General features: G+C 35.6%; 2 protein-coding genes across 2 annotated transcripts in view; both read left to right on the forward strand.

The window, feature by feature from the left end:
• Positions 1–7,083: 7,083 nt before the first annotated feature.
• On the forward strand, positions 7,084–27,487 carry LOC115442912 (putative inorganic phosphate cotransporter). The gene is made up of 10 exons (XM_037438571.1): positions 7,084–7,234; positions 12,084–12,263; positions 15,925–16,063; positions 18,570–18,793; positions 19,873–20,022; positions 21,942–22,074; positions 23,223–23,347; positions 24,275–24,394; positions 25,162–25,291; positions 26,030–27,487. Exons 1-10 carry the CDS (start codon positions 7,091–7,093, stop codon positions 26,110–26,112), a joined length of 1,428 nt encoding a protein of 475 aa, XP_037294468.1. The 5' UTR covers positions 7,084–7,090; the 3' UTR covers positions 26,113–27,487.
• Positions 27,488–69,534: 42,047 nt separating this feature from the next.
• LOC115442940 overlaps positions 69,535–72,089 on the forward strand; it is a 111,050-nt gene continuing 108,495 nt past the window's right edge. Inside the window, exons 1-3 of the mRNA XM_037438465.1 lie at positions 69,535–69,686; positions 70,935–71,076; positions 71,601–71,811. Coding sequence (XP_037294362.1) covers positions 69,652–69,686; positions 70,935–71,076; positions 71,601–71,811 — 388 coding nt within the window. The 5' untranslated portion in view covers positions 69,535–69,651. The remainder of the gene's footprint in view (positions 69,687–70,934; positions 71,077–71,600; positions 71,812–72,089) is intronic.

Genomic DNA, 72,089 nt, shown 5'->3' on the forward strand with positions numbered 1-72,089 from the left:
ATTAACACATTCGAAGAAAAGCTTTAGCTCTAGATTAATGATATAGATAAAGAAAATATAACTTAGTCTCAAATAATGACTATGTTTTATAGAACAGATTCTCTAATGAGGAGAGAATAAATATATTATAAGTATATAGATAGATACTGCATTCGCGTCCTATTTTATTAAAGTTTCAATTCTACTGTTAAAGCAAACGTAGACTACCGAATACAGTCCAACAAGAATTTATTAAATATATATGACATTTTGTACTCGATTGTACCTGAAAAAATATAGATTAAATTATGTTGATAAAACAACTTAATAAATAAAATTTTTGATAAAAGAAATATTGTATCTGCAAGATATAGTGTTGAACAAGAATGGCGTAAAGCACATAACACTAGAATAATATTTCTTACAATATTCATCTGACACTCGACACCTGGACGTACTACATACTACTACGTATAAATCTGACGTCTATTTTCTATGCTATTTCAACTCACAGCTGTACTGCGGAAAACCACATAGCCGCTTCATCAATTTTTAGCGCTGACTAAAAAGGAACAATTATGTCCCATTGTGTGTTGTTATTGCTGGTTGATTGTGCGTCAAAATGAAATTTAGCCGCTGTAGCGAGGCGGGTCACGTACTAGACGCAGTCATTAGCTGTTCAATTAAACGCAGTGACTTGAAATTTACGTTTTCAATACGTCGCAGGAAATGTTTATTTGTCGAAAATTAATGTATAAAATGTAGTTAGTTTTGTTTTTAAATAAATCTACAATCAAGTTTAAGGAAGTAGCTGGTTAAAAAAAAACAAATACTTAAAATAAATTTGTGTTACCGTTAATTAACGAGAATGCTAATATTTGTAGGCATTTTGTTGAATAAATGGTACATGAAAATAATTCGTTGGATATTTCATTCGTCAACGTTAAAAGAACAAAGTGCAACAAGAAACCCTTCCTTAAAATGAAGTTCTATTTAGGAGTAGACGTGTAATACTGTATATTACTTTAAAAACGCTATGTTGTATTTTGAACCAAACCTTTAGGTTTGAGGTTATAAAACAACCCTTTCAATTTCGGCTACTAAAGCGAGCATACATAGTTCCATTTGGTGGCAGACATTAAATCAAATTCTGCAGCAGCTGCTTTCGATTAGATCTAATAATAAATGTTGGTACTGTTGTAATAATGTTTTGTATTAGCTTCGGATCTCGGCTCCGTTCGCTTAAAATCTTTTTCCGGTATAAAATAGAAACTATAGCACTTAATAATAATAATAATAATCCTAGTACTAAAAAAACTTCCGAAATAGACGTGGGTTTAAAAGTTAAGGATCGGTTGAACAGCGATTGGAGACATATTTTCTGCCCAAAACAACATTTAATCTCTATTGCAAGTCTTCAATGATCCCTTTCATATTTTTTCTAAATCTGCGAATGTTTATGAGTTGTGTACAATCATTTAATGTGATGTGACCTCTTTATCGTTTTGTCGGCCTATGAAAAGATTATGGTAGGCAACGGCTTGGTTGTGTCTCTGGCATTGCAAGCTCCATAGGTGGTGAATACTGTCTACCATCAGGCGGAACGCTTACTCGTTTGCTTACTAAGGCAATATTTTTTTTAATCGTTCTATGACCTATATTAGGAACCTCGTCATTCGGTCCTGATTCACTCCTAAATATCGATATTGCATAATAATGCTAATTTGCCACTTCGTTGGTCAGCGGATAGGTCACGTGTCGCATTTTATAGACACCATCTATTTTTTGGCGTGTGTTAATGTCTACGGGTAAAAATAAATTGAAGACGACGTATAAGGTACGAGAGAATAAATAAAATAGGTTGTAAGGTCTAGGACATTGTTTGTTCGTTTCTTAGTGTAGCTTCTATGAAAATCTTACTTCTCACTTATATTATAAATGCGAAAGTTCGTAAATGTTTGGATACTTGTAAGAAGTAAACACAGAAACAGCTGGACGGACTTGGATGAAAGGAAGACGGATAGACCATGTCTTGAATTAAAATATAGGCTACTTTTTATTCTGATAATTTGCTTCTACGGCATAAAGGAAACAATAGATTTTTAAACAGATGCATGACGTCTTTTAAGTGGTACTATTATTGAGAATTTGTACCGGGAAAGGCTATTCACGCGGGCGAATCTGCGATCTAGTGATATAGTAAGAGTTCATGCATAAGGTCACGCCAATATTAAAAACAGCGTGCAGACATTGTGCTAAATAATTAATTAAACGAAATTTTTTATTGGTAAATCCAGTTTCGAACTGAGCCTTAATTGATAGATTGTTGGCACAAGTTATGTGTTTGATAGGTATTAAAGACTTAAGTGCTGAGCCGAGATTATAATCAAAGTTTATCTTGATCAGGTAAGAAATCCTTTAACACCTGAACTTGCTAACAACTACGCGTGAACTGATAATGCTATATTATAATCATATTAAGCTCTCGATTATACCCGAGGGTATCAAGTATGGATTATTCTAAAGAAAAGTTACGCTTTGCGAAATCCAAGTAGGGATTTATTTTAATCAATTAGTAAGACTATTTATCAAGTTATTAATACGTGGAACCACAACGTAATATAAAATTCAATTTGCCTATTTAGTATTTTATCCGTTAAAAGCACTCTTATATGTTATTTATACAAAGAAATTCACTAATTGAAAATGTCCACTTTAATGAGAACCAAGAAATTCAGCCTTTAGTCTTTCTCATCTATAGGCCGTCATTTCTTTTTTTTTATTAGCTCGGTAGCTTAGTTGTATTGCGTCCGAGGTACAACACGGCTCAGAGGTCACGATTTTGAATCCCAGGTTGGACAAAGTCATATTGGATTTTTGCTCAGTATCAGGAATCAGGAATTTGTGACCGATGTCGCAATAGTGTTAATCTCTCACATCAAAGGACGAAACACACAGGCAAAAAGAACGTGTCTTGGTTGCATCCTTACCTATCCCTTCGGGGGTAAAGGCGTGTGTTTACTTTTAACTCCTTCTGGCTGATTTTACTTAACATCAAAGGAACTTCGTCGCCTCATTTAGTATATAAGAGAATATCCTTAAGCAGCAATTTGGGAGACAGTCTTCCGTCAGTTGGATTGTATTATGGAATTAATTTTACTTCCAGACATTATATTTATGCAGGGCGTTACTGGCGACAATTTGATAAGGCTGCCAGTGTTTAAACAGATTCGTGGCTCGTTTTAACATCTAACGTTAAAACGAGTCAGGAATCCGTTTAAATCGTCTGAATATAAACGTGGAACCCACGGCAGGTATTTGTCTGAATGGTTAGTTTTACACCATGTGGACTATGGTTTCTATCCAGTGAGGTCTTTTTCGTCGTACTCATTAATATAAGTACCTCCATTTAAGACTAGTATAACTTATTATACTTCGTGCAACCGCTCAACGCTCTATGAGCTGTAAAATGTCCTCAAGTGCATTAGAAAACAACAGCATTTGTACACTGTCTGAATCAAAGATGGACATATTATTTAACATCTGTTTGGTAATAAATGAATACCAAATGCTTTTATATTATTGTAACTAAAATTCATGCATATTACGTTATACCGCGACGTTCGTTACAAAGAGGTTATAGTACAGATTTACTCTCGCATTGTAGGGGATATAAACGAGAGTGTCTGCGTTGAAGGCGACAGTTATAAAATGAGTTTCTAGATATATTTTATAACCCATTCGCCTCTCGCTAACTTGTAAATTATAACGTGATGAAAATGTCTCTGCGTATACAGTGCGGGTCGGTTTATTACTCATATCCTTGGCGTCGGAATTAGGAATTAGGGATATAGACCAAAACCTGTGTCTAGATTATTATAAAAATATGTATAGACTAGTACTTAAGTTGTGTTTATGTTTAAAGCGCTTCGCAGACGTTATTTATATACATTATAGAATGGCGGCAGCAAAGTCCCAATATTATGCTTTCATATAATTACTGTAAAAGTGATTGTAACTTTAAATAAATTACTTAGTTTAATTCAAGGTGTTGGATGGTGATTCTACTGTTTATGGGTGGTCGTATCGCTTACCATCAGACGACCGGCAAGCTCGTCTCGTCATTTAAAGCAATAAAAAAAAAACTTAGTTAAGCAGTTTAGGATTACAGTTTCGGGGTACATACGTGGCAATCATCTGACATTAATAGCATACCAGACCATTTTTACGTTTTCTTAATAAAAACTCGACAAGACAAGCCAAGACTTACTTCAAGTTGTTTTAATATTTCAACATATTCCGTGCAGTGCAGGAGACAATTTATTGCATGTAGCATTCTATACAATGAAACTTTGCGTACCGAACTAGGTAAACTCGTAAAGGCGAGCTCACATTATGTTCTTTATTTTCCCCTTGCCTTGTCTCGCCCTTCTCGCATGAGTCTTTGTAAAGATAGGAGCATGTTTGTGAATATGTTTCAATTGGAAACGTTTAGATGTTTGAACTTTGACGCAGAAACCGCTAAATAGGTTGAATGAAATTTGGAAGAAGCAGACCATGTCCTGGATTAACATATAGGCTACATTTTATCTCGGTAATTTGCTCCAGTGAAAAATATTTAGTGCTGCCGAAAAACAGATAGTGCTGACGTTGGACGAATGGTGATATGAAGCGCTACATTGATTCAGAGGGTTGTAGCAGAAAAGATATTTACGTAGGCGTACCCGCGGGCAACACCTAATATAATACAAGTGCTAAAAGCCACTCAAAGACGGAGAAGCTTCCAATAAAAGAAAAAAAATTGGTTCTAATTCTGGAATCTCTTTACAATATTGTTGGAATATAAATTCCATTAACTTATCTAAATTCTAGTATTATGTAAGCACTGTTTCAGTTGGAAGAACTAACTGATTATAAGTTCTAGCTTCTGATGTGTACCTTATTTATTGTAGAATCAGCAATTGTTTTAGCATTTCATTCTTCACAATTTCATTGTAAAAGTAATTACATTAATGTGTTGGTAACAATGTGAATTTAATAAGTGTAATGGAGTTTCGCTTGCTTTGAAATCAAGTGCAACTTTAACAATGTTACATTTTGTTTGTGAAATTGTATGGAAGTGCATTTAAGTCATAATGGAAAATTAAATAAACCGTTTTAAATACGGATTGTTTTATAACATTTGTAAACTTAAATCTTTAAAAGCAGCATAGGACTCTTATTTAAGTACTTTTTTGAATAGATCCTTTTAAATATAATATACTAGTTTTTGGTCGGGGTTTCGCCTACGTGAATTAGTTTTTTCCTGGATAACAGCCTATGTGGTATTCCAGAATATAATGTATATCTGTGCCAAGATTCATTCAACCTTCCTGGGATGATTAAGAAACTATCATTCATCTAAACTTTGGTATTTATAATAATTGTATCTAATTTAATATGTCATGTTACAAAAGTTGCGCAATAGGATTTCATTCAGTACAAAACTATGTATGCATATTTTTAAAAAACATGAAATTTGAAAAGACTTGCAGAAAATTGCGTTTAGGATATTTTATTAAATATTCTAATGTAATGTCGATTCTATTACAATGGACAATGACGATTGCAAAGTTAGATAGGGAAGGGTAATATTGCTTCAAAGTTTTCTCTGAGCTATCAAAATAGGTAAGCAAATCCAGTCGTGTCCATTCATAACGTAAAATTTTGCTACAACGCCGCTCGACACCTTCTATTTGAGTTATTCATAGAATTTTCATTGTACGTTTCTGAGGGAACAAAACAAAACTTTTGGATACCGACCATGAATACAGATCTAGTAATAAGTGCGTGATATCTGCTAGTGGCACTACTGCTGAATAAAATATCAACATTCGCGTACAATTTCGAACTTGACGCTGACATCCGAAATGCCCTCGGGATTGCTGATTTGCCTACAAATGCATACCCTTTCTGTTATTATAGTTTTTATTTTTATGATGAATGACGTGTGATAGCGATAAATGCAATTACCACGTGACAAGAGTCATGACAAATCATATATAACACATTAGTACGACTTTGAATAATACTCGAAATTTTGTCTAAAATTTATTAGTCTCACAATCACAAGATAGGATGAAAGCCATCTGATATCCGTAGACGGACTTGCTGTGTTTTATTACATATCTATTAAGTAAGCTAGCTGGCAGTGGCGAAAAATTAAGTTATCCGCAAGGGAATCCGACGCGACATAATATGTACCAATATGCATGAATAATAATAATATCAGTCCTGTATTATATACTTAATAATAATTAGATTTTACATAAATTCTACACAAAGGCAAGCCGGCAGGTATCGGATGCTAATGACCCTTCGTCACTGCTGGCTGATAGCTTGACACAGCAAAATACAAAAATTCATATATATTATTGTTATCAACTCAGCCGAGTCTAATAAGCCTTGGATTAGTTCTCGGTCAAGGTCGCTCAACACCTGCGTCGCGCGGAACTAAGCAATTTCTACCTTTAATCAACCGTACACCATAAGAGCCGAAACATGCGTAACATATGCAGATAGAATTATATATTATTGTTTCAATTGTTATTTTAACGTGTGTCGCTTGTCTGATAGGAACCGCCACTAAAACGCCACTAACACCGTAACATTCTGATACAAAATAAATCTTACGATGTCTGATACATGTATACACCCCCCACCTCCAACCCTTTCCACCTCCGCAGGCAATTCTTGTGCGTTCGGTCTTCACACGAATGCACGCCCATGCATTGGGACATTTGCCGTGGCGCTAGTTACACAGTCCAGTGTGTATACATCGTGGTTGTTACTATAGAGGCCTATTTAGATAGGCTGTTATATTCACATTTTATATTGACGGTTGAAGGCTAATTGACTTAAGCCACATTCAGTTTCATACATATTAAAATTAGCTCTTTTTTCAATCTTATTTTAAGATAGTAAAAATTTTTCGAAAGAAAATGTCGTTTAATTCAATTAGCCTTTTAGTTTGGATATACATAATTCAAAACACAGCCCACCACTTGCACTTGTGCCAGCATACGCTAGAAAAAGATGTTATTCGGTATGAATATCGAATATTGAATACTGTATGTTTGTTACAGAGAGCTCTATCAGCATGCGACACCTCATGGTGTGCCTCATGTTCCTGGGCACCACGGTCTCGTACGCGACGCGCGTCAGCATGAGCGTCGGCATCGTCGCCATGACCTCCAACAATTCACACGGATATACGGTATGTATAAAAAAAAAACACGCTTACTATTTTTTCCTTACACTTCCGGGGATCTCCTGAAGAAATCTGCTTGGCACAGACAGCATACCTTAGCTGTGGAGTATGACCTGGGTTTCAGCCCTAGGTCGAGTAAAACTTTGTGTGGATTTTAGTGATACTTTTAACTCTATTCATATTAAACCGTTTGTTTGTTTTCTACTTAAAAAAGAACATTGATCAATTTGACTCGTTTTTAGGCTTGTCATTATTTTTGGCATAGCATCAAGTTCTACATTGGTCAATTTCATTAATTTAAGCTTCCGCATGACTCATCAAGTTAATTCAATTAATTCCTTAAACAACTCGTTAACTCAACAGTAATGTAATTGAGTCTCACTACGGATTAAATTTCATACTTTACGGGACTGAGGAGTTTTAATGTCATGACTTCGCATACAGTGTGCGAGCGCTCCGTGCTCTCATGTTTTTACATTACCTAGTTACTGCAGCTTTCTGCTTTAATATAACTACTGCTCGTAAGTGCATTGAAATGAAATATATTGCATTTTGTTCTAAAGTTGTGGCTTTTTAGTTAATGGTATTTTTTATATTGTTAAACTAAGCAATGTGTATGAAACAAAGTTCAGTTTCAGTAAACTTATAATTACTATTTTTTATAGTTAGTGACCGCTACTTTGTGTCGTGTTTATCGTCAGAAACAAATTCCATAGTCTCAAGTCTCAAGACTCAAATTATTTTTAACCATATTATTTTGACTCTGGAAGTTTCGCTAAAGACGTAATTCTAGTCGATTCATAAAAAGATCAAATCAAATATATCCTAAAAGAACATTAACCGTTATCTCATAAACTGGCAAATAACACCGTTTTATGAATGCTCGTGAAATCGAACCAATCCGATATTAAAAGATATAAAAGTTCTCACAATTCAAATATTTGACAGTTACTTTACATTTACTTTCCTAAAAATTGATTAGTAAGGGGAAAATTTGAATTTCAGTATTTTTGTATTAGCTGTCAGTTTATTGAAATATTTCCTTTTTGTTCCGAAAATTCCCAATAAGATTTTCCGTGTTGACATTTGACGTAATAAATTAATACTTCTTGGTCGTGAATTAGCTGTGGAAGCTAATCATCGAAATAAGCGGTAAAGCCTGGTTGGGAATGGTACGGATTACTGAGGCGGAGGTCAGCAAGTTCAAAACCCAACGCACACACTTTGCTTTGAATGACACATAGTAGTTAGAACTACTGTACATACATACATAATATAACGTCTCTATCCCATAGGAAAAGGCTATGGACTACAACTTTGCACGATTCTGGCATACTTCTCTCGCTTCCTCCACCTTCATCAATATTTTCATGCATTCGCGCCGGTTCAGGGTACTTTTACCCTTTACTAAGAATGTCAGATCTGACATTCGAAGTTTCGCATTATACATCCTCTTTGTCAGTCTTCTATTATCCATCATCTCCAAATTCCCAAACCACCTTACTTAGATCTATGGTCAATTCGTTATTTTTTTTATCCCTAATTAATTTAACCCCATTTCTTAGAAACATAAAAACGATGCAAAGTATAGGGTCGTTAAGTAAAAGCTTATTAATAAGCCCAAGGGTTAGAAGCAAGAGGGAGGTAATAAATTAGGAGGATAAAGTTGGCGTGGAGCGAGGATTCATCCTCACAACCCTCCATTAATCAAAGATAGCCGATGCCGGAGATGAATCTGCCTTTTGTTGTAAAAACTACACAACAAATAGGGGCAATCTGTCTTATACATTTCAATACTAGTTGTGGCTGGGACTCTGTCCGCATAGATTTTTATTAGCATTGTATATTTCTTCGTCATATTTCTTAAATTCCTTAATGAACATTTTTATGGTTTTTTCCTGGAATTTATTTGCGTTTTTCGGGATATAGGTACCCAAAGGGGCCACATGATATATCCGTGTACCGAATTTTATCTAAATTGGATTAGCGATGACTGCTTCTAACAAACGTCCAATATCTACATACTTTATCGCATTTATAATGTTAGTGAGATATGAATAAATAAAACTTCGCGCTAAGTTAACGTTATTCCTTTCTCTGTACATTGACCTTTAAGTTTTTACCCATCGAAATTAACTCGATTCCTTATACAAAGAGCGACGTTTGGAAGGAGCTCTTAAAACCATTTTGTTCAACTGTACCTTCGCCATTTTCCTAAATGACTCGCATTTTGTTGGTTTTGCAAGAAAGTCTTTAGTTTCTTTGCTATTATAGCTTTTATGCTGCATCTGAATTTTGAACGCCGACTTTAAAGCGATAGTTAATGGATTCTATACCCAGAGCGAAAAGAATAAGAGTAAAATGAAAAAAAAATATCTAATAAAATCAATTGTACAGGGTCCTTTATTTAAAGACTCCACATACTGTAAATACAGTAATCATAAAATTAAATTCAGATTATCATATTTTAAAGTCTATAAGTAAGTTCACTAACTTATGTGTTGCTTTTATCAATACTAATTAACAGTAATGTTTATTTCCACATTGACACAGTTTAATTTGATTCGATACAACACCAACATAATAGATATTGACTGCTAGAAATAAACAACTGTGTATCCCGCTTTCGAAAAATATACGTATTTAAATATTTTTTCTTTAACATTCTAAGGGCATGTTTCACAACTTCTGAGTAATTGCTAGTCGCCACATAAATTTATAACGCGACCAAATACAAACGTCGCACTATAATTTATGCTCAAATAAATGGTAATAGAATGAGTACTATTTACATTGGCTGTTTAATACAACAGTAGTCGAATAAAATACGTGAAACACGTCCTAAATATTTGAATTTAAAAGCTATACTGTATCTTCCAAAAAACCTATATTTTTTCTTATCTCTCTCAAATAGGCTAAGCCATACCTATTCAACCAGTGCTTTCAATACAACATTATACAAACGACAGCTCATCTATTTCAATATCGTCATTCCGGTAACGAGCACAACAGCCCCCGGTTTTTTGCCATTTCGATGTCTGAATTATTACCTTCGGAAGCTCTTTTGTAGGATAATGTTTTTGTATGTGTGAGGTCTTAGTGGAACTGTTATCAATTGCTAGACTCAAGCGAGATATATTACGTGAACAATGTGAGCCAAAATGGTTCGACTTGATCAGAATAACTCAAGAGAGCCATAAAGTAAGATAAAATATTTTTGAGGTGTTAAGAGATTACAGATACAAAATAACCTAATATTACTAATTGTCAAGGACATACAGGCTGTTCGCTTGTTAACTCTTTTATAATACGTCATTGAAGAGTAATCGTAAGCCTTTTTTTTAATTAGTAACATGACCAATGTTTGTTAGCTTGACAAGGGTCGGCTTGTATAAACACAGCAAACTTTTGGGTGAGCGCTTTAGGCGCTCGCAACCCTTAAAGCCTAGATGGTGTACCTCCTATTTATAGGCAGTCGTTACCCCACCATCAAGCCTGAAGTTTGTCCCTCTCATCATTCACTACTACAAAAGTCTTTCACAAAAAATACCCTCGAAAAGACATTTGTAGAGATACTCGTTTTATATCCCATTAAATGGCACCGTTAAGGTCTGGAAAACCTAATAAACTATCAAAGAATCGTCCAGATTTCGGTTGCGCAACAAAACTGTTCGAAAAACGATCATTTAGCCCAAATGAAGTCGTTTTTGGTACGCGGGACGCATTCAGAAATAACGACCGATTTGCTTCGAAATGGAAATTTGAAGCTAAACGACAGAATGTTCTAGATGAGATGATGAGTGTTGAGTGTGAACGTACACTGAGCGATGTCTGGACTTTAAATGGGTTTTCAAACTAAACTAACCATGTCTAATGGGTATAGTCTGGGCAGGTACCGCCTTATTAACTTTTTCTATCGCCAAACAATATTCAAGCACTGTTGGGTATCAGTTCGAAGGATATAAAAGTTCCCATATTATATTCTATCCCCCCATTTCCCCAATTCATTTCATTACAAACTAGTTGACCCGACAGACGTTGTCCCGTCTTAACTATGAATTTGCAGCTCGTATTCTGTCAATCGCTGAAATTAACTTTTCTTAAATTTTCTAACGTTCCGCTCAACTTCCTTAATTTTTTCTTTCATAAGATCCTTCTCCCGACAATAACAAAAACAACAAAAAAAATAGTAAAATCAGTCTAGCCGTTCACGCGTGATGGAGTGACCAAGGGAATTAGGGATTCATTTCTATATATATATAGATAACATTGTTTGTGGCAAGCTGTGCACTAAAACCGCACTTCGCTAGAATTATAGCTTAATCCGAACTAGCCTTCACTATCCAGCGATCGACTTATTGCTGCCAGTATTCCCACGTGCTACATAAGCTTTTAATTCAAGAAGATTAGTCTCTTTAAACACCTGACGTAATAGGTCCCGAGCGTGTAATCTAGTATTTATCAGATCTAAATCGAACATGCAATTACAGTTCTCGCAAGCGTTCGCTTTTATATCTTTCTTTTAGATGTAATTTGGACTTTTCTCGTTACGATTATCACCAGCTCCGTGGCGATTACCGTCTGGTTTTTTAACTATTTTATTTAAACAAGGCCGTCTACTGAAAAAAAGACTAGCAAACGTATTTTGAATTTTTATTCGTAATATTTTTTGGGCTTAAATGTACGTATTTATAAAGTCATTTTATGTTACATTATAATCAATTATTTTAAACGATTATTCGTAAAAAAACATGGGGGAAAAGGAAGATGTAAGAATTAAACCTACAGCCTATAGCTTTAAGTACATTTATATACTGTCCTTGATTTACAATCATAAACTGTACATTTCTTACAGGTATTCGACTGGGAACGCGGCACCCAGGACACGATCCTCTCATCGTTCTTCTGGGGCTATGTGATACTGCAAGTGCCAGCGGGCATGCTGGCGGGTCGGTTTGGTGGCAAGTTCCTCATATTCGCCTCCATGGTGTCTACTGGCATCGTCAATCTGTTGGTTCCTCTTGCTGCTGTTCATGTGAGTATTTTTTAAACAATAACATAGTAGAACGTTCTAGGTGTCATCTGCAGCCTCAGAGCAGCAAGTATAATGCTGATTTTAAAGTCTGCTACTACTTTTTTTATTGCATTTAATGACAAGACATGCTTGCGGTTCGCCTTTTTTCTATATAATATGTAAATCGTTCAACCCTACTACCTGTAGGGTTGAACAATAAAGAGGTGTTATTAGCTTCATCCTTAAGTTGCATAAAAAATATCAGCATGAAAACTTTGCGAGTCCATCACCTTCCATCCCTTCCTTTTTACTAAATCCTAACAGTTAGACAAAGTTACGAAATTTCCACCGAGTGATTTATTTCGTCCGAGCGAGTTCATTTCTAATAACATTACGATATGAGGGTAACTTGGGCCACTATATTACTGCCATGTGACGTCACAACTTTACAAATTAAACCGTTTTCCTGCTGGCGTTTAATTTATTGTCTTTTTTGTATGTTACTTTTTATGGACGTAAATTGTAATAGAAATGTTATAATACGTGGCGTTCGAATTATAGTTTTAAACTGCAGTTTGTTATGATATAATTGCAATCAAAGAAAGATGTAAATAATTAGATTATCGTTCACGATCAAAAAAATGTATTCGTGGAATTTAAGTCCCTATAATAAGTTTTCCTCGATAAAACTGTTATTATTTTAAAATGTTATCTATTTATACGCAAAACTTCATATAAATTTATTTAATAGTCTGTGTGTAATTGGCTATGAAATATTATATACAACACATTAAAGCATATTTATAATATTAAAAGGACCTATTCAGTTGCAAAAAAGTGAGAAACAGTACCTATTTAGAACTGATGCCAATTATATGTATAACATATTACGTAATGTCCGATCGCGGGTATTTATTTATCGTATTAAAATAACTGGGACACTCAAATCCGAAACCAATATATGCGAATTACAAACATTTGTATTAGATCGCATATTTCATCCTTTTGACTTTCATTTTTAAATCATACCGGTTTAAAATTCTATAGAGTTTTCCATTCTGAATGGATAAACTCAATTCTATCCCTCGCAATCATCGATGGTCGATTGTTAGTAATCAGACTGAATGCTGTTAAACTACTTCTCTTCCTCATTTTTCTCTAACAATTATTATTGAAGGCACGCTCAGTTTACTTAATACAATAACTTCTAGTTCGTTTGTAGAATAATAGAAAGATAAAATTAGAACATGAGAAAATTGGAATGAAATATTTATTACAAAATTCAATTTGCGAATTTGTTACAAATAATTTTGCTGTGGTTTATTTAGAATATCGACAACAGTAAATAATAAAAATGAGTCTTGGTATTCAAAACTCCTCAAAATATTAATCCATCAATCAAATAAATAGTAAATAGATCACCTCGAAAAATTAAAAAGAAATTACACACAAGTACTTTCTCACATAAAAACATATTTAATACAATCAATACGAAAAAACGTTTCATCGCTAAAATGTTTCAAGAATCTAAATGAAAGATTGAATACGATTGAAATGCTAATTCCCAGATAGTCCTATTTCCACCGACAATAAATCTCGTAACATTCGACGCGGTATCGACATACGAATTTTCGTCTCCGCACTGCGCAGTGCGGGCGATGAAAATAAAATGGCATCATTTGTTGGCATTAAGACGACGCGTTAGGATTATTCTATGTCTAATTGCGAAGCTTTGTGTTGGAATATAGGCTAATGGGTCGTTAGAGGGGCACGATGTTCTTTGTTATTGTAAATGAATTGGTAACTTAGAGCAAGGTTTAATTCTTTTATTCAATTTCTTTTTTACAACTGAATAGCGTTGATATATCGCTCACACGTGGTCAGCACTTTTCATGCCTTTTAACCTAATGGCATTACCAACTTCGAATCATGTTCATACTTTTTTACAGTTTTTATCCGCTGTAGTTCTAACAGCGAAAATAGCTTCCCTTAACATTCGCTTATTTAGATTATCTTGCTATACTATTATGTAAAAACACCAACAAGATGTAGACAGTAATTTTATAAAGATGTGTAGACTACTTAACCAGCACAAAAATTTAGCTGCTGCTCCCTTATAAGATAAAAAGAAGCGGTATTTAGTAGAACAAATGAGACTGGTATAATTTACGTCGGTTGCCGTAGCAGCGCTAGTTTGTAGGCCATCAGGGTTCTTTATTGCCGAGGCGTTTGTCTCCCGCGGGCACAATCACGCGTACTAATTTATGAAAGTGAACTAACATGTTTCTGCTATGGTAATATTTGAGAGATAAAATTCATAACTCCGAATCGCATATTTATGTTATGTTTAATTTAAAAAAACTTTATGTGATGTATATTAAAATACTTTTATTTTTATGAAGACATTTTTTACTGAGGATACAAATGTGTATAGAGGTTTGAAGTTTTGAATTTGTTCAGCTACTTATGTGGGTGACAGTGAGTGTTTAGATACCGTGTTTTGTAACGGAGAAGACCGCATATGTATTTTGGATATACATTGTTAGTGTAAGTAATTCTATAGGTATTTATATCGCCAAATAGTGACTACTCAGTGTCGCAGTATATAGGATACAGAAACTAGTGTAATTTACTGAGCATTTTCTATAATATTCATCTAATCATGCAGTACTTAGTCAATAGACAATAAAATTATGTTAGTAATTTGAAAAAACACCGTGGAATATTAAAAGTGGTACGTACACTTTACATGGCAGCCGATGAAAATAATTAGATAATAATAATAATACCAGCCCTGTATTATATACTTGCCCACTGCTGAGCACGGGCCTCCTCTACTACTAAGAGGGATAATAATTAGATACATTACTTTTAAATTCATACATAAGATGAGTAAAAGAATCACCATTTTATATCGCTACATTTCATTAGACATAAATGTCTACTAGACTAGAATTACCCCTTTATCATTTGCGTTATTTGTTCAAGACTAAAACGGCTTCTGGAGGTCACACTAGCGTTTATTGGTACAGACGTACGACAAATCGAGATTTGTTTTAGTAATGGGTTTGTGAGAATTGCGGGTAATAATGTTCCTGTATCGTTATTACGTTATTAAATATTCTAAAATAATAATACTTTTTGTCAAATAAAAACATACGTAAATTTTGTGTTGCTAAGGTAGTTTGAAGATAGTTTGGTCTACACAATGGGGTTATTTGACCCGGTTGGACTACAGCACTGTCTTTAAAACCGTTTTGTTATGTTGTGGCGTTAAGGATACTGAGATTATCGGAAAATCAGCATTTGCTCTACCTCCATTAGCAATGCCCATTCCACTTCTAATGTGGTAACAGACTTAAATTTATTTTAACTGCAATACTTTAAGTAAATTAACTACGAACTCAAATATCAATTTCCCAAAAATGAACTTAAACATTCATGCATGTTGACAAATTGCAGTCAAATTTTCAAAATAACATACTTACTTACATCATTTTCTGAATGTGAATTCTCAATAAATGCCAACCTTCCGATGTCCTATCCTCCTGTCTTAAGTCTCATGTATTTTTTATTGTGGCTCGACAAAGTGGCTTCACTGCATCTAATGTTATGCGAAGTGTAGCCCATAGAAAGTACCCACCGGCCAAAGAAAGTGTTTAATAATGTTGTATTTTTTCAGGGTGACTGGATCGCGGTATGCGCGTGTCGTATTGTTATGGGGTTGACGCAAGGCATGTTGTACCCCAGCTTGCACGGACTTCTGGGGCACTGGGCGCCAGTGGCGGAGAGGAGTCGGCTCGGCACTTTCGTTTATGCCGGTAAGTTATGTCTTATTTCACTTATACAAATTAATCTTACTGTAACGTGAGATCACAAATCGCAACAAAATTTACGTATTATCGACCAGTTTTAGTCCAAAGAAACAAGTTTTGAAACTACATACACACTCGCTCCTTTTACCTTCGAAAGGGTAGGCAGGGGTGAAACTAAAGCACCCAAGAGAAGTTTTAATAACGATTCGAATTTACGATCTAATATTATATAAGTAGTCTAACTACGGCAACATTGTGACTATAAACCATTTTAGAAATTGTTTAGGCCTATTTTCACTTCCCTTTTAAACTTTTCGCACCCCAAATTCTGTACCCTGCGCACACAAACTGAGAATAACTCAATCGGAAACATAATCATGTTGCGGTGGCCGTACAAACGAGCGCTCGCCCGCAATCCCCTTAGAACGAGTCCAATTGTTTTGGCGAAGTGTCGGCCTCCCAACTTGTTAATAGAGGTTAATTACATGTACCAGAACTTTGAATTTGGCTATAAGAGTCAGAAGTTGTTTGTACTATCGTTGGTTTCGCGGCAGCGTCGTGTAGACTGAGGATGTAGGCTCGATTCCTAGTTCGGGAAATTCGTGTTAAACGTGATTGCAGTTTGTTCATAGTGGCAGTAGGCCCACCTCCTAATGTATAATATACTCCGTGAAATGTGGCACCAGTTGCTTCTCTACCTAACTTTTTAGCGATAAAGGCTTGACCTACAAAATTCTATTCATCTAAATTTTCGTTTCACTGTTCAAGAACTACACCATTAATGTCGTCTTAGCAAACACTCAAAGCACAGGATACTATGTCTTCTAGTAATAAATTCCTTTAATAGACTTCAGAGCTTCCTGGAGATCAAACTGCCATCAAATTACCGTGCAAATAAATTGGATGTTTAATACAAGATGAGCTCAGAGTGTAGTTTCACCTTGCTAAGCGTCGCATAAAGATGTCTTTGGGAGTGCATCCTATTTCCTGCAGCATTACTGACGCATGTCGCTCAAAGGTTTGTCGAGAGAAGTCTGATAGGTTTTAGCAATATTTACGTTTATTGGAATGGATTTTATGTCATGATTAAATAAATTATTTAAAGCAATACCTCGGTGGCGTAGCTGTATTGTGTGCGCAGTACAAAACCGCTATGAATTCCCGGGTTGGAATGCCGAGTCGGGCACAGAGATTTTAATTTTTCTACTCAGTTTTACCCTCGCCCTTTATCACGTAATGGAACGGTGCACATATGGCGAAAAATGCGTGCCTTGATTGAACGTATGGCTTATCCCTTCGGGAATTGAGGCGTAAAGTGCATTTGTTTTGTGATTATTCAACGTATAAAAGACTGTCTATATCTTGCTATCATGGTAATAATATATTATAGGTGCCAAAGAATGTGACTACTCTTTATATAAGGTAAGTATACAGTAGAACTTTGATTCTTGGATAAATCTTTGACGCGAACGTAGACACGAACAACATATGTTTTAAAAAAAATATAGCACGTCATTAACTTTATTATATTATGTGCAAATGTAAATATAAAGTAAAAGGAACCAAAATATCACAATTCACTAAGGAATCTACGTGAACATGTAAAAACTAACCCCCTTATTCATAAACGTTTTTTATCTAAGGACGAAGTAAAGCTGTGATAACAAGCCTGTTTCTCAGTGCCCAACGGCACTGTGAAATAGGCATAGGGCCGTTGTGATTGGTTATTATTGTTGTATTTCAATATTAGCCAATCACAACGGCCCTACGTCTACGCACTGCGAAGACTGCCATGCCGTCAGCACTGAGAAACAGACTTGTTATCACAGCCTTACTCGGTCGTTAGATAAAAAACGTCTATGAATAAGGGGGTAAGTCTATGAATCTAATCCTTAAGGACTTGTGACGTACTAGGCGCATGGCAAATAAGATTTAATCACCTTAGGGTTTGAATAAAAAAAAAACCTTTTTGAATCTCCTCTGCAACTTCAGTCTAGCTAAATATAATAGTAATGCAAACCGCTTGAGAATCGGTTTGTATTTACAATGAATGCAAATGACTTGTGACTTTATATCCCACTAGATTTTGTGAAGAAAATATTCCACTAAAAATATCTGTGCGGCGGTTCTGAAATTTTTCATGTCGCCTTAGGGAAATTTATTTATTTTCTTTAAGTTATAATAATTTTTTTTTATTTTAAGTCTGCGTCTTTTAAACCCTGATGTTTTACATTACTTTCTTTTACCTCATCCATCTAGTTGTAGAGCATTTGAACTGACTAGATTCTAGATACGATTAGGCGAGCACACAATTTATTTTTTAATACTAAATAACGCACTGATATTAACCAGTGTTGGTATTTATGCTCGAAATTGTAATAGGCTACATTCACTTGCCCTCATTAATAATCAAACACATAAAGGCCTACCAAAATGCATGCACTGATATCTCGCTCTTCAGAGATGTAAGCGGGAACATACATCACATTTATTATTACATCTATTTCATCAGGCGCTCAACTAGGCACGATAATCGAGCTGATGACCTCTGGAATGCTCTCCGCGAGCTCCTGGGGCTGGCCTTCTGTGTTCTACGTGGCTGGTATCACATGCCTGGTGTGGTCAGCGTTGTGGCTCGTGCTCGGAGCCTCTACTCCTGGCACTAGCAGATGGATCTCTAAAGAGGAACGAAAGTACATCGAGACGAATGCCGGCTCTGATGATATTGGACATACTGTGAGTATTTTTTGAAACTGGTTATACTTTTTTTCTTTATGCGATTTAATCAGGAGATAACTCGATGAGAATCTCTCCAATTGCAAAGCGAGGGATAAAATTATTAACTAAAGTGGTAATTAGTATGAGTATTAAGGTTTATACTGGAAAAAGTAATTTTAAAGGTGACTATCATACTGTTATTGGTTTCGAGGATGTGATATTACACCAGACTCAGAAAATCATGGAAATACCGCTTATTCTACACAATTATCATAAATGCACTTGTAGTTTGGACTGACTTGGTAATTAAAATCACTGTATGGATTTATTCTATAACTAAGTGTAACCGTTTGTTCTTCGTCTTTTATATTATGGCACCACCATTTATTTATCGGTGATGTTGCCAATGTCGAGTAATAATAGCCCACTATACTATACTAAGTCTAAGATAGAATTCAACTATTTGTTAGTTTTTTAAATAAGTAAACAGATTTAAAACTACTGTTAATACTGTCAACGTAACTTTGTTTCCATAGCGAATAACCTCTTCAAAAGACAATGGCTGTACATCTTATAATGTCCAATATAAATAAAACGATTTCACAATATAACTTCGATTACGATTAAATTATTTGCACTCAACATGTTATTGATAAGGGAGTTGAGTGTTTTCTTTGATTTACAATTATAAATACACGGATCGTTTAAAGATATCAAATAGCGTCAAATTGTTTACAGATAAAATTGTAAACGTTAGTAAACATTTCATAAAATCACGTGTTTAAGTATATGATTATTTGAACAACTGTTTCTCCAGGGCTATGGTAACCTAAACATCTTTTGTATGATAAACTGTTCCGTGAATTCCTCTTTGGTAAATTCTACACCTTTTAACGAAAGTCTGATGAAATCGATTTCGTCTTTTGGAAATTAACCCAATCAAAACAGACCGACTAACGATCAAAACGAATAGATTTTATGTTACGAATTTTCGGTATACAACTTCACTGATTTCTTACTCGAGGTATCGAAGACTGCAGCATGGTCATGGAGTGGATTTCTATCTTGTGTATTCATGTGCTGTTTTTGATTGATAGAAAATGCCGACACCTTGGCGTAGCATCCTGACCTCGCTGCCGTTCTACGCGATCCTGCTCGCGCACTGCGGACAGAACCTCGGCTTCTGGATGCTGCTCACCGAACTCCCGTCTTATATGAAGAACGTACTGCATGTCGACATTAAGGAAGTATGTATTTATTTACTTTTTTATAGGGACGGTAAAGCGACTTCACAGCGCCTGATGGTAAGTGGCGTGGGTCCAAATAGTGACTGACGAGACGAAGTTACTCTTTGCAACCAGACATAATTAATAATAATGCCGGCCAGATTGAAAGTGGATATACAAACACAGATACTGTTTTGACACGTTGTGTACGTTCAACGGTGATAGCTACCCGGACGGATAAATATATCCTACCGATATAGTGGAAATACTTTCTGTATGTAGCAGTTTAGTTTCATCACTGATGTTGCTAAAGTTTTTTGCATGGTCGCTGTCGCTTATCATCAGAGGAGTCAAGCGTGCTCGTCAGCCTACTTAGACAATAAAAAATATATATGGTAAAAAAATTACAAACACATAATTGGCTGGCATAATTGTGTCGACTGCCGAGGGGTAATCGGATATCGTCAGTCGACATTGTATTGGACTCCACTCCACTTACTATTAGGTACTGCTGGGTCACACTGCCATGGCCGCATAAAAAAATACACGAATTGAGAACCTCCTTTTTTTAAAAGGCGATTATAAATTATCAATCAAAAGTAAATCAAATCAAAAGATTTTTATCACAAGTCCACGTTTTATACTCTACTTCAACTACACGGGTAATATTATCTCAATGTCGCGTCTAGCTTAGTAAAAAAGCAAATAAAATTACAGGAATGTTTTCTCAGTAACGAAATGTACTAAATATTTGCTTTGCAAAAGTTTTCACATGTAGCTCTGTTTAAATGTGCCCATGGTATATAATTAATTATACATTTATGGTTCACGTTTGTTTCAAATGTAAATTATTTATAAGATTTCTCTCTCACAATTCGCTATTATGTGTCTGGTGTTACAAATTAGCAGCGACTTCAAGGTGCGTAACTCGTTTCTTCAGTATTTCATTAGCGAAATAGAAATTATAAACGACTTTCATCCATCTGCTTCCCGGATGAAAATTATTTTTATTAAATACTAGCTTTTGCTTGTGGTTCCACCCGTGTGATAAAGTTTGGCCAGGGTAAATCATTTCCTGAGATAAAAATTTGCCTATAGCAGCCAGGAGCAGCAATGTTCCTATTGGTGAAAGAATTTCTAAGATCGATCTATCATCTAGTTCAAGAAATTAGAACCTACAAATTTACAAACAAACAAACTCACAAACTTTCCTTTTTTATAATATTAGTAGTGATAATAACAATGTTAATTTATATATTTGTAATAGATTGCCATATAAAATATCATGCTATATTTTAACATAACTATACCAACTTCAAGATTAACTGATTCACATATTATTATATTTTTAACCCGGCAATATGTAAATTGAGTGTTTTATTCCTCAAAAAGAGTTTAACACGAGTAAGCCACGAGAAAAATCTAATCTTATAAATATGAAAGGTTGATATACTTAGCAAAATATTGTGGTCTAGTTTCATCTCGTGATTAAAACCTTTGATGGAAGCTACAGGAGTAAGTTCTGATGAAATATTTATCAAACTCGATCTTTCACGTCAAAGCATGGATAGCTTCCGAGTAAAACATCTTCTTCGATACACAGTTGATTAATATTTGCATTAGGTTGCGGATTTTGGTTAAATATTATTTTTTCGATTTTCGCACAGAATTTATCTTTGTAGCCTTTCGATTAATATCCCAATTTCCACTACTTTAAAAATTCTTAATTCCCTTTATTGTAACTGTACGATAGTTTCCGTGAAAAATCTTCAAAAATAAAAGAAGATTTATGTAGTCTCTTGGGTTTATTTATTCAGTATTTGGAAAAGCTAATACATACCAGAAGAAAGTTAGTTATAAATTTATTTATTCCTTCTCAATGCTACACATATAAGCCGACCCCATGTCTATTTGAATTAACTTTTGTATATATTCCACAGAACGGTAAGCTATCAGCACTTCCATATGTGGCCATGTACATCCTCAGCTTCGTGTTCAGCTGGACCGCCGACTTTTTAGTGAACAGGAACATCGTGCAGCTAGTCACTTCTAGAAAGATCTTCAATACTATCGGTAAGTACCTCTGTATGTTCATTTATAATAGTCTTCATGTCTAAACAGGCAGATTTTTAGTCGATCAATGATTAAAATCATTTCAAGAAAATTCTATTATTAGGTTTTTCTTTAAACTTTTTTCCAAGACAGATTATATTTTATAATCGTAATCAAGAAGTTATTCTTGGCTCGACATCCAACATCTTTAATAATTTAAATAATGGTGTTTGCTTCTACAATGTACCTATTATAACCTACCTGGATAACTGCTACAACGGGGCAATTCATTTATAAATGAATATTTACTTAATTTAGGCCATTTTTAAACATAAATGCTTCTAATTTAAACATGTGTATAACTAATATCTTCATACTGGTGAAGTCGTCTAACTCCACTCAGTAAGCTGGCGCTAATAAGCACCCGTAGACATTCATTTTAATAAGCCACTTCAGTACTCGCGCAGTTAATGAATTGCTTTTACATTTACAAAGGAATTTATAATTTGTACGCGAATGTCAATTAATTTGGTAGCAGCAGGTTAACTAGGTTTTACTGTTAATTCCCCCAGACTTCGTTAATGTAGTACCTATTTATTTTTCTTAATGAATCTTTTGATGTGACGTTGGTATTTGCTGAAACTGAATCGTATATATATAATAATTGTATATATATTTGCCTTCACTACTAAATAGTCACTTTGTAAGCGCATACACGAATATATATTTGGTCTCAGTAAACATTTACATTAATACATTTAAGCGGCGGTAGCTTAATTGGGTGTGGAACGGACTGCTAAGACGAATGTCCTCAGGTTCAAATCCCAAGGGCACACACCTCTGACTTTTCTAAAAAATCATGTGTGTATTCTTTGTGTATTTATCGTTTGCTTTAACGGTGAAGGAAAACATCGTGAGGAAACCTACACATTTGAGAAGTTCTCTATAGGAATTTCGAAGGTGTGTGAAGTCTACCAATTCGCACTAGGCCAGCGTGGTGGACTAAGGCCTAATCCCTCTCAGTAGTAGAGGAGACCCGTGCTCAGCAGTGGGCAAGTATATAATACAGGGCTGATATTATTATTATAAACATTTACATTATAGTATTGCATCAAAAATAATCTAGACATCTATTATAAACTTAGTAATATACAATCTTGTATTTACAGCGCACTGGGGTCCAGCTGTTGCATTGCTGGGGCTGTCGTACTTGCCGCCTGGTCACCTGACCCTCGCCGTCGTCATCCTCACCCTTACAGTGGGACTCAACGGCGCTCATTACGTGGGCTTTATGGTGAGTACTCATATAACATTCATTTTTAAGTACCATATTCTTTCATATTAAAGTATAGAAAAGCTGCTGTAATATTACAAGAGAAATAACCCTTCGTCTACCATATTTTAGTAATGCGGGTGTTTACTTTATTCTTCTGGTAAAATTTCAGTCATCGTTAAAACTCGCGATAAACAATATCAAATGCAATAAATAACTACGAAAAATCAGCAGATTATCCAAATTTAATTAAAAGATTACAAGCAGAAGTGAGAAAGGTACAAATCCCTAAATAAAAATCTCTATAAATCGCCGAGCCTCGGGGACTTACACGGGATCGTTAAAACGAGCGCTAAACGGTTTAGCCAGCCGAGCAATTAACTATCCTGGTTATATGGATTGCGAAGCTTGCTTTAGTTGAAAAGTTAAAATAATTGAGGCGCCATTTTACAAATTCCGTCTTGTTAGTTACCTTTACTAAGAAATAGTTGAATATTAAACAATTTTACTATTAAGATACGTTAATTACATATACTTTTCATGAAAAGTCGGAATTCTGAAGCTCTTTTTAATTTATATGTTAAGTGACTAACCTGGTGTATAGCTGTTACGCTACCATATTAATAATATAAAGAAGCTTCACATAGCTACGTAGGCTAACCATAATAGTTAGCAGAGGGAACCCTACACAAAATATAACATAAATACGGTCTACAAATGGTTCTAATGGTAATATATTCTACATAAAGGGAAGCCGACAGGAATAAGGTTAAATAGACCCTTAGCCACCGATATTTATAATGTAACCCAACATCTTTTTCTCCCGACGGGTAAGCTGAGATGCTACTGATCCAGCCTTCAATGGCCTTGAATAGAATCTCTTATGGTTACCAGCTTTATGTTTATCTGTCATAGCATAAGACTAATTACTGTTTCTTTCTCTTCCAGCTATCTCATATCGATCTGTCTCCGAACCACGCGAGCACCCTGATGGGCATCACAAACGGAATCAGTGCCATATTCTCTATCATGGCTCCTTTGAGCGTCAGCATTGTTGTTCAAGATCAGGTAATTAAATATTATTGTATTGGAATTCATATTTAAGAGGCAGGATTCGTGGAAAATATGAAATAGACCGAGCAGACGAAAACAGACATCGCGATGCCCAAATTTTGAAATTTGTTTGAGAACAGAAGAATAAGGATCTTTTATGGAACTTTACTTAGTTGTTTATGTACTTATTAATGAATGAAGGAAATAGTAATTGAATATGGTCACATAGCGTTGCTCTGGGTAACTCTGATAAATTGCGACCGACTATGAAAACTCACGATGACATACAACCACCATAGTTTCGACCTCTGAAGCAAGTTATATAGACATTAAATCATATCGGTGATTACACCAAACGACTTCAAAAAGAAATAATAATATCAGCCCTGTATTATATACTTGCCCACTGCTGAGCACGGGCCTCCTCTACTACTGAGAGGGATTAGGCCTTAGTCCACCACGCTGGCCTAGTGCGGATTGGTAGACTTCACACACCTTCGAAATTCCTATAGAGAACTTCTCAGATGTGCAGGTTTCCTCACGATGTTTTCCTTCACCGTTAAAGCGAACGATAAATTCACAAAGAATACACACATGATTTTAGAAAAGTCAGAGGTGTGTGCCCTTGGGATTTGAACCTGCGGACATTCATCTTCGCAGTCCGTTCCACACCCAACTAGGCTATCGCCGCTTTAAAAAAGAAAGAATGGATAGATATCATTAATTGTTCTAATCGTTGTCAAAGATGGAACTAAGCTTATAGTTTTATTCTTCATTTCCAGGGAGAGGCCTCAGAGTGGCGAAAGGTGTTCTTCATTTCAATAGCGTTCTACTTCCTGAGCAATCTCTTCTATTTGCTGTTCATCTCTGGCGACGTGCAGAAATGGAACGAGCCGAGACCTGCTCCTATTGGTTAGTATGAATAACGAAACTATCATAATACATAAGCGAGGATAGCTCATTACTAAACATACCAATATCTTAGAAAAATTTTTAGAAATCCTCACGCAACTATAAATTTCAAGGGACCAATCAGTAGCTTTCCCATATTTTGTCATTTTATTGTCTTTATTTGATATTTTACATACATGCGTGACGTATTAATTCTTCAAGAAAACTTTATGAACGTATTTCTCGGCTGATAAACAAAGCACTATGGTCCATCAGGCCGTATACAAATAATTTGTGTTGTAGGCATTGACATAAACCGTCTCTGTAAACAAATCGTAAAACCAAACGATACAGTTTTTACGTATATTTCTGCTACATTTGCAATTTCTTGCCGTTGTTCGCATGATGAAGTTTATTATATTTTTGGGTATTTTTACGACGATATAAAGTCCCAGTTATTATTGGCCTCTACAATTTTTTATGAGCCAAACGCACATGACTTTTGTCAATCATCACACCTGGCTCCATGATGATGGCTCATCCAGCATCATTTATTGCTGAGAAGAGCACACGTTACTTATTCGTCGAAAATATTTTTGGATATCTGTTACTTAGGGCCTATTAGAACGAATTCATTATTAAGAATTAAGAAATAAACTACAACTACTTGCCTAAAAATATTTTTATTTTTTTTTATTATTCTAGATTCTACAGTATTGTAATTACTTAAATCTAATAATAAATCATATTTTCTTGCAGAAGACGGAGTCAAGACCAAAAAGAAGAAAGTAACGCGACAAGGAAAAAGAGCACAGGAGAACACAAGTTTTGATAACGATTAAGACATTTATGTTGTAAGCTAGTCATAATTGTACATTAATAAGTTATCAGTGATAAAGTAGGGGCTTGTTTCAGAATGTCGCAGTAACCTTCAGCCGACAAGAAGCACACAACTAATGTAGAAAGTACTCATGAGCATTGTTATTCACCAGCATAGTAAATACCTAATTAATAAGATATTTGACTATGTTCGATTTTGAGCATTTTGTAATAATATGTAACAGCAATTAACACAAAAAAGAAATCCTTTGGTGAAAACCGCATTAAAATCTGATAAGAAATAAGGCAATTAATCAAATTTCTAATATTGCTACGTGTAGGAGTGGGCGTGGAGTGAGGATATCGCTCCATCTCTGTCTTTTGCATACATTGTAATGCCCGCTGACGTCACATGCAAATCTTGCGTCCCTTTTCTGTTTTTTGACAATCACCTCTCCTGCCTAATTTCAATGGCTTATAACTTGTAGGCTTTTCACCAGATTTCAATGATTTTTTTCTGTTCTACAATTTATACGACGTACATATTTTATAAATGTTTTAATAAAAATAAGTTAAATACCTTAATGTAGGACTTGATACTTACCTAATTATTTGGTTTTGTTATTTGTTAGACGAGAAGCAGTTACTGAGACGTGGTGAAATAAGCGCTTAGGTCAAGTTTAGTACAAAGGTACCAAAGCGAAATTACGAAATCGATTAATTTGACGATATTAAGAATTCGAAAGTTGAATATACATTTAATTCCCATCAAAAGGTAGGTAAAAGTATAAATACTTATTGGGATTCAAGTACAAAAACTGGATTTGAAACAATAAAGCCAGAACCATATGATCCTACCCTTTAGCTTCAATCAAATCTATTTTTACTGTGAAATGATTCCAAGTGTAACAAGTCCATAGCAGTTGAAAGATCGCTACCTAGAAAATTATTTTATTGTATAGTCCGACCAGGAAAATAGAAAACCTGTTTTGTTCGTGCCACTATTGCTTCTCTATTTTAAAGTTAGCATTGTCAATACTAAAAGTTATTTCCAAATTTTACTATAAAATGGTGGGGTTTTTTATGTTCCTAGTCAGGCTGTAATTAACATAAGATTCGCGTATTGTCAAGTACTTTTGGAGAGACTACAAAGAGCTTAAGCACTTTAACATCCATTGCAAATTGCTGGTCCAATCATTCAGCCATTAAAAACAATCTTGTTACACTATGATATATTAATGTAAAAATCTTTGCCAACATTTCTTTGTTACTAGACTCAACCAAAGACATTATTCGAGCAGATTGTGATCCATTGTGCCTTAAACGTATTTATTTAGTTAATGTAAATAATATTTATTGCGAAAGCGTCGAATGTGTAAATAAATGTGAATAATTGTATGTGTTTATTTACTTCGCAAACATTTTGCTGGGCTGATATTTCAGTTTTATAGGATTAATTACTATGCGAATAAATTAAAATTACAATTGTATTGAGATAATATGTACCTATGTTATGTTTATAATTTAGTTACATAACTTTCATTATGATTGAAATATCAGCCCTCATAACCTTTTAATAAAACAGTAGCCTCTGAATTTGTTAACACAACTCACCTTGTTGAAACTCCCTTCGTTATAAAAGCCTGAACTTATATCTTGAGGCCATATAATCTGGCCTATTATCAACTAGTAACGTTCAAAACACCTCAAAGGAGTTAAGTCAATAACCACAAACCTGAAAGCACATAATGTCGCCGCTGACGTCCTATAATCGACAATTACCCGTAATTCACACCCGGAGACATCTTGTAACGTAATAATCCCCAAGACATTGATTGAATTATTTAACTCAATTTGGTTGCGTTCAGTATCTCATTAATCTGGTTTTGGAACAAAACTTACTACACTATATAGATTACTTGAATGTCTCTGTCTGTATAATTAGTCTATTCAGTGTAAAGCCTATAGCTCAAAGGAATAATGTAGGTTTTATCAGAGAAAGAATTTCCATAACCTGAGGAGTTATCACGATAGGCAAATAGTTTTATCTTTTAAATTTTATACACACACACTCAACCCTTTTATCGACAAAGGGATAGGCAGGCGCACAATTGACGCACCCACTTTCCAATGTGTATTCTGTCATAATGCCACGTCACCGAGTCAATCAGTAAATGTTGTAAATTTTTAAAATGTACATAGTGAAACATTAACATTTCGATCAACCAACACCACAGTGCGCCACGCGACCACGCAACAGTCTGGAATGAAAGGAGCAATTAGTATCAAATTAACGATTTCAAAAACTTCAGCAATAATATTATCAGTTTAGCTCTCAGTTTAAAAATATTGGTATTCAATCGCGCCTCTCTGCGCGTAAGTTATTAAAGATAAAATACGGCTTATTTTACTCAGTAATAGTATAGCTTAAAACCTTTTATAAACGAAAGAGTTTTAGATACCATTCGGTAATACCAAAGATACCTTTTCAAACTCATAAATTTCAATCTTTAAAACTAGAAGTGTAGAATGTAGATAGTTTTAGTACCTACCTATACATACTAAGATAAACAAAATTAAGCGACACAATAAAGTAAGTGTGTATAGATGATGGATGGGACGGAGTGAGATCGATACGATGTTTTAAAACTGGAGAGTTCATTACACGTTGTGTACTTCACACGTCTATCTTTAGAGTAATAAAAGTTTTGAAAATACTTTAAGATATTAAAAATGTCGCCACTTTAGCTTTTATTATGGGCTGTGTACTGGAAGATCCTGGGTATGATCTCAGGCCGAACAACATTTTGCTTCTGCATGTTTTGCTTGGGATTAGATGAAATGATGAAATTTGATGTTAGGTAGAAATGGTTGGTAAAAGTAAAATAAATGCTTTGGTGTTAGATGCTATGTTGCATGGAGTCAGCGTATAAAGAAGAATAATCCGATCCGCCAAAGATAAATAAAATTTTAATCCCGTATTTAAGAAACTATCTCAAAAGGAAAAAAGTATGATATAATATCCTTTGACATCCTTCGCAGCAAATAAATCTGCGCAATTCTCTCAGTATTCAGCAACAGCATTTGTTTAACTTTCAATGAACACGTTACGCATATAAATCAACTTTACAAATCTGACTTTTTCATGACAGATATTAAAGCTTGCGAAGATCGTTGGGGATATTCAGACGTAAGAAGATTTGAATTGTAAGGGCACATATGGACTCAAGTTCTAGATTAATATTAAATACATATTAAGTGACGATTTATTCCGAATAAATATACCTTACGACTCCAGTACAATTTTACATTGACGTAGCCGCGTGCAGAAATTAATTGGTGCATATATTATATAAAACAAGGATGTAAAAGTGGTAGAACTGTGTACTAAAGTAATTTTGCACACCCGTATCTATTCCCGTAGAATATTTTGGAACATTTTTATGTTTGATCCACGTGTATGTTAAGTACTTACGTTATGCAATAAAGGATTTCTATTTCTATTGCATAAGCTATCGCGTCGCCCTCACCGACCCCATTCCCCTTCCATTAATATTTCTCCTTGAACAGGACTCAAGTGTTTTTCATTCCAATTTCTCTGCACGCATTTACGATCGACGACTCTTAGCTAATAATAAGAATTCTGCAACAAAATGTTCAGTGCATTATAAGTGCACTGAAAACGTGTGTACTATAGGTACTACATGTATGGCCTTTCTGTAGATCAGGAAAAGAATTCAAGCGTTTGTGAGTTATGCACTGAATTGGCAGAGCTTTATTGAAAATTATTGGGCTTTAATACACATCGATGTTAGAGTTAGTGTTAATCAACATTAATATAAAACACGTTAGGGTTACCACACTGCTACTTTATGGCGGATGTAATACATGTGTAGAAATGTGAGTATAGATTATTAGACCGTAAAGAGTTTGCCAAGGTAAAATAAAATCAGGCGGTACATGATCGCAAATAGGAGTTTAATTTTCCACAACACAAAAGAAGGAGAAGAGAGCGATAGCACAGAAAGCACAGATAAGAAAAGAAGCGAACACAAAAATCAAGCAACTGCGGAATAGCTTATACCTAGATATAATAAAAGAAACTCCGCTACACATGTTATAAATAAAATATATTTTAGTCAGAACCCTATAATGAAAACAACTCCTTGCTAATATTTTTTTCCAATTACGCTCCAGTTGGTTTCATTACGAGCACAGAATAGTAAAAAACAGGGCGAGGGACAAGGAATAGCAAGGAATATTACTTAAAGCATAGTTAACATATGCATTTTTTTTTAATTAATTTTAATAACTATGAATGAAAGAGAGAATGCTACTGCTGAACATGGGCCTCCCAAAAAGGATTTCCAGATCGACCTAATTTAGAAGTGGCGGATTAAATATTGCACTCAAGAATAGCATAACTTTTTAATAGCAATAGAAAATAATTGGACCAGTGACTCCACAGATTAACGTATCAAAACAAACAAAAAAACAATGTCTTCAGCTTTTATTATAATGAAGAATAAATTTCGAATGTAAATTCACACACTTGAAACAATTTCAACATTACATAAAATCTCTGTAAACATTCAAATTGATAGTTATGGAGTAAAGTTGGAGCTCGAGGTGAAGGTCAAGGTCGAAGGTCGCATCTGCAGCGACCCGTTGAAGTTTTCAAACGACAAACTAATACCACTTAAGTTACAAATTGATGGCTATTGCGTGGGATTTAATGAGGGTTTGAAGAATCGAAAATGTAATTTCAGAGTTGTATTAAATTACTCCACTACTGTCCCAGGCCTGCTCTAATGTAAGAGGCAATACTACTTGCCAATGACGCTGATACAATACGGTTTATTACATTTCACATTTCAAAATTACATACTTTGGGCTGTAAACCGTAAAGTTTTTGGGTCTCAGGATAAGTAACCAGAATCAATTAGTTTTTTAATTCTAAAAATAATATTTGATTTGGGATTGTAATTTATAGCTAAAATGGTGATGGGCTCATAAACTAAAAAATTGTGAGATGGAATAAACAAAGCCAAAAATTTATGTAGTTGCACCTCCCTCTACACTTTTAGGCTGAAATCATGAATACGTATGTAATCAGCGACTGTCAGTTTGATTCTAGTGTAGTGTTTCTTATTAAGTTGGCCGAGTCCGTGGTATGTAGGTATAAAATTCTCGCGGAGAACTCTGAGAGAAGTTTTATCACTCGTTCCTCATCTCGTTGTCACTTTAAATTATTTTGCTATAGGTATAAGACGTGTTTACATGACGAAATTTATATATCAGAGCTCCAATACAAAATACGAAGCCATGATACGAACCACAAATACTTTTTTTTTTAAAAAACTAGTAGTAAACAGTAGTATTTTTCTTGATATTTCTTATTTCGAAGCCTGGTACTTAATTTTGTAAATATATCTCGTGCCTACTTTGCTTTATCGTAAAATTATTAAATTACAACAAAATAGAATAAAATCCATTGAAATTCTGAACTGTCCTCAACAAATGCCACACGACTTTGCATATTAATACCGAACCACATCAGTCAACGAGAACCGCTTAGACGTTTGAAACGCAAAAGGAAAACTTTCTAGAAAATTCCGCGCGGGGTTCTTTACGCTTTTATTAAAACCTTTGTAGAAGCCTCTAGTCATGCTTGGGCTTAACCTGATCTGGGTTTACTTTTCGCGTGGGGAATGTTTTCGGGTGGGTAGGAACGACGTACTTCCTTTGCCGAGTCAAAAATAGCCTTACATATTTTACACCAGGGGTTTTTCATCTATTTGGTAGAAAACAAAATATATATGATACCTTCCCAAAACTATTAAATCTATACATTTAACCTGTATAAAAATGATTTGTGACTTGAGTTTAGTTTGAAGTATGTTAACACCACAAAGTTAAGTTGATCGCTTGTCCAAACGACAAATTGGTAACCAGCTCTCGTCAGTTCTTCAACAATATTGTAATCTATTAGTCTAATGCCGCCTTTGTACTCATTTAAAATACAAAATACATTTTCCATCCCTGAAACAATTTTGAATTAGAAATTGGCCATTGAAAGTTACATTCAATTTATCTCCCTTTTATGTTAATACTCAGAATGTAAGAATAGTTTCTTGTTTGGAAGCTCTATAAATAATTCAACAAATTCCTTAATAACTCAGAGAATTATGGCCATAGAGTATAAAGTTATGAATATTTGAATGACAGCCTTTATTAATTTTGTACAGCTCAAAAATTTAAGGTAAAACCTAAGATTTGTCAAGAGTAAGAATTTTATAAGTTTCGAGTTTTTTGTTCATTTAACATATATATTTCCAAGTATATGTATTAAATGAACAAAAGTATTTAAGTTAGGTGATGTAGTTAGTGTCCACGAAAATAAATACCTCAGACTGTAAATAGCAAAACACTGCTTGGTGTTCAACGAAACTTGTCACGCAGTATTACTTAGAGTTCCACAATGTCTCGAATTTATTTATAAACTACATAGTTAGTACATGTCAAATAATAAATCTTAATTATTAATTTGTGTAAAGTCAGGATCCATCGCAAGTCTAACAACAAAATCCATTAAATCGCAGATCACTAAGTACACACGTAAATCAAACAACTGGTAGACAAATATGAAGCAATAAATGGGGATTACGTTATCATTGAATATTTAATTGTAATCCGTTTTAATTTTCCATTATTTTTTGAGCAGGAATAGCCTAGTGGGAAGGGAAACCAACATCACATGTCAGGGCAATGATTTTTAGAACTATATATTATGCATATATATTGTAGGCTAACGAGCAAGCGGGCCGCTTGATGGTAAGTGACTTGAAGAAGTCTTGGGCACAGTCAAGGCGCTACCTTTCCATCATTTGTGTTTTCATTGCTATCAATCTTGAAGGATGCAGGAAAACTACTAGTTGCTCGTAGGTATTTGAAAGTGCAAAGCCACATGCCAATAAATCAAATGCCAGTATTAAATTGTATGCCAGCGTGGAGATGATTGACGAAGACAATTAGATCTCGTCATAGTTTTGGTAGTTTTTAGGATCTGAAACAGGTGAGGCTCTATTTCGACCTTGATTAATCGAAAATATGTGCAAGTAACTCAGTGTAATCTTGGACTTGCTCTAATTGGAACAAAGCATAAGTGGCAAAATGTGAAAGTGATGTTATACTGCCTTCCCCAGAAAAGGGAAAATTCTGTGATGCTATTCATTCTTTAATTACCCGAGATTAGAAAATATGCCCTAGCAACGGAGTATGCGAAGTGTCGAGAGGTGTTTGTGTAATGTTTACTATTTCATTGTGTAAGTACAGTCCATTACGCGTCCATTACCCGCCTGCCGGTGCCACGCACTTCAACCTGAATTCCTAGATATTTACAAACACGCAATGAGGGTTGGTGTCTTTGTTAAAACATTTTGATACTTCAGATGAAACTTTACAGGCCTTTCATAAAATGTATTGGATTTGTTTATATTGGACGATTGTTGCAATTCTGTTGTCAATATTATTATTTTTTTATTATTCATTGTACGTAAATAATAACAGTCCTGCTTTCAATGATCTTTTCGGACATAGATCTTCTTTACGGTTGCAGTAATTATTAATAGTTGTAATATTACACATTGCGGTTTAGACGTTTTTAACTTGTTGCACAACAGACAACACTAAATGAAAAAAACCAATCAATTAAGTTGCCGACTGTTGATCGAAACAACATCTTATTATTTAAGAATAAAAATAGTGAGTCAGTATTTTTGATATACCTTCTAAAGCGAAGCAAAAAGTCCGTATATAAATCACTGGTCAAAAATCTTTATGAGTAGCCACTAAAATCGTTTTACAAGTATAATAATAATAATAATAAGCCCCCTAAAATCCAACCACACGTCCTGATCGACCACCTGATCACGTGGGGGGCGGACACACGATATCAATTTACTGGCGTGGCTAACGTGGCTATGGTAACCCAATTTATGGAGAATGGAAAATAAGAGATACAATTTACGGTCGCTGCCCGGGGGGTCGCCGGGGCGCATCTGGAGCCGACGCTGGGTGCTACAGTTCGGGTAACGTTGGCGATGCTGGATTGAACAGGCGGGTCCTCATCGATAAATATATTACAGCCGAAGTGCCGCTGCCCGAGGGACGTCGGGGCGCGTCCAGTGCCGGCGCTGGACGTGGCAGCAATGCGAACACCGGCCGTGAGGGTTTACGCCACCGGGCTTTTATTCGTAAACCTAGTACTCTCACAAGTTACACCGGGTCTGACCCATCATTTAGCCCATCATCTACACCATCTTCGGCCAGTTCTCTAATGTCGGGGGGTGTTGCGCAGGAGACATTGACTGTCGATAACCCTATGCCCACCACCATGACCACTATGACACGTAGGAAATGGACCTCTGATATGAACGAATTTATCCTACGAACATATCTTTCTTTAACATCTATGGGAACTGACACCAAAACCTATCTAGAACCGTTACATTCAAAATTTCAAGAAAAATTTCCACATATGACAGTAAGCAGACAAAGATTAGGTGACCAACGAAGAGCAATTGTACGTAACAACCTACTGCCACAACAAACTTTAGATAGTATTTATAGAGAAGTAAAAGAAGATTTAGAAAAGACACACACACAAATACAACAGACACAACAAATTCAATCACAGTTATATATACAGGGAACACAACAACTGGGGCAGCGTATGAGATGGACAACCGAATACAACGAGACTATCATTGCAGCATACTACAAAATAACTAAATTAGAAACAGACAAAACATCCTACAGAACACTATTACACCAACACTTCGTAACCGCCTTCCCACACCTAGCACACGTTAGCGAACAGCGTGTCTCTGATCAGCGGAGAGTTATAATTAACAATCGTTTAATTTCACCCGAAAGAATTGCAGCAATAAAGGAACAAGTAGCTCAAGAACTGCAAATTAACGATTTTGGACTACAAACAAACACTCCGGAACAAAATACGGCACACCAGACCCCACATTCAACTATAGATGATTTGACACTTCCTGAAAGTGACTTCCTTAGTAACATACAACCAAATTGCCTTACACAAACTGAATCACTGGAAGTAACAACACAAGAACAAGATGAACGGAATCAAGAAATAGACGATACCTTTTGCCAAGCTTTCGAATGCTTTATAGATACTGATCCAACTAATAGACCATTTATTCCCAAACAAAAATCATCTAAAAAATTTCTGCAAATTGTGAATTATATTAACAATAAAATAATACCACAAAAGGTAAATAATGATACCGACTACAAATATTTACAGACTGTCTTATACTGTTCGGCATGGACTGCAGCTAAAGTCAACGGTAGCAAACTAAGCCCCGTGAATTGCAATAACCCTGATGGTAACCGAATCCTGATGGTAAGTCGACCTAAACCACATTGGCAAAAACGCCTGGAAAGAAAAAATTGCAGATCTACGAGCTAAAATAAGCAGATTGACACATTACATGAATGGGATTAGAAGCGACTATTTAAATCAACAAGTACAAAACATCTTAACACAGTACAGAATTCACACAATCCACGAAGAACCTAATTCACAATTATCTCATTTCCTTGACACCTTGAAACAGAAACTAACGATAGCCTGTAACCGACTAAATAGATACAAACAATGTACCCTCCGCAAAACTCAAAACAATGACTTCAACAATAATGAAAGAAAGTTTTATCGTACACTAGGTCCCGTAACAAATACTCAAACTACACAAACCACAGCTGCTGCTCGTAATTTATTAACACCTGACCCAATACAATTACAACAATACTGGGCTAACATATGGTCAAATCCTGTCGAACATAATGCTGAGGCTGACTGGATCAAGATAGAACAAGATAAACACAATTGCACCCCACCTATGCTATATGAAAGAATACCCTTACGAACATACCAAAACGTCATTAACAGACTTCATAATTGGAAAACTACTGGTTCAGATCACATCCATAATTTTTGGTATAAAAAATTTACACACATACAACCCTACATCTATAACTATATCAATAGATTTATTGAAAGCCCTGAAGAAATGCCTTCTTACATAACAGCAGGAAATACTTATATGCTACCAAAAGACCAAAATGATACAGCCAATCCAGCAAAATATAGACCTATTACTTGCCTACAGACAATATATAAAATAATTACAGCGTGCCTCTCAGATTTAATTTACACTCACCTCGCTAATCATAACATACTAACTGAACAACAAAAAGGCTGCAGGAAATTTAGTCAGGGGTGTAAGGAACAGGTCACAATTGACTCGGTTATTGTAAATCGCGCACATAAATATAAAGAAGATCTATACACCACTTATATTGACTACAAGAAAGCTTTTGATTCCGTTCCACATTCATGGTTATTCTCAGTACTGCGCATCTATAAAATTCATCCCCAACTTATTACTTTCTTGCGAACCACTGCTGCACATTGGTCAACTCGCCTCCAGTTAAAAATTCCTGATGGTTCTCTAGTGACCGACCCCATCAAAATTAAAAGAGGAATATTCCAGGGCGATGCACTCAGTCCGTTGTGGTTTTGTCTTGCTTTGAACCCCCTTTCCAATATGTTAAACTCCATAGAAACCGGATATACACTAGATTATAAAGAAACCGACGGACAGGCTAACCTAACATTTAAATTAAATCATCTTTTATACATGGATGACATTAAATTGTACGCACAATCCTCTGCTGATATAGACGAACTAATAGAGCAAACCCAAAAATTCTCATCAGATATTCATATGGAATTCGGCATTGATAAATGCAGAAATAACTCAATAAAAGCAGGACACTTTTATGATTACTCTTACCAAATGCAGACAGGCCAGACCATCCTATCACTCACTGAGTATGAAGCATATAAATACTTAGGGTTTCATCAGGCTCGTCAAATACTCCAAAAGGAAACAAAAACAAAACTCTTAGAGGCATTCAGATACAGACTTAACTCAGTTTTAAAAACCCACTTAAACTCTAAACATATCTTTAAAGCAATAAATACTTACGCTATCCCTGTTTTAACGTACTCATTCGGTATTATTAGATGGTCAAAATCCGATCTTAAAAATCTCCAACGTGTCATTAATGTAGCTCTTACTAAGCATAGGAAACACCATCCACGAGCCTGTGTTCAAAGGCAAACTGTGCCACGCAGGGAAGGTGGCAGAGGCCTCATAGACATCAATAATCTTCATAGTAAGCAAATAACAACCCTCAGGTATTACTTCCATAACAAACAAATCGACTCCCAACTACATTCAGCAATAGTGTTTAATGATACCAAATTTACACCCCTTAATTTGCGTAGTAAATGTACCCAGCCCAATGAAACGCAAGTAGATAATCCAACCAAAATCAGGGAGTGGACCCGGAAAGCTCTTCATGGTAGACATCGTCTCGATCTGAACCAGCCTAACGTCGACAAAGATGCGTCGAACGAGTGGCTCGTTCGAGGCGAGCTCTTTCCTGAAACTGAAGGGTTCATGATCGCTATACAGGACCAGGTAATAGAGACGCGGAACTACCAAAAGTATATTATAAAAGCTACAAACCTTCCGACCGATATGTGTAGAAGATGCAATAGTTCGTCGGAAACAATTCAGCACATTACAGGCGCTTGCAAATCCATAGTCCAAACAGACTACAAATACAGACATGATCAGGTTGCACACATAATCCACCAGACTTTAGCCCTTAAGTACAAACTTATAGATTCATCAACACCTTATTACAAGTATTCGCCGGCAATAATATCAGAAAATTCGACACATAAACTTTACTTCGACCGCGCCATACTTACAGACAGAACGATACACTACAATAGACCAGATATTATATTAATTGATAAAATTCAGAAGTCTGCTTACATCATAGATATAGCAATACCGAACACTCACAACATTCAATCTACAATAGCTGAAAAACTTTCTAAATACATTGAACTTAAAGACGAAGTTACTCGAATGTGGCGTCTTCAAAAGGCAGTAATAGTCCCAATAGTTTTGTCAACCACGGGCGTGATTCCTACACAGCTCCACAACTCCCTCCAGACACTTCATCTACCAAAATTCCTATACATCAATCTTCAAAAAGCAGTCATCCTCAACACTTGTCGCATTGTGAGAAAATTTCTGCAGCTAGACCACGATTAAGTTCCTTTTATCTCTCACGTTACAAACAATATTTTATTTTATGTTGCTGCAGACTTGGCTTTGGCCCGTCCGCATCCTGCAACCCGGCCTAAGAGCCGAGATTTAGTAATGGTACAAAAAAATAATAATAATAATAATAATATCAGCCCTGTATTATATACTTGCCTACTGCTGAGCACGGGCCTCCTCTACTACTGAGAGGGATTAAGCCTTAGTCCACCACGCTGGTCTAGTGCGGATTGGTAGACTTCACACACCTTCGAAATTCCTATAGAGAACTTCTCAGACGTGCAGGTTTCCTCACGATGTTTTCCTTCACCGTTAAAGCAAACGATAAATTCACAAAGACTACACACATGATTTTTTTAGAAAAGTCAGAGGTGTGTGCCCTTGGGATTTGAACCTGCGGACATTCGTCCTGGCAGTCCGTTCCACACCCAACTAGGCTATCGCCGCTATTTACAAGTAGAGTGCATAGTTATTTTTTGGCAATCGACCTGTCCCTTCGATATTTATAGAAACAGCTTTTCGAATTGCGGAAAACCTTCAATTTATCACCGAGAGTGCTTGACCGTAAACCTACAAGCATACTAGATGATAGCGAAATCCCCAACCTAGTAAAAAATTCAAGCAATAGTCCGTCGAGACGGATTCGTGTCGCGTACCGGGTAACATTTTTTGGGAACAGCCGGCACATCCATTTTGTATTCAAGGTGACGGAGTATAAAACTCTGAAGTGCTACACAAGTAATAAGTTAGACTTATTGAAGTGTTGGTTGGATACAACTAATGCGAACTAAATTTTGAAGTAGATAAGTTGTTACTTCATAATTACGTGCCGACTGTCTGGCGAGTTTGAAAACAGAATATCTAGTCGATGTAATAATGTCTCCTTAAATAAATAACATAGCGTTAAGTAACAGTTTTATTTAATTGTGTTCTCGGACTTTAAAAATAATCGGTCTGCTTAGATTATCAATTTTATCATCAAAATCAGTTTTCAAACATACCTAATGTCTTTCGAATTAAATACATTTTTAGTCAGTGTTACTATCCGGCGTTGTAGATTTGAAACTGTATAACAATAATGGATGTATGTTTATTGTATAGGCTCAAGTTGTTTTTATTAAGAAGCATGAGTAATGAGGCCTAATCCCTCTCAGTAGCAGAGGAGGCCCGTGCTCAGCAGTGGGCAAGTATATAATACAGGGCTGATATTATTATTATTATTATTATTATGAGTAATGAGAAAGTGCGTACTCTTTCATAGCCTATGTTTTAATCATGAACTCAGTAGTTTAAGCTAGTTTTTCATTAATTACGTAAGGTATCGACCAATCAATTATGATCATAATCATTTCAGCAGGTAACAGTCCACTGCTTCACACGGCCTCCCCTATTGAGCGTCACAGGGACCGGTTCTGGGCCGCCCTCATCCATCAATAAATTATAAATTGACTGAATATTTATGGCAATGTATATTATTAATACGGTTACATTTTTTAATCTAATATTTGAAAATTCTTTTCACCGTCATTACTTTGGGTAATTGGAAAATGGCGGTCGAAACAGCGACTTCTAAATTGTGGATTTAATACACCAGCATTCAAGTTCTTTCCAAAAATATATTTCTTAAACCTCCACAGCCAATTCTGGATGAAGCCATAAAGTTGAGAAATCGTATTGTTTATTTGACGCCATAACTCCTCTGAGCGCTTCCTTACACCAGTGTATTTGGGTTATTTTTCAACTCGATGCTACACAGTCGCCGCTGGCAATGGTTTTATAGCCAGTGGTATTGTTTCGTTGGCGTGTACTAAGAACTTACGGCGATTTTTAGAAAAATGGCTCATACCTTCTACCCTTTTATAATTAACTTAGATAATTTGTTTTTAATGGTTAGGTATTAAGTAACTACTTGAAGTGTAAGAAAGGACAAAATTGTTAGGTTTAATCGCGTTATTTTATGATTCCTATTTTTTTATACCTAGTCTTGCCATAAATATTGTAATAAAGAAAAAAGAAAATTGTTAACTGCAAATAACATTTATTACTTTTACAGTGTGTCAGTTTAATACATAAATATAAAACAATTAAAAATATAAAAAGCTTATTCGAAGTGGTCTCCATTGGCTGCAATACAGTCCTTTTAAACGATGAGGCCAGTTATCAATAGAAGCACGCACTCTTTCCATGGGAAAATTCTTCACTGCCAATCGTATAGATTGTTTTAGGGACTCCAAATTATCATGGCGTTTAGAGCAAGCTGTACTCTCTAAAACTGACCACAAATCATAATCCAGCGGATTAAGATCGGGACTAGACGACGGCCAGTCTTCAGCTCTGATGAAGTCCGAAACGTTCGATTCCAACCAAGACTGCGTGGACCGAGCTTTATGACCCGGCGCCGAGTCTTGCTGGAAGGACCATACTTGGTTATTGAACATGGTGATGTTAAGGGGCTTAACTACCTTCTCAAGAATGGTATCTTGATACACTTGTGCCGATGTTTTGATACCTTTTCACAAAAATATGGCTCAGTCACTCCTTCATAGCTAACACCCCACCAAACCATCACTGAAGTCGGATAATGTCCACGTTGCACTCTGTCGACTAATTGGGAAGCTTCCTTAGAGCTTTGAGCATAAATACGGTCATTTTGTTTGTTAAAATGTTGCTCAATTGTAAAAATTTTCTCATCCGTAAACAAAATTTTTCTGTGACCTCCCTTTGCGTACCGCTTCAGTAGTTGTTTCGATTTTACCACCCTATTCTTCTTTAAATTATCAGTTAAGAAATGGCCAGTGCGTCTCTTATAGGCTGCAAGTCCTAAGTCATCTTTTAAAATACGCGACATGGTTCTAGGTGCTATCTTCATTTCCCGAGATAAAATCTTTTGCTTTCGGACAGGATTTCTTCGAATTCTTTCCCTTACTGCTTTGACCACCTTTTTCGTACGAACACTACGTGGACGGCCAGATCTTTTTCTGTCACAAACAGAGGAGGTCTCATTGTACCTATTAATAGCCCGGTACACAAACATTTTACTAATACCAAGTGTATGGAGAGTTTTAAAAATTGCATTTGGCTCCATACCTACTTTGTGTAATGCTATCACAGCGATTCGGTTCTCTTTATCACCCCACACCATTTTAATATCGCAAAATATTTTACAATGTATTGGCGCCAAAATGAGAAAACACAATGAACAATCGTATAAAAATGACAGATTCGAAATTCAAATGTAATATTTTTTTATAATTAAGTGTAACAGTATTTATGGCCAGACTAAGTATAGTTAGCACGAACTAAATTCCTAACTATTTAGTCAAGACAGTAAGTAAAATTAGGAATTTTATCATCCAATGTACAAGTATTTCATGAGATCCCAAACAAGTGTTTTTAGATTAAACGAAATTCAGAAATTAAAGAGAAAATAAGGTAGATAGGTACTTTGAAATTATTTACACCCACTGAATAACGCCCTGTTTTGAAAATTTCTTAAAAGCGGTCTAGGTATTAATAGTTCTTCTGTCCTAATTTGCCAGATTAAATAAAAACATCTGGGCTGTGGGTATTTATAACTTAAACTAGTCCATACATGAATATAAAATATAAGGAGACTCATCAAATACCAAATAAGGTGATAAAATCTGGAAGAATGTACATGTACAAAAAAGTTTCATCTGATTTAACCAAGCCATGTGGTTTCTGCAACATGTTTGGATAAGTCATTGTGCCAACCTTAGATATTTTAATTTCATTGGTGCCAACCCACATTGTAATGCGATAAAAGGGTGGAAGATATTTTTTCTTTGTATTCTAAATATTACTACGAACTATTTGTATAATTATTTACCTGAATTGTGGCTTTTCTTTGTTTGTTTTGATTTATTATACATGCAAGTATGTTCGCCTGCGTGACCAAGAAATTATTAAGTATTTTATTTTTATTGCTTTCAACTTCTTTTTACCTTGGTCGCGTTACTGGACAGGCGAGCGAAAGTCTTAGATCATTAGAAGTCGGACGGGAATATCATGTCAGTACTTTACAATTAATTTCAAATCAAATCTAATCATTTATTTTTAAGCATAGGTAGTTTACAGGTGTTATCGAAATACATATTATTGTTCACTATGCTTTGCTGTTGTGTCAGCGTACAAATATATTTATTATAAATTTATTAAGGAATCTTGCTAATTACTTTATTGGAAATACTTGTTTCTAGTAGGCTGCCTTAGTGGTTTACTACATACATTTTACGATTACCATATTGAGTTCTAAGGTTTGATATCCGGGTTTGATAATGTAATGTAAGATTTTCTCCCCTTTATCGGCCCGAAGTCTGGAAATGTGATCGGTAATTGGGAATAGGCTCGTCCCAAATTACATAGTTCCCACCACCGAATTTGGATATACATACTACATTTTTGTCTACTTCTGAGGAAAAGATTTGATGTTATGTATATAATAGTTGTTCTATCGTTCTTCAAGACAAAGTTAGATGTGAATTGTACACGTGCCGTGTTCAAGGCGTGACTCCCGCGTGTCGCAATTCGTAATCTCGAAACATGTCGCCAACTTGCACGCGCTGAATAAATCAAAGTTACCCGTAGGTGGATCTACATGAGGGATAATTTGCCACTTAATGAAGATTCGGGGAGACGAGCTACCTTATACATGGGTTTAGTTAAGTAATTTCGTCTGTAGTGAAAATGATCTTGGTCTGTGAGTCTAGTTTTGAATGTTAGGTTGAGCAAATGAAAATGTATATTTTTATACAAAGTGTTTTGCAATTGGTTAGAATTATTGCTCGATAAGGCGATAGGCTCTACGTCATAATATAAGCTCGGTAACATGTGAAGGTACTAATTACGTACATATGTCAAGTTTCGACTATTCCTATGGGGATAAAGGCGTATCATCTGCATGTCGTAAAAAGAATAAATTTAAATTAAAAATGTTCTACTATAATAAAATTAGTTTTTTATAGATTACATCGCGATTTTGTTTAATTGAGAATCCCAAATTTCGACGAGTTTTACTCTTCATGGGGCGAACTGACTAGTTTGTTTTTAATGAATAAACTTGAGAAATCGGGTTCCTTCTCAACAAACGCTGCCTCTTCTAACTCGACCCCATTGATCCATAACCCACGGTCACCTGCGAACAATGCTTTGAATTTTAAACAACTCGCTTGCCGTTTGCTAAATTAAATCTCATTCACTGTGACATCCAAAGCGCGACGCCACGCCATTGTTCTTAATATCGCTGTAGGTATGATGTTCTAAAGCTTTTTGAGACTATTAAAGATAAAAACTATATCACCTGTAGCTATCCTCCATATCTCAAAAACATAGTGTCTCGTCCCGATCCGCATATTTAAGTCTTGAAACGTGGGATGTTAAGTCTTATAATACCTAATTATTATTCTAGATAGAATGTCTAAATCGTAACAACATATTGATGCTTAGTAAAATAGACCTTTTAACATGGATTCGTCTAGTACATTCATAGTATAGGTATAATTTGATCCTGTTAATTATCCTTTTTTTACGAGCATTGCAAAGTGCCCTAACTGCACTGTGGAAGTCCATATAAAGTGTCGAATGACGAGAAAGGATTGCCAGTCGACATTATTATGCCGGCCTGTTTACTTACGGAGCGACACAATATAAAGCAGTGCCAGATAAAACATCTCTTGAAATATAAAAAATCGTTTTGCTTTTAAGAAACTCTTGAATATGTAATGACAATTGTTTTCGATGTATTTTTCTCTTGAAATATTTCAAGTGGTACAATATTATTTATCGTATCTTGGATTTTGATCGTTTCTTATTGTTTAAGCATTAGTGAATGATGAGTGGCACCCGTCTCAAGAATACTAATGTAAGAAAGAAAAATGTAGCAGATATTTTACAAATATTTTTCGATAGCGTATATCGATTTAGTTTACTTACATCTCTTATGTTTACGCGAATTTTAGGCATTAAAATAAAACTATTTTACAGATTTTATCGCGGTTTTTATATTTTAATTTTCTCCAGACGTTTCGAAAACTTTTCAGCCTTCATGGCCACCACTTCAAAAGTCGGCAGCAAATTATATTAAAAAACCGTGATAAAATCCGCAAAATAGTTTTATTTTAATTACTTACATCTTTTATAAGTACCTAATATGTTTATTGTTTATATTTTATTGCATCTAAATACTGAGATGAGTATAAGATAACATTTTGTAGTAAGCTTTTAATTTTATATTAACAAGGTAACTGGTATAATATAGGGTCTTGTTTTTATCTGTATCTCAAAATACAAGTTTTTGCTTAGTCTGAGTGGGAGCTGGTGTTTTATTTATTTTGCCTTATAAATTTGATATAATATTCTTTTTTTTCTCTGTTTTTGCATTAACTACATCTGAAATAAAATTATATTATTATTTTTACTCACAAAGTTCACAACTGATAGTGTGAGTATAAAGTATTCACCATTAGGTCCGTAACTTTTCCCTCGTTCCAAATTAGAATTAAATTATAGAAGATATCTGTTCTTTAAATTCTAATTTAGAATCTCCAAAGCCTAATTCGAGCATCTTCCCAATAATTTATTCTTACACCTAAGCCCCGCAAAGTCTTAACTCCAAGAAATCATATAAAAAAACTTAGTATTAAAACATTTGCTTTAATAATGGAGGGTGTTGTAAAAACTTCTAAACACTGTTAAGTACTAAACCTAAATGTAAAACTCCGAAATCTGCGATCAGCTTTACTAAAAACTTAGACGTGTGAAAGTCTCTGTGGCAAATCTCGTTAATATTCTAGAGTTTTTACTCTTGTTCGAAGACTATCTTTAAGGAGTTTGCATACATTAAAACGTATGTTATTACTAGGCAGACCGCAGACGCCACTTGTTGCGTCAGCCACGCCACAAAATGCGGACACGAGTTCCTTATATTTTGTTTTGCTTTAACATCATTACACAGGGTAACAAAACTTTATATTTTTTATCTTAAATTCCTATAACGCATAAGAACAAAGCTACATTAGTCAAAGCGTATCTCCGTCCTGTATCAAGCCAGGATGATTTGGAACCTTAATAGCTTCGCTATCTGGCTTAATGTCGCACGCGTCTTAATTTATACCGTGTAGAGTACGAATGAGCAAGGATAATGTGTGAATAAATTTACATTTAGAAATCATACGCATATTATATGTATAATATTTATCACATACTAATAATACAATTATAATGAATCTTCGGTCCTGTATTACCTATCGATTCATGAAACACGTACGTGTAACAATGTATGATACCATAAGATACTATAAAGATCTATTACGTACGCAGGAACATGAACTTAACAGATGACAACATAAAAAATAAAGTACAATAGCAGCTTTAATCATACAAAAATTTAAATTTGGGACAATAAGTAAGGAAAATGAATATTTTTAAATTGACATTAACAGCGCAGATTAATGCCTAATATTTCTCAATTGATATTTACGATAAAGAGATTTTTTAATACGTACCCGGAAAAGTCACTCCATTGCACCTGATGGTGCCATGGAGTGAGTGGGGTCCAAGACTGACTGACGAGAGATGATTACCCCTCGGCGGTCAAGACAATTATGCCGGCCTGTTGAAACTGGCTATATACAGACTGATCCCGGAACGCGACACACTTACGTGTACCACTATGGCCGATTTAGCACCTTATGAATGGTTGTCGCTATCCAGGAAGGTACAAAATATATCCTGCCACCAGCGCTCGTTATTCATATCTTCACTTTTCACATTCATTTTCATTCTTCATCTTTAAGAAATGATGTATCACTTAAAGAAGTAAATCTGTGATGCGCGGCGGAGGTAGGAGCATGAACAACGATAACACAAGTTCGGCAGTTCACGACGTGCGAGAGAACTTATGACTTGTGCGTACACGGCGGATGTAGGACGCGCGGAACTGGAAGACACTTTGGGAAATAATACATACATACATAACATCACGCAGAGGCGCAACTAGGGCACCCACTTTTCGCCAAGTATGTTCCGTCCCATAATGTGATAGGGGGCGAGCCTATCGCCATATCGGGCACAAATTCCAGACTCCGGGCTGATACTGAGCAGAAAAACCCAAATATCACTTTGCCCGACCCGGGATTCGAACCCAGGACCTCAGAGCGCTATTGTACCGGACATGCAATACAACTACGCCACCGAGGCAGTCAAATAATAATATAAGTAATGGACAGTAGCATAAACACGTCATCCCTTGTTCCATTTAAATATTGTAAGTTTTCAAATAGGTCTATATGTTTGTACACGTACCACGCAAAAACTACTACATGGAATTGAATGCAGTGTTCACTCATCAGTGAACACAGATATTGCTATAGATCTAAATTTAAATACAAACTCAAATTTATTCTCTCAAACAAATACAATCATACAAACTCATTTATATCCCGAGAAAATATAAAGCGGGACTTATATTCGGAAAAAAAATGATCGGGAAAATATTTCGCACGCGGCCGGAGCCGCTAGCATATGATAGTTATAAAATATAATCAATCTTAGGAAAACACGGACTATTATGTACAGGGACTCAGACAACGGCGATAATATTATGGATAGAGCAAAGAGACACTTCTTTAATCAATACATCTGCGTTTCAACAAATTGAACAGTTAAGTAACGTCATACGTGTCTCGCAATTGTTTAAAACATTATGTTTACGAGAGTTCTTGAGTATTGGGCCCTTATTCTGTATGATAGTGTAAACGCGTAACGCGGCCGTGTCATGTTATCTTCGAGAAATGTGCGTGGAACGGTATTCTGTAAGCCAAATTTCTATACTCCTAAATATGACGAGTTGTGTTACGTGCTTGTTACACACTGTCAAAATAACGTGCGGGATAGAGAATAAGGCCCCTGGCATTTGTGTATAACAATAAAATACTCTAATTAGTCTCCTGCAATCCTGTTGAAAGTTTTAGCCAATATATTTCCAAGTTAATCGATAGTCCATATTAGACTAGGTGCCTTGATATATTATTGGCGAGTCAGAATAAACAAAAAATAAGTACCTATATAGCGAATATAGAAAGGGAGTGGCTGTAACCCAAGACCTTATTGGTCTAATGTGTGGAAGAAAAGTTTGGCTGCACTCAATAGATGTAAAAGAAACATTCAGTTTGTAGAAATGTTTGATAAAAAATTCTAGAATTTTCTTAAAGCTATTTTGTCTGATGGTGCAAATAAAATAGTATGTTACGACATTGAAAATGAAGGGATTTCTTCCTTTTTAGCAATTTACGAACGTGCTTACAATAGAAAATGTTAAAATTCAATAAGAAATTTTTTCCTTTGCTTCTTAATTTTTTTTTTACATTTTAAAACAAGCAACTTTTTATTTATTATAAAATAAAATGTATATTTATAAACAACAAAATCGGGAGAGGAATAGGACGCTTGGTTTTTATGAAACAGATATATAAATCCTACTTTATAAATAATTACTAGTACAGACATCTCCTCTCTTCTCCTCTGCCCTGCTCGGAACCCAATACACTGTTCTGTTCAAAAACATCTAACCGTCAGTGACCAAATGTTAAATTTACAAAAAACATTGCAGTTGTCAGCGCCCCTAGCAGATTAAGGGAAAATACACAAAATGAAACTAGGTACTAAATTTATCTAAACTAACGTCGCGTCATCCAAAACATAGTATCAAATACACTCACTCGAAACGTATTAATTCTCCAAAATGCGCCATTACGTCAGACCAGGGGCACGCGAAGGTTTACACACATCATTCACGGACATTTGCAGTAAATGGTCCGGGTAATATGTCGCACAGCGGCATTAAGCCGAAGGGTCGCCCCTGTAATAGGGGCCTACTTGTAAATCTTTACGGTTCGAATGTCCTCATTGCTTGTAACGGAGGTTTGGTCACTATTTTATTTACTTTTATCTTTTGATTGCTTTCATTTGTTATGGATTAAGAGATTTCACAAGAATCATCAATAGTTTAAACTATGAATTGCATTTTTTTACTGGCCGCTTTCAATTAGAATTTATAATATAGCCAAGTTTAGGATTTAAGATTCTAATGTCAATTTTTTTCTAATATTAGAAATTTTTTTTGTTTAAAATATTTTTTTATGACATTTATTTGTTTTTCTTTCCCGGAAATGTTAGAAGCCAGGTATAAATGAGAGTTCTCTATATAAATAAGGAAGTTATTTCTGAATTAATGTTATGGGGATTCTAACAACAGCGTGGTAAGTGAAAAAACACGCCTTCTCATTAGTGGAGAAAACTCCTGCCTTGTTATTATTATTAACAAGTTTAAGAATATTCTTAATTAAATAACATATTAAACAACCTGCAACGTAATGAGGTGTTCCGCGTACAATTTATTCATAAAAATAATACGATACTGTTATGAAAAAGAAATGAGATTTCGTTAACGAATGGTTATTAAAATAAAATATTTGTTACATACGATATTAAAATAACATTCACATTTGAAGCTCATGATTCGAAGCAATACAGGTTTGTTGCTCACCGTAGTAATGTTGTGACAGAGATTCGTCCCAATATATCCTAATACAGGTGATACCATCTCTGTGTTGGAGATGACTTCTATTCTTGGGAAATTTACGGTTTCTACATCTGAATGACAAGACTAGTATGGCCTAATATAATAGCGCTTTAAGTCCATGACTGTTCACTGCCCATATTTTATTGTATACGCACTCGGCAATGACCCCGCTGTATTCGATGGTAAGCGGCTCGAGGTCCAGATATTGTCGGTTAACTCCTTCGATTCCAAAACCCGACACAAATAAGTGGACTACAGTCTCCAGTACCTGGTGTATAGTGGTAGGTATACTGGTGGATACAAATATCCTACCACGAATAGGACCATATTCGGTGACAATACTCCACCACATGGAAATGAACAACGCTCCTTGAGACATCAGTCTGTAAGCTAATTTTACCCAAATGATACTTTGCGACGAAACTTGCAAAAACATAATAATTATCAAATGAAATTACGATGGATAGATTGAAAATCATTCGCGGTGCCAATTAGGAGAGTTCGGCCGAAGGTACAGCGCTAATTACATTGCCCTACACCAAATCACTTGGGAGAAGTTTGTGAAGATTTCAAATGAGTCAGTTTCAGTCGGGCCCAAGTTTTCGCCTTCTTGGAGATATAAATTAAAGCCAATGTAATCTAATTAACTTTTTTGTGTGATTAGTTATGTTATAAAGTATTTGGACGAGGAATTTTGTTAATCAATTATTTATGAGAGTTTGAGTATTCATTAAGAAAAGTAGAAGCTTTTCATGTAATTATATTTCAACTGGCAGTAATTAAATAAATATTTTTAATCACTGTCAAGATTTAAAAGCGAAAATTAAATTTAGTTACAACTGGTTTTCATTTACGCATGTCCTTTTTCTTACTTACTTAAATTCTTACTTACGTCTCCTCAGTTAGCATAATATAAGAAAATGCATTACAGCTTTAAACTGCAACTAGATAATGTAGGAAAAACAGCTACGTATAAATATAAATAATTATGAGATGAATGGAAGAGCCGGTAGGGGTCGGCCGCACCGAACGTTTGAATATCAGATATCTGACATTCTCAATAAAGGCCAGGGTAAAAGTACCCTGGACCGGCGGGAATGCATGAAAAGACTGATGAAGGTGAAGGAAGCGAGAGAAGTATGCCAGAATCGTGCAAGGTGGCAATCCATAGTCTCTGCCTACCTCTATGGGATAGAGGCGTGATACTGTGTATGTGTGTAATTATGAGATGAATAAATATGATTTTACCTTAAAAATTCATCTTCGGCAGCGCTGTAACTGTGCCTCCGCTTATTCTATCGGTGACAGTATTCTCCTTAAGTGGACCTTCAGCTAGAGTGCTTTATAGAACAACAATACTCCGCGTCTGAACTGAAACTTAACCATTAACCATTCTACACTCTTCCTTATAAATGCGTGTGTAACACCAATAATGGAAGGACCACTGTAAATTCTTGTAACGATATTGCTCATTTTCACCGTGACATGGGTCTCACTGCAGTGGAATTTGATGTTATCTTTAGAACTCAAACGTGAGTATGGGATATTTTGTTTTCGGCAGCATAGAGATTGTACACATAAAGAAAAATAAGTCATGATAAGCATTTTAGGATCAGCCAATGGCTTTATAGGAAGAAAGGTGTATCTAGAATTATACCTGTGGGGTAACTAAATGTCTCTGTGAGATTACAAATATTTTCAATTTATATAAACATAATATTATTGTATTTGTACGTAAGTAAATTTGTAGGGAATGTAATTTGATTCCTTCCTAACCGAATTTCGGCTATGGCGGCCAATCTTAACGGAGATCTGCCAGGTACGCAGGACATATTATAGTGCACAAGTGTGTGCGCAATACACGGGTGCACTCTCTGTTCTTTCACTCTCATATTTAGGTCACAATTATTTTGACCTGACCCGGGATTCGAACTTAGGATCTCAGCGCGGTAGTTGTAATCGTATCATGTACAACTACGCCACCGAGGCAGTCAAGGGAATATAGTTTAATATTACAATAAGTACATATAAATGAATACAGTAGGTACTTACATGCTTTTTGGTTACCAAACTAAACCCGCACGCCGAGGCAATATTTAATATTTTATGAGAAATGTTTGTGAAGGTAAAATTACATTTTTAGTGAACCAATGCTTGACGGAGGCTTTAGCGGCGGTCTCTAACAAGCTGTAATTAACATTTCAACATTTTTAGAGACGTCGACTTCTATAAAACGTAATTATTCTTAATGATGAATGTTTATTATATTAATATTAAAATTAAGTTCTTATAAAGTGTTGCGGTGCAAGTCGGCAGCGTTATAATTTAAACATAATATAAGCAATTAAGTCTGTTTGTTCATTCCTAGTATAATGGTTGAATGGATTTCGAAGTTATTATGAGGAATGTTTTTTGTGACAGACGTAAAAAGTAATAACCTCCCATAAATTCTTTTTATTTATTATAGTCAATGCCACACAATATCCCAGTCTGTGTAGTACTTGCCATTTGTTTAATGTACAATTTCCACGTCCCTGACTTCAATAAGTTCTGATTATTCCACACCTCACCAAATCATTTTCTCATGAAAAAAATAAAAACGGATGAAAAAAAAATGCACAAACAAACAGACTTAATTGCTTATATTATGTTTAAATTATAACGCTGCCGACTTGCACCGCAACACTTTACACGAACTTAAATTTAATACTAATATAATAATCAGTTTCCATCACTAGCACTAGATCAAGGAGGAGACAATAACTTATCTTTTTCTACGATAAAAGGCAGTGTTATAGACTACAAAAATTCAAGGTGTATAAAGGTAAGAAGTATTTAATGAAAATAAAATTAGAAGTGGACAGAGACGCGTGCGCAGCTAGTTACAACAAACAGCCTTCTCATGAGCGGAATATTTAAAATGATAATGCCGTTTTGCATACCTCGCATTTATGAGTACGGGTGAAGTTTAACTTCCGAATGAAGAATTTAAATTTGGGAATAATTTTAAGCCTAGTTCATTTATTTTACGTAGAAAATTGTTAAAGAGCTACAGCTCAATCGTGACGGAACCGCTGGGCTTTGCTATTATAAACTGGAAAACGCAATAAATTTAATAGACAGTATAGAATACAATCTATATTAATTATATTACTTATAATTTTTCGTATTATCCAAAATTATATACGTGCGTTCGGGTAAGATCGGATACGGGGTAAGATCGTATAACGAAAATATACCACGAATCTATGGTTATTTTTTAGTTTAAGCTATGTAGGCGGCTACGCTGTCTCTTTTTGCCCCACCCTATATACCACAGTTGAAGCTACGACCAAGAACGCGTGCGCTATGTGCATTGAAACAAAAAAGGTGGATTTCGCTTTTCTTAACATTTTTGAGACTTTTGTTTGATTTTGTGGACCTTATCATACTAGCACTAAAAGCGTTATTAGAACGGAGTCCGAACTTAACCCGCGAAGGTCCGAACTTTTCAAAGGGTTTTAAATTTCTATACAGATATTATCTATTTTTAAGCTTACACAAAGAGAATTGGAAGATGATTAAATTATCACATAAAGTAGCATTAATAATAACCAGTTTCATGTATAAAATGTTGGTATCGCTTAAATATTTTATGAGAAAAAAAATATTTTCGAGACTCCTCGCAACACACCGAAAAACCGTCCGAAATCAGCCGAACGCACTCTACCAAAAAGACTTAAATTTATAATTTTATATAAGTACAATAATTAAATTGTTTATAATCTAATCTGCAGTACTATAGACTGGATATTCAAAAAATATTTTATGATTATAAACTAGATTAGGTACATATTACTTTCATATGCTTTTTCATCTATATCACTTTGGGAAAACAGAACGAGGGTAGCAATTTGTTAGATAAAAAAAGGTTAAATAGTCGTACACTTATATGAAATATATTTTCATAAGGAAACTATTTATTCCGTAATATAAACTAGTAACTAACAATTAAGACAAATAAATCATTTGATTTTGTAATATTTGTATGCAGATATAATATTGTCAACATTCCGCCATTTACTAATTGAAACTGAAGTTTGGTAAAAGCACAAAATAACCCCGGCCATTGCGAACGCAGATTCCAGTCAAGCAAATTAAAACCATAATTCAATTAAAACTTAGCTCCGAGTTGAAAGAAGGCCTCACCGGTCAATTTAATATGACGAAATTTTAAAGGCAGAAATATCCATGATTATTAATTATTTTTACGTTTTTCTTTCAACTGCGAGAACTAATCACTAACTAGACGTGAATTTAAATTCTTTACTTGCCAATACTTGTTTAGTTACCCAGATTAAAGGTGAAACAAAATGTATGAAAATGGACCTTGAGGTATCGCCTTAATTAGGTTTGCGCCAGGTTTTTATAGTAGAATGTTTGCTAGGCGGGTTTCTTGTAGATAAGAGTCTACAGGAATAGTTATCAAAACAATGGTTTTGTGGTCAATCTGCATCTGCAAAGACTGTTGTGCTACGATTTGAAGTCAATTGTAAATACTTATCATAGACGTTTTAATTACTGGCTATTATGAGATTTGACATATTTTTTTTGTTTTGCGGAGAAAGTGCATTACCACTACAGTCCAGCCTTCGCGAGTGGCGACTGTTCGGTTATGTTGGGGTCACCGTGCCTTACGTCTCGGCATTGAGCCGCCCAGATTTGATGTCGACCTTCAGGCGATCGCCGGGCCGAGTCCCTAACCATATATACAACGCACGGCCTACCAACTAAAACTCCGCGGTAGCCCTCTTCAGCGCATTAGGGACGACTCCGGGCTTGCCCCGACGGAAGTGTCGAAGTTGTTGTCCGCAGCCGCCCATGGGATGAGACTTAATATCTAACTTTAAAGCCTTATAATGGAATACAGTATTTTCCATATACAGTCATAATCAAGTAGGGATTTTGCATTCCTCAAGTCAATAGAAATATGCCGACTTATCCTGCTTTACATGGTATGATTGCTTTATACGACTGGTAGAATCGAGTTGCTATCAAGTAAGTACTCTTTCACCAATACAAACCTAAGAGCAATTACCAATTCCTATCAAAGACCAGCAGTTTTGCGTCCCTATCTACAAGTTTCTCCTTAAAATAATTCTACCTCTTGAGTTATAAATTAGGTTTAATTACAATCCTAATAATATTGCCTTTTCTCTTAGTAAATTATTATTAGTTACTTATTATGAATCAATTGAAATGATACTGTTCCTAACCTTGATCCTTTTTTTAGAAATCATTATTATTATAAGTTAAGTACTTAAAGTACTTAGGCTATAAATTGTGGGCTCAAATCCTACGTTCAATTCGGGTATCCTATTTGTCTTTACCTAACACTTCGCGGACAAAAGCCAAAGCTTATGTACTTATCTGCAATTTTTTTATCTCATTCCATTATAAAATAACAGCTATACTCTCAACATAATTCCCTAAAGGCCGACACCACTGAACCTTTGAAGCCACTCTAACACCGTGAGCCGCGACGATATCTCGCTAGAATCCACTTTAAACTCCAAGGAGCTACGCGATTACCGCGAGTGCTGTTCTGAACTGTGAGTGGTATTACGCTGCACGTACCAATTTCAATCGACAGGGGCGGAGTTGGGGCCCATGACCCCCGCTGAAGGACTTAATGCTTATGACCCGCGATGTAGCCTTTGTAGTATGATAGGCAGGAATAGGATTTCATCTCTATCTGGCAAATCCCAGTAGTTAGAATGGCTTTTCTATGGTAAGTAAGAATACAAAAAGTTTTGCCAACATACAGGTCTCGTAAAATAGAAAAAAAATGCACGTTAACAAAAAAGTCTGTGTTCAAATCTAGAAAACGTATTTACGCAGTCCATTCCGACATGATACCCACGGGAGAGACGGACACGAAACTGCAGGGTAGAATGAATAAAATTATAAATGCAAGGTAAACTGCAGAAGTTAATGCTAGCAAGCGTTTTGCTTTTAAATAAATCTGGGAACTAAATGCTATACGAATTATAAAAATAAAATAAACATTTCTTGATGCCATTTAATTATTTTTGTAACCTAAATATTTCGTTTAGTTAATAGGTAATTTGTTTATTATTCATGGCTCATCAGTATGAATGTCCTTTCCTGCGACGAATCCAGTCCCTGTATGTTTCATTTACATCGGTTTAGCCGTTTTAAAGATTATGGAACACAAAAGGATAATGTCATGGTTACTCATTTATTAACCCTCCATCTATTCCTTAAGCCCGCTCCTGTCCCTGAGCGCCATTAGCCTCGCGGTCCCGCTTCTAACGAGTAATGGGCGTTATTTTAACACATCACACTCACAACCGCGATCTATCCCACTACCACGACTCAATATTGTCGCGTTCATTACTTCATATTAGGGAATCAATGGGACGCAATAATAGACTTCAATTTATTAGCTATAGAATAGTAATAAAACTGACTACTAACAGGGAGGTCCAAAATACTAACAGGGAGGTGCATCTCATAATTTACTTAAGATGTACTTACCATAAATGTCTAAAGCCATCACGGAGTCTTGCGTAACTTCCTCATATTATGAATAGTTATCCAACGGTCGCTATGATTGTACAGGTAGGTATACTTACCGAATAAACAGTATACACTAGTAGACCCTGAAAAAATGCCGTTAGTTGCGTTTAGAGGTAGCCTTTTATTCATTCATATTTTAGGTAAGCATATCACAGCCGGTACAAATATTTTTGTACATTTTATCGGCGCTCATTCACTTGTAATTTACTTTACAATTTTTAATAAGTAATTCATGACCTACTATGCTAAACTATTTTGTTTAATTAGAAAATTGTAAAAAGCGACATCTATGGAATTGCATTGAAAGTAAAATATCAGCCATTCATGTCCGAAGGGTTTTGCAAATATTTTGTATTTATAACTTCTCTACGACGAATTTGTTTCGTTCAATATAACTAGAGTGCAGCACATGTTATATTTTTCGTTTATGTTCTTATTTAACAAGGTTTTAACTTTCAGAAAATATAAATTAATTTAAGAGTCAAAACAGACCTGTTATAATATTTGTATTTGTTTTATGAATTTATTGTGTCGCGTATTTATAATTTATTTTGAGTTTTCTATATTTATTTTATTTTTTAACTTTTGTATTACAGTGCTTTGTTAATATCACTTTGTTTCTTTGATTCATTTTAATTTTCTTAATGCAAATCAAATACGCAACTCCTATATTTATATATTTGTTAATTGTGCCTATAATATAATGGCTTTAATTACTTAAAAAATCTATAGTATCTATAAAAATAATACTAATAATATTATGTTCTATAAATCCTACATAATATAAATTGTAGGAAGTAAGTTATATTAAACTTCAAAAGAATAGAATAAAAATCCACGGATTACATCATTTATTACTTAAGTCGCATCACACAAATGCTAACCCAGTTACAGAACTCCCATTTTCCATTAACCAGCGTTTGAACTTAGCTTTGTAAGCGATAGACTCTTTTAAAAGAAATAGGAGAGCAAACGAACAAATGGATCATCAGCACTTTAATTATAGATCTCTTGTATGCGATAGTATGCCTTGATAGGTAGTTAGTTTAGTATAAGTTGCCAGGCATTCATGTAATCATAAAGAATTAGTTAAGTATATAAAATAATTTCGATGATGTGTGACGTATGCCAAGCCGCCCTAGACCACCGTGGTGGATTAAAACCTGCACCCTCTCAGTAGTAGAGGAGGCAAGTGCCCAAAAGTGGGTCAATGTTCAATACTGGGCTGATATTATAATTTTATATTATAAAAAAGTGCTAATAACATTCGCAATTTGAATTCCAAATTCGCAAAATCAATTTGTTTAGCATAATAGGATTAACCAACATCCAAGCGACAGATCTGCTGTCATACATGGTAATTGGACTGCTTTATTGGAAGATTAAGGTCAACAGCAGCATGGTATATGGTGCATGACAGTTATAACGTAGGGATTTGTATAATTACATAAAACATAACGTACTAAGGTTAGGTTAGGTTAGGTTAGGTTTGTACCTAGCACTTGGCCGTCATCGGAAGCGACCTCTCGTTGCCGACCGTGGTCGCCGCCATGGTCCGCAGTCGGAGGTCGTGGCGAGCTATGGCCTCCTTCTGCGAGCGTGCCATGTCGCAGAAGGAGGCCGCGGAGCGGGATAGGGAGCAGACCGATCCCGCCCGCCGCCGCCAGAGGAGGAGAAGGAGGCGTCGGGGCGACGGTGTCTAACCCGTCGCCCTGCGCCTCGTGGGCAACCGGGGCCGCCGCTCCTACCATCCATTAAGGCGGCCCACGGGGTGGGCGACAGCGTGAAGGGCTAGGCCTCACGTTGTCGCCGTCGCCACAGCGACGCTCGGCGTGCGGGGGGAACGGACCTTTCCCCGCCGAGTCGGGCCGCGAAAGCGGCACTGCGCAGGGGCGGTTCCGGCGCAATCCATGCGTTCTGCTCAGGTTTTCCCGGAGCCGTCCCTAATGCGCCGATGATGACCCACGCGGGGTTTTTAGTCGGTATTCCGGTGCGCTAAGTCTGGTAGGGACCCACCCAGCGATCGCCCATTACATCTCGGGCGACTCCTAGCATCGCTGGGTGGAAGGCGCCGGTGAGTCCGACACTCCCCCGCCTCCTCGGAGGTGGGGGGTCCGTAAATGGATTTTCCCGCGACACAAAAAAAAAAAAAAAAAAAAAAAAAAAAAAAAAAAAAAAGGTTTGTACCTAGCACCGCCCTGTGGATTGGGGGCGTTTGGAGAATTCCACCACGGTATCCCCTGCCTGTCGTAAATGGCAACTAATAGGGGCCACGATGGGGGTCGTCGGCGGGCAGCAGGGGGCTGTCCGCCCTAGTGCATTTTTGTGCATCTTTGCTCAATTTTCGGTTGACCCCCGGGATGGACGGCAGTGTGCAGTTGGCCTCATGCTGCCGTAGACGCCGAGGGCGTCCTTCGGTGCGCGGGGGCTTCTGAGCCCTCCCCCCCCCCTCCCATAGGAGACGGGCCGCACTAGGCGGCACCGGGCAGGGGCGGCTGTGGATGTAGACTTAGACATTTCCGTCAGAGGAAGCCTGCAGTCGTCCCTAATGCGCCGAAGAGGGCCACCGCGGAGTTTTAGTTGGTATGCCGTGTGTTGTATATAGGTTAGGGACTCGGCCCGGCGGTCGCCTGAAGGTCGACATCAAATCCGGGCGGCGCAACGCCGGGTCGTAAGGCGCGGAGACCCCAACATAACCGCTCAGTCGCCCCCCACGAAGGCTGGGCGGTAGTCATAAGACACTTTTTCCGCGAAAAAAAAAATAAAAAAAAAAGTTTGTACCTAGCATAACGACTAACATAAATGCCAATGTTATCACCCTCTTTGTAAAATATTTCAGCATCGAATTAATAGTTCAAGAGTTTCGCGCATCCAAACATACAAATATAAAATTCGATCCTTACAACTTTTACATATAAAAAAATTACATTATTTTTATAAGAACATACCAATTTGAACAAGTGACGTGGGATATTCTTTAATGGGCAGGATTTTTATTCTTGTGTGGTTATCATATATCCCATGCGATCTTGAATTATAGTTTTTTAGTTTTAGTGTGATTTGTTAAATCAGACGGGCTATTTGTAAGAGCTCTGTAAGCCGCAGGTTGAGTATAGCTGCCCTAAGGTTTACTCGGAGGTTCGACTACTGCATCCATAATACCATTCTAACATATCATTATATTAATAGCCCTGAGATGGAATAAAATGTAAGCACTAATTCAACAGCAACTCATTTTATTATTTACACCGAGTAACTAACAAAATTAGTTGCCTCATCTGAGCAATAAAAGCAGAACCTCACGGCTCAGCTACACCACAAACAATAAGACCAATAACACGAGTGCTCGTTACACTGGATTAAAATAAATCGTGTTCTTTAACTCGTTTAAATAAATTGAACGAACGTCGCAACTTCCACTTTAACTGAACTAAGTTTTGTAACAATTTTATATTGGTACTTACTAAAGCTTAGAATGCTTTCTGTAGCAATGAGAGAATGAATACTGTTTCAGAATAACGAGCACAATATATTGTGACGAATTGGTTTTGTTACTATTTATGTGCATAATTACCATTAGATAAGTAGTTTAGTCGTCTGAAAATTAAATTTTCACATAAGGTTGGCGTATACTTTCAAACTTTACCACAAATTATCCAGCTTATTTTTTACGACCAGCCGCCTTTCTAACGTCAACTTATTCTGGAGGTCCAGACTCAGGTAAACCCAGTTAGAATATCCATAAATTGTTGCTCAACTTGGGGAATTGAATTTGGGTTTGCCCAGTCCATGGCCCTTATACACATGGCATACTAGACCAGGGGCCTTATTCTCTATCCCGCACGTTATTTTGACAGTGTGTAACAAGCACGTAACACAACGCATCATGTTACGTACAGAATAAGGGCCTTGGGCCCTTATTCTGTACGATAGTGTAAACGCGTAGCGCGGCCGTGTCATGTTATCTTCGAGAAATGTGCGTGGAATGGTATTCTGTAAGCCAAATTTCTATAGTCCTAAACATGATGCGTTGTGTTACGTGCTTGTTACACACTGCTAAAATAACGTGCGGGATAGAGAATAAGGCCCCAGGCATTACTGTTTTAAAGAATTTAAAATCCCTGCAATGGAATCCTATTACATTGTTATCAAGAAATATTTATTACTGGTACAAAAGGGACTATCTTAAACAAATTGCAGTTAGTAAGACTTACCTTCTGAATTAAGTCCGAATGAGATTTTGAATGTGACTTCTATCTAAATTCACTGGCGGCATGCCATGCCTCATATCCAATCCACTGTCTTCGCTCGTACAATCGTACGTACTCGTTAAATGTTGCGATACAATGCATACTGGGTATTTAGTCAACCCGTGTTTTTTTATTTATAATACAATAATTTTAATTTATGCGTTGGGTTGACTCAACGTACACACGTGCGGCTAGTCGTCACTGGTGCGAATGTTTGTGAAGTAATCGACAGCTACGAACTACCCACTGACACTGTTATAAAAAAATATTATAAACTTTGTTTTTATCTGTGTTTCTTTTCTTTTTTATTTTTATTTGATTTGTGTTAGCTATTTTTTATTTTATACTTTTAGTTTATATACTGAATTGACATCCGTGCGACACGGGCTTCTCATTGAAAACCAGCGCTGCAACTGTATTGCAGCAACATTCAGCTGAATGAGTAGCCCATTGTTGGCACATTATTCTAATTGTCTAAAAAAATAATGTATGTGTTATTATAACTGCATTTTGTGCCAATAGTAAAACTCTTTTGTTTCTTCTTTCTTTCTAAAATAAATATTTATGTCTGGTTTTGATACTAGTTCACCAACTTAGCTATAGACGTCCCGCATTGCTATAATCAAATGATTGAGATCAAATCGATTACCTATGTCATATCGGTAACCGAATGCGTGAACCGATGGTTAAACCGAATTCATTTGATGACCCACTAAACTGCGAGGTTGAAAGCAAATACTGGCGACCGCGCAATTTACACTGGGGACCGCAAACGGGTTGTGAACACAGGCAAGCTAAATAACGCTAATTGACCAACTGTAAACACCTTAATATAATCATTGCGAAGGGCCAGTACAGCGGAGTATAGAGGAAATGTGTCGCTCCAATATCAGAGCCAGTAATTTCGACTGGGAGGTTATTTTGTTTTGGACAAAGGGAAAACACGTGAACTGGTGAATTGAAAAGTTGACCATTCTATTTTTTCTTGGTGCATCAATGAATCCTAATTATATGAAACACAATTCCACGTGTCAAACGATAAGTATACTTATTCCGATGTTTTTCAATTATTATGTCTCAGATTTTCATTCATTATGAAGAGTCTAGATCTCGCTAAATATATACCAAATACAGAACTTTGTTCGTATTACAGTAATCAAAGTATATGAATTTATTAGTACCTATTATAACTGTTATGGTAATGATAAATAATGCTATAAGTATTGATGTATGCCTCATGTATTTTAAAGGCTTTATTCCTAAAATACACTTTGATCCAAGACACTACTAAGCGTATAAGTGGGAGGCTTACTGAACCGAGACGAGATTAAGCGGTAGATTACTGCGTACAATGGTATAAACATTATGTGGATGAAATATTTATGTGCGCACATTATACTAAGAGATCAGTTATATTGATTTATTTTTGTGTAACTAAATCGGATTATATATTTGAACTTTTACTATTCTCTGTAGTCTGTTATTAGATCTACTTTTATATATCGTTTGTAATACAAGTAGTATGTTTAGTTCTTACTGTTATTACAAAACTTATAAATAATTTGAAAGTGCGCGGGTAGTTCGCGGATCACACCTAGAAAGTTATCGAAGTAGACGTGGGTAGTCCTAGAATTTTCGTCTGATATTTGTAATGGATTCGTTTGTAGAAGTTGTATCTGACTTTGTGAGTATAACTGATATAGACATTAAAACAGTGACAGTGATTAATTATAATGTTACTGCGACTGATGGCGACAATTAACTTGACAGAAAGGCATTAGATGAATGACATTAAATGAAACTTCGAATGACAAAATTACAACGTGACACTGACACTTTAACTGAGAATGACTAATATTAGTAAAGATGCATCTACAGAAAAATTATAATAAATAATAATATCAGCCCTGTATTATATACTGTCCCACTGTTGGGCACGTGCTTCCTCTACTACTGAGAGGGATTAGGCCTTAGTCCACCACGCTGGGCTAGTGCGGATTGGTAGACTTCACACACCCTCGAAATTCCTACATCATTTTTAAATATCAATATTTATTTATGGAAACAGGTTAATTGGCATCTAGATGCCGAACGACGGCCTGTTTCCAAGATTATTTTGGGATCTGAAAGTGTCGACGCACCTAAATTTAGAAATTCTTCGTGTTATACGCCAATAAGTAAGTATTTAAGTGTTCGTCTGCGAACTGAAATGGAGTAACTATTTTCGACCATTGAGAACTGTCCCATACATTTTTAACAACGTCTTACTTAATTATTAGCTTTGCTTTTTTCTGGAGCGATAAAAAGCATAATTGAAATTGCTTAACTGATTACTAATGGTATAACGTAATAAAAAAAACAATAAAAGTCAAATTTAATCAATTAGGCAGGCCCCCCACGAAGTGGACCGACGACCTGGTGAGGATCGCCGGAGTCCGATGTTTGAGGACGGCTCAGAACCGGTCCTTGTGGCGCTCAATGGGGGAGGCCTATGTCCAGCAGTGGACGATTCCCGGCTGAAATGATGATGATGAATCAATAAATGGAATCTAAACATAAATAACAACACTTTCTCGATCTGTGACCACTTGTCATACTTTGTCTAAACATAATTCCACCCTTATTTTCAAGCAAAAACTTTCTGAACAAGTGAACGAAATTTTTCATTTTTACCAACTACATTGTAGAGTTGAGCTGAAGGAATAATGTCAAATGGCTTGCAATCCCCCGTCGGGTAACTCGGTGATATATGGCGCAAGTTGGGTCCGGCGACTACCTTGCTGTGACTGCCGCTTCTAAGCGAGGAGAGATAGTTGCGAAGCAGAACGTGAGTGAGTTTTTATATACTTGAGAAAACTAAGAAGTAATTAAAGAATGTTTATTTAAGTCTGGATTTTCTTTCGGTTTTTATAGTACTTTAAAGAATCTATCTATTTCCACACAAGGACCTTCATCATCATCATCATTTCAGCTGAGAATCGTCCACTGCTGGACATAGGCCTCACCCATTGAGAAGGACAAGGATCTTATTTGAATTAAATTTTGTTTCAGGTACTTACCAGGTTTTAAAAACTACTAAAGTCGAGTTGATTCTAACCTTGTCCTACTATTTTAGATGTTTATAGGCGGCATCATGTGCCATCTTCGGAATCAGACTCATTTGCCCCGTTTCCCGTATGCCATAGTCTTTTCTATTTCATTAGTATTATTGAAAATTTTCTAAGCATTAAATAATAAGTTTATTTATGAATGTTAGTACATCTTTATTTGGTAAGCATATAAGAACCGTACTACACTCAAAAAAACTAAACAAATGTTTGCTATGTGTAAACTGTTGTTGTTCCTTAAATAATAAATAAATGAATAAGCATTCTGAGTCGCACATTACTGTTACATCTTATTGGAAACGTCCTTTCGCAAGCCATCCTCGAACCTCTCCGTGCACGCTCATATTGTTGACAGATATTTCATTTTGTTTACGTACGATATATCCAATTTCGTATACAGCAGGGATCTTTCGAACTTTAAATGGAACAAAGTTTCTTCTTGCTGTACGATGTTCAATAGCCTCAAAATAAATTTTCAAGATTTGTTAGTATAAATCGCGTGTTTATATTTGAGAATTTATCTCGCTATATTTTTTATTTCGTCGCGAATCTAAACAAAGTTTTTGGATTGTAAGATATACTGTATCTTTTTCGATAGTGTCTAAACTTATTCTGGTAGTAATTGCTTCATCAGCATCTATTTAAGAGGGTAAGATTGTAGTTACTACTAAAGATATCTGCCGCAAAACAGCAATTTACTTCACAGAAAGCGTATTCAAATATTAAAATAGTATTTTAGTTTATTAGAATAGATGACTCCAGACTATTTCTGTAGAATTCTGTTATCTTCATTGTTCAGTGAATTAAAAGTAATAAAATTAGACGTTAAACATTACTCAATTAACTAAGATCTGTCAAAGATCACACATTAAGAAAGAAAGAGAATAAATTCACCACTTAATTAAAATAAAATGGACTTAGCTTGGCAGTAAAATCTAAAATCTAAAGTCTTAACTCTTAAGGTATACTTTAAAAACCTCATTAGAGTCGAGAAGCGGGTGGTCAAAGAGAGCTTATCAATTAGTCGACCGCCCAGTCTCATGAGCTAACGGCGGGCGCAGGCGACCGACTTACAAAAAAAAAGACATGTTACAAAAAATATAATATGTAGTTTATAAGCTCGATAAAAGGACACGCATTAATAATTCCTTTAATTAATATTTACAAGCGGGAGTAATCACTTACCGTCAAGTGAGCACTTTCTCATTTGTCCTTTTTACTTTATAAAACTGATCGTTCGGCGATACCTCGAGACAAGTCTCCTAACGATAAGCACTAAAAGTGACTAATAATTTCTCCATCATAGCGGTTCGTTCTGACAATGTAATTCATATCTAGGCTTCAATTAGTACTTCTAATAAAAAAACGAAATTCTCTCTCGTTGACGGACTACAGCTTAGATACTAAGCTGTTCTCACCATGAGGTGTAATATAATGTGTTTTATGAAAAGCGTCCGTGTGCGTCCGACGCAAGAAATAGTATCTGTGAAGCGAGCTCATTAGTCTAAGGCGGCCTTCATCTTTCATGTAGATAAGAGAAGTGAAGCAAGATTTTTCTCAAAAAGCGTGGTTCTGTATAAACATTGGTCCCCCAATTGCTGTTGTGATTTATAGCGTCACTGTAAAACGCCAGCGGCATTTAAAAAAAACATTATTTTCTATGAAGTATTGGAGCAAATAGCAGAGATAAAAAGGCTGTTTGTCTATTTAATACATGCTCCATTTGTGTGCCAAATTCTCCCAAATCTTCAGTTCAGCTGTTTCTCAGTTTTCTTATGACAAACATTAAAATATTTCATAATCTTTCTGATTTATAATATTACTAGCTTTTGCTAGCGGTTCACCCGCGTCAAATAGTTTTACGGGATAATATCGGTATAGAAAGTAGGCACAGTGTCTCAAACTATCTCTATACCAAATTTCATCGAAATCCGTTGGGTAATTTTTGAGTTTATCACGTTCAACCATGTAGACAGATGCGGCGGGGGACTTCGTTTTATTATATTTTTAAGAGGAACAATTCTGTCATACACGATTATTGTGTAACTTTCAATATAAATTTATAGATTAATATTCCTTGATTTTGCTACATTTTTTAGTCATACCGTGATAGTATATAGCCTACAGCCTTCCTCGATAAATGGCAATACGAAAGTTAAAGAATTTTTCAATTCGAACCAGCTCTAGCTTTAGCTTTATATAATAGTACAGATGAGGGTAAGAATAACGACATTGTGAGACGAACAAAGTGCTCTCTGATGAAAAGTGTAACGTAATTACTGCCCATAACAATAATTTACAGATGTATTATAAATAGTGGGATAGACACGAATATAAAATATTTTTCTACGCATACCATAATTTTATGAACCGATATTATAAAAAATGAAATGAAATATTTATTTAACATAATTACTAAATTAATAGATTCATCATAGATAGGTAAATTCAACCATAAGCAACCAAGTATAAGGCTCATCGTAATACGAATGAGATGGTTGTAATAAGTTAGATCCGCGATCTTATATTTATATCACGTAAAATATATCTTCGTACAGTCCACGTAATTTATACTAGTTTGTGTAAAAACTTCGATATTGGGAATGTGTGCGAAGAACCTAACGCCTAGAATTCAATGGCTGAACTTAAGGACGGGTTCGGACTAAAATAAAATTAAATTCTTTCGTTTTTATTAAAAAGGCAATTAAATAGTTTTTATACCAAACTTTGGAATGAACTCCATGTATCGGTGTTCCCGAGTGCTACGACTGTCTTTCTTCAAACGAGGCTTAAAAAGATTGCTCACCTCCTGGTAGTCAACGGCTTAGTTATGCCTCTGGCATTGCAAGGTATGAATCTTGGTAAGATGGTCCATCTTACCATCAAGCGAAACGCTTGCTCGTTTGCCTATTAGGGAATAAAAAAAAAACAAGTTAGTATTAAAAAAAAATGAAAATAAAGTATCAATCAATATAATATCTGAACTTGAGGTACTGTTTCAATTTTAAATTATTATGGTTTATTTATTTATTTATTTGATGTTGCTCGCGGCTTTGCTTGCGTGAAAAGCCTCTCCCGCTATCAAAAATCCTAAATCATTATAGCAAGCCGTAGTGCCATTTGTACGACGAGTCATCTACTAAAGAAATAAGATTAAAAATATTACCCACAGAAGGAAATAATCGGGATAAAAGTAGCCTAGATATTAATCCAGACTTGTTCTGTCCGTGTGCTACGATACAACCAAATCTGTTCAGCGGTTGCTACGTTTATTTCTAAAAAAACATCCAAATACATATTTTTACAAACAATCCCATATATGCTAGTAAGAAAGTCATACTAAAGATTGAAAAGGAAGAAGACAGAGAAGTATAAATATATGAAATGTACCAAAGTTAAATCTGAAGCACTACGTCTCTGCAGAGGTCACGATTCTTCGGTCCCTACATAGTACATAGTACATAATAATTGATTATCCCTGTTGAGCCATAATTGTAGTATGTTGTCTATCTTTCAGTACAAGGTAAAATAATAATATTGGTACTACATATGATAGAATAACTATAAAGTAACTGCCACCTCAGTCGAATAGACCCATTTATATTTAATTAATATAAATTTAAAATAGCTAACCTTGTAAATTTTTAATGAGAGTGCCTGAGTAAAAGCGCGGTCGTGTCTAGTATATTTAAACCTTATATCAATAATTTTAGCGTCCGTATTTTATTAATCTAGCTGCGCGCATTTCAAATGTAAGCTCGGTTGCTACAGCATTACAATATCAACAGAAAACGTACTCTAATGTTATCAAAATAAGATTGAAATTGTTTTATATAAAAACAAATTCACCGTTCTATTATGCTGTCGGTGAGCAATGGCCTTAACCCGTTTAGTATTCAAACGTTGAAGTCTAGACGAAAAGAAATATTATCAATATTTTTATAAGTTATTCGTACGTTAAAATGTATAAATTTTAGATGTTCAATAATTTATTTCCAGAATAACATGACGATCTTTTTAGACGTTTGTAAAAATATCAGTTCTCTTATAAATGTTATTTATTGTGTTATCATTATGTAATTTAATGACGTATGATTTTATTGTACCGCTCAATCTCGCTCAATAGTCCCAGGTATAAGGGAACATCATTTTAATGTCACCAGATGTCGCTACAAGTAGAGTATTAAGATGGAGTAGTAGGATAGTCAGCGATTTATTTTTACAGACATTTTACTAATATCAGTTTTGCTATTATAAAATAAAAAGTGTCTATAAAGTACCAATTGCTCCCACTATCAAATGGAACTGTCATGGTGGACAAAAATAAAATAATTAATGTCTCTCATTCCGATGTCTTAAAATATTGCAAGTTGATATTATTTTTCAACGGACGGAACCATCCCGTAGGTCCTTATTGAAATAAAATTGTTGAAATTAGATAGGTTGTGGTTTCCATCGACGGAACCTTAAACATAAGTTAGCCCCGTAGCGGCTCCAGATTGCGGGACTGTGGCTTGGAGCTTTTCATTAAAGCTTCGTTTGAACGTAATTGAGCCCGCGCGACGGTAACCGTGAGCTTACGAAAGCTCCTTCTGTAATAGAAGTGCACTTTATTTCCTTGAAGGTCCCTGCGAAAATAGCACTCTTTAAAATGTATAAAGCGTTATGAAATAGTTTTGAGAATATCATATATTAGCTGGGTCGTAAGTACAGGTATATTTTTATTTTCACTGAACTGTTTATGTGGTACAGTTATCTTTTATTTATTTTCTAAATCATAAAATATTCAATCACTTGGCGAAAAGTTGCTGCCCTGGTCATACCTCCCTACTACTTACTCTGCCCGTCGAGAACAAAGGCTTGATGTGCGTTTTATTGTTTTAGATGATAAATAAGCCGGGCCGATTGAGGTGGTCAGTGTTTTAAAAACTGACATAAATGTTTGGTACATACGAGTAGATAAATCATGACCTGGATTGAGAGACTCTACGTCATATTCGGAAAATTCAGTGACTTTTATTTCCTGAAATTAAATTAAATAATTCATTTGACCCTGTAAAATGTTATACATTATTTAGATTCGCTCAGTATTAACTCTACCATCAGTTTGAAGAAGAACAGGCAAGAAACTCTGGTAAAAGAGAGAATTAAGATATGAAAGAGAGATATAAGAGATTCCATAAAAAAGAATCACGCCAAACCACGCGTAAAGCCTAGTCCTCTTTAATTACTAACCCGTCCCTGTTCATTTGAGTTAAGAGTATCGTATAACACTAATTGCGGCGAGACTGTAATGAAATATTCCGCTCGGAGGAGGCGTGCGAGTGACGTCCAGCCGAGGGAGTGAAGGCGCGTCTTTACTTGCGAATGAAACGCGTGCGGATATTTTGCCTTGGTTTTATACGCAACAATATAAAAGATAAACTTTTCTATGTAAACAGCAGATATATTTGAACGACACTTTTAGCGTTAGTTAGCAAATAATATATTGGTACGTCCAAAGGTAAGCGGTCACTGCTTATGGCGATAATATGTAAATAAGGTAACAGCTATTGCATTGCATATTTGGTCGAATTACGTAAAAAATAAACGTATTTCTAACTAGTTTAAAAAAACTAAAATTCTATATTTTGCGTTTGAAATCTGATATTAATATACTTATCATAGAATTAAATACTACTAATTACACACTACTTATAATTACGCAAAGTCAATAACTGTAAATAAGAAAATGGAAACCATACGACGCTTTGTCTGTAGAGTCCGATTGCAATTTCGCCAGTCTGCACGCACCTTTAGTGCCACTAAATTCAGTTTCAACGCAATTAGCCCATGATTTGTGGTCGCCCGCCGGCTCTGAGGTTTATGTGCAAATTTGTAAATACCCAACAAGACTTTGGTTTTTTATATAATTTAACTATACCATATGGAGATAGGCACGCCCCGTATGATATTATGGGACGGAACACACTAGGCGAAAAGTGGGTGGCCCTGGTTGCGTCTCTGCATACCCCTTTGGGGATAAATGCGTGACGTGTGTTTTTTTGTTTGTTAACTAGCTACCAGCTTCGGCTTCGCACGGGTAGGAAGCCATATATGTATTTTTTTTCTATCATACAAAACGTTAATGAATTATACATATAAACCTCCTTCTTAAATGACTCCGACTATTGGCGAGAGCCGTATAAAAATCCAGTCATTTTTGAGATTATCGCGTTCAGACACAGTGGGGACTTGTTTTATAGCACGTAAAGACGATGACACGAACGAGTTACGAGGCAAACTAAGGAATATAAACGATATTGTTTAAGTGTTTAATACCAAAAATATTTAAGCAGTACAAGGGACTGCATGGCACTGAATATTTTTTTAAATGGGAAAGGCAGAACTTTGTGCTTTAGAAGTACGTCTGAGGTTGCCTTAAGTTTGATATCTAGGGCGGGTAAAAGATTTCAGCAGTTTCTTTGCACACTTTTATCCGAGACTTGACTACATCGTGAAATGTTATTCCCTTTTGGCTGGATTAGATGGTTTTTATGTACATATACTATGATTCTCTCTAATACTACACATGATTGACTGAATCTGATTGCTGACTTAATTCTTTTTCGATATCATAAATTTTAAAATAATATTAAATACTTATTACGCTCGTGTCAATTAATGACATTTCAATCACTAAAACGAGTTTATAGTTTGTCAATAAATGAAAAATTAGTTTTATACATGTATATTTGTGATTTAATTTTAAATCAATTATTCTTATTGAGTATTTAATAAAATGGTGGACAATCTTCCTTTGATTCCTGATAAACAGTGAGTTTATATTTTCTTTATAAAGTTGTTTCATTTCGTAGAATAAATAAAGGGTCTATAATTACGTCGAGTTCTTTATACGACAAAATTACGAGAAAACTAGACCTCCAATGGTAATTTAATACTACTAGTTATAATTAATTATTTCCTTTGATAGCAGACAGGTTAATGACCCTTCTGACGGTAACAGGTCACAATCGCCCATGGACGTCCGCAATGACAAGGATATAGCCAAGCCGCTACCTACCGCCAAATATTAGATTTAGTTGACATATTTGTTTACATTAAAAAGTTATTGTAATAGGAACACAGTAATCTACATCTTTTTATGGTTATAATATAGAACTGAGTAACAAGAAAAGTAATTTCACAGCAGCAAAAACTCACCAACCCTTTTGAAAGTTTGAAACTGGATAACAAATACATTACGGACAGTTTGTTAGGTTTCTTTTAGGGTTGTCAAATTGAAGAGACATGTTTATATAGTTGTTAGATTTAGTTAAGGAAATTGTATCCTTTTTGTAATTTAGGTTTACAGTTTGCGTCTTTTGGCTATCATTGACTTATAAATATGATGTAGGCGGGTTTTAGCTGGCTTGCTAACATGTTCCTTTTTCTTGGATCCTAAGAAAATCTACTTTCTTTTTTTCTCCCTTGGACCATTTCTACTTGCAAATTCCGAAGTAGGCAAGGATAGCGTAAGCGATGCACTCATTAAATATCACAACCCCATAAAGTTCGAAATAATGACCACCATTCCAGGCTTATGATATTAAAGATCCCATCTAAAGATTTTGTACATAAAATAACGAGTAGAAAAGTCGATGGGGAGGCTCAAATTGTCGATTCTTAATAACGTCGCTGTCCAGATGTTGCCATACCGTTGGCACAACTTCGCTTTCAATTATTAAAGTTTGAGGTCGACGTATTTGATTGACATTTGATGGGCTGTTCCCTGTAAAAATAGAAATGGTATAGCAGTAAACAGTTCGTGGCTTTTCCTCCTAGTAGCATATAGGGAATGGATTCCTCGAACCGGGTTGACATCCGGTGGCATCGGATTGGATATCGACATAAAATGTATCCTTTATTATATTCTTATATCATCGCTAGAAGAAAACTAAGTGAAAAAAATACGGCGATTTTATTTAAGATTGACAAACATACAAGCGCTTAGTACGATACATCTGTTTGAAAGACGCCATAATGCTAAATAATCATTCATATATCCACGATTTCGTTTAACAGAGGCGTGTGCGCTGATGTACGGCCGGTGCTTCGAGAGGTGTTCCGCGAGCTGGATTATCTGCCTCCCTTGGCAACAGAAGAAAGAGATAAACTACACGTGGCGGGGGACGCTGATATTTCTCTACCTAGTGTAGATCATTGGGTACCTTTTTCATACTTTATCTTTTATACCAATATAATGAGATAAGAAAGTTGATCAACGGTCATGAATTATACAGCGCAGCGGCACGGTTGATGGTGTCCTCTCATAATTCTTATTAATTAAATGGGGTACAATATCTCACACACAACAGTAGAAATAGAGATATAACATGCCTAAGTGTCTACTAATACCCATAGAATCCAAATTAATCTCCCTAACACATTGACTTGGGAATTAACAAATAATGGCTCGCTTACAGAGGAAACTTAAAATCCACCAACCCGTATTGAAGTTAATAAATTATTTGGAAAAGTAGTTGAAAAGCAAAAATATTAATAGGCTTATAAGATATAGACGTCTTTAAACAAAATTCCATTAAGAACCGTTCCAGAAGAAAGTAAACTTGTTATCAAAAGATGTTCCCAAATAAATGTCTTGTTAAAATATGCAAATCAAACTAAGTTATTGTCGAAAAATATTTTCTTAGGAAGTTTACTTTCTGTTTTATACGGAAGTTATTTCAGGTAGACAAATACAAGTCGGGGTGTAAACAAATCTGGCAGAGGGAGGGGGAGTTGAAACAGCACCGAGCGATGACAATCTCACGGAAACCATTGCCGAATATATACAAATTGCACGCACCAAGAGGTGGAAACGACAATGCTGATTGGAAGAAGAGGCATGGAATATTGGAGAGGAAGGATCTGATCCCTTCCATCGAGCAAAATGCTGGGCGTGAGTATATTATTTTTGTATTTCCTAATGTTTTTCAATTTATCAGTCCATTTACATATGAACTACTAAGAAACATTCCCCACCATGGAGATCACTTAACAACGTGATACACTTACTCTTTTGCCAATCTATAGTAAAAACTACTGCACTAAATCCAATAGCTGCACTTTGCTATGACAGGATAAAAATGTTCCCAACGGTACTCAAAGTAAAAAAAAGACAAATGTAATCCTGTCGTAGTTGAGATAAAAAACGGCCGGTTTAACTGCAGTGAGTTC

The sequence above is a fragment of the Manduca sexta genome, chromosome 14 (genome assembly GCF_014839805.1).
Source record: "Manduca sexta isolate Smith_Timp_Sample1 chromosome 14, JHU_Msex_v1.0, whole genome shotgun sequence".
NCBI lineage: Eukaryota > Metazoa > Arthropoda > Insecta > Lepidoptera > Sphingidae > Manduca > Manduca sexta.

Bases quoted from the DNA above. Each gene is read 5' to 3' on its own strand.
- LOC115442912 (XM_037438571.1), top strand. From the start codon at position 7,091: ATGTTTGTTACAGAGAGCTCTATCAGCATGCGACACCTCATGGTGTGC. The intron at 7,235-12,083 runs GTATGTATAAAA...CATTTCTTACAG, and splicing joins ACAATTCACACGGATATACG to GTATTCGACTGGGAACGCGG. The intron at 25,292-26,029 runs GTTAGTATGAAT...ATTTTCTTGCAG, and splicing joins GCCGAGACCTGCTCCTATTG to AAGACGGAGTCAAGACCAAA.